Source organism: Triticum aestivum, chromosome 4A, assembly GCF_018294505.1.
Source record: "Triticum aestivum cultivar Chinese Spring chromosome 4A, IWGSC CS RefSeq v2.1, whole genome shotgun sequence".
Lineage (NCBI taxonomy): Eukaryota > Viridiplantae > Streptophyta > Magnoliopsida > Poales > Poaceae > Triticum > Triticum aestivum.
Window position 1 is genome coordinate 499937799 of NC_057803.1, and position 72089 is coordinate 500009887.

A 72089-nucleotide genomic window follows, 5' to 3' on the forward strand; every position below is an offset into this window, starting at 1 on the left:
ATCATGTTTATTGTAATACGGTTATTCATTTAAGTAAGAGAATAAATTGTTGTTCTGTTTACATGAATAAAACCTTATATGGTTACACACCCAATGAAAATAGTTCGTTGGATCTCGATCGTAGTGATACACATAATCATAATATTGAAACCAAAAGATGCAAAGTTAATAATGATAGTGCAACCTATTTGTAGCACTGTCGTTTAGGTCATATTGGTGTAAAGCGCATGAAGAAACTCCATGCTGATGGGATTTTGGAATCACTTGATTATGAATCACTTGATGCTTGCGAACCATGCCTCATGGGCAAGATGACTAAGACTCCGTTCTCCGAAGCGAGCAACTGACTTATTGGAAATAATACATACTGATGTATGCGGTCCGATGAGTGTTAAGGCTCACGACAAGTATCGTTATTTTCTGAACTTCACAGATGATTTGAGCAGATATGGGTATATCTACTTGATGAAACATAAGTCTGAAACATTTGAAAAGTTCAAAGAATTTCAGAGTGAAGTGGAAAATCATCGTGACAAGAAAATAAAGTTTCTACGATCTGATCGCGGAGACAAATATTTGAGTTACGAGTTTGGTCTTCAATTAAAACAATGTGGAATAGTTTCACAAACTCATGCCACATGGAACACCACAGCATAATGGTGTGTCCGAACGTCATAACCGTACTTTATTGGATATAGTGCAATCTATGATGTCTCTTACCGATCTACCACTATCATTTTGGGGTTATGCATTAGAGACAGTTGCATTCACGTTAAAAGGGCACCATCTAAATCTGTTGAGACGACACCGTATGAACTGTGGTTTGGCAAGAAACCAAAGTTGTCGTTTCTTGAAGTTTGGGGTTGCAATGCTTATGTGAAAAAGTTTTCATCCTGATAAGCTCAAACCCAAATCGAAAAAGTGTGTCTTCATAGGATACCCAAAAAGTTACTGTTGGGTACACCTTCTATCACAGATCCAAAGGCAAGACATTCATTGCTAAGAATGGATCCTTTCTAGAGAAGGAGGTTCTCTCAAAAGAAGTGAGTGGGAGGAAAGTAGAACTTGATAAGGTAATTGTACCTTCTCCCTTATTGGAAAGTAGTTCATCACAGAAATCTGTTCCTGTGACTACTACACCAATTAGTGAGGAAGCTAATGATGATGATCATGTAACTTTAGATCAAGTTACTACCGAATCTCGTAGGTAAACCAGAGTGAGATCCGCACCAGAGTGGTACGGTAATCCTGTTCTGGAGGTCATGCTACTTGACCATGACGAACCTACGAACTATGAAGAAGCGATGGTGAGCCCAGATTCTGCAAAATGGCTTGAAGCCATGAAATCTGAGATGGGATCCATGTATGAGAACAAAGTATGGACTTTGGTTGACTTGCCCAATGATCGACAAGCAATTGAGAATAAATGGATCTTCAAGAAGAAGACTGACGCCGACGGTAATATTACTGTCTACAAAGCTCGACTTGTCGCAAAAGGGTTTCGGCAAGTTCAAGGGATTGACTACGATGAGACCTTCTCACCTGTAGCGATGCTTAAGTCTGTCCGAATCATGCTAGCAATTGCCGCATTTTATGATTATGAAATTTGGCAGATGGATGTTAAAACTGCATTCCTGAATGGATTTCTGGAAGAAGAGTTGTATATGATGCAACCGGAAGGTTTTGTCGATCCAAAGGGAGCTAACAAAGTGTGCAAGCTCCAGCGATCCATTTATGGACTGGTGCAAGCCTCTCGGAGTTGGAATAAACGCTTTGATAGTGTGATCAAAGCATTTGGTTTTATACAGACTTTTGGAGAAGCCTGTATTTACAAGAAAGTGAGTGGGAGCTCTGTAGCATTTCTGATATTATATGTGGATGACATAGTACTGATTGGAAATGATATAGAATTTCTGGATAGCATAAAGGGATACTTGAATAAGAGTTTTTCAATGAAAGACTTCCGTGAAGCTGCTTACATATTAGGCATAAAGATCTATAGAGATAGATCAAGACGTTTAATTGGACTTTCACAAAGCACATACCTTGACAAGATTTTGAAGAAGTTCAAAATGGATCAAGCAAAGAAAGGGTTCTTGCCTGTGTTACAAGGTGTGAAGTTGAGTCGGACTCAATGTCCGACCACTGCAGAAGATAGAGAGAAGATGAAAGATGTTCCCTATGCTTCAGCCATAGGCTCTATCATGTATGCAATGCTGTGTACCAGACCTGATGTGTGCCTTGCTATAAGTCTAGCAGGGAGGTACCAAAGTAATCCAGGAGTGGATCACTGGGCAGCGGTCAAGAACATCCTGAAGTACCTGAAAAGGACTAAGGATATGTTTCTCGTATATGGAGGTGACAAAGAGCTCATCGTAAACGGTTACGTTGATGCAAGCTTTGACACTGATCCGGACGATTCTAAATCGCAAACCGGATACGTGTTTACATTAAACGGTGGAGCTGTCAGTTGGTGCAGTTCTAAACAGAGCGTCGTGGCGGGATCTACGTGTGAAGCGGAATACATAGCTGCTTCGGAAGCAGCGAATGAAGGAGTCTGGATGAAGGAGTTCATATCCGATCTAGGTGTCATACCTAGTGCATCGGGTCCAATGAAAATCTTTTGTGACAATACTGGTGCAATTGCCTTGGCAAAGGAATCCAGATTTCACAAGAGAACCAAGCACATCAAGAGACGCTTCAATTCCATCCGGGATCTAGTCCAGGTGGGAGACATAGAGATTTGCAAGATACATACGGATCTGAATGTTGCAGACCCGTTGACTAACCCTCTTCCACGAGCAAAACATGATCAGCACCAAGGCTCCATGGGTGTTAGAATCATTACTGTGTAATCTAGATTATTGACTCTAGTGCAAGTGGGAGACTGAAGGAAATATGCCCTAGAGGCAATAATAAAGTTATTATTTATTTCCTTATATCATGATAAAAGTTTATTATTCATGCTAGAATTGTATTAACCAGAAACATAATACATGTGTGAATACATAGACAAACAGAGTGTCACTAGTATGCCTCTACTTGACTAGCTCGTTAATCAAAGATGGTTATGTTTCCTAACCATGGACAAAGAGTTGTTATTTGATTAACGGGATCACATCATTAGTTGAATGATTTGATTGACATGACCCATTCCATTAGCTTAGCACCCGATCGTTTAGTATGTTGCTATTGCTTTCTTCATGACTTATACATGTTCCTATGACTATGAGATTATGCAACTCCCGTTTGCCAGAGGAACACTTTGTGTGCTACCAAACGTCACAACGTAACTGGGTGATTATAAAGGAGCTCTACAGGTGTCTCCAAAGGTACATGTTGGGTTGGCGTATTTCGAGATTAGGATTTGTCACTCCGATTGTCGGAGAGGTATCTCTGGGCCCTCTCGGTAATGCACATCACTTATGCTTTGCAAGCATTGCAACTAATGAGTTAGTTGCGGGATGATGTATTACAGAACGAGTAAAGAGACTTGCCGGTAACGAGATTGAACTAGGTATAGGATACCGACGATCGAATCTCGGGCAAGTAACATACCGATGACAAAGGGAACAACGTATGTTGTTATGCGGTCTGACCGATAAAAGATCTTCATAGAATATGTAGGAGCCAATATGAGCATCCAGGTTCCTCTATTGGTTATTGACCGGAGACGTGTCTCGGTCATGTCTACATTGTTCTCGAACCCGTAGGGTCCGCACGCTTAAGGTTACGATGACAGTTATATTATGAGTTTATGCATTTTGATGTACCGAAGGTTGTTCGGAGTCCCGGATGTGATCACAGACATGACGAGGAGTCTCGAAATGGTCAAGACATAAAGATTGATATATTGGAAGCCTATGTTTGGATATCGAAAGTGTTCCGGGTGAAATCAAGATTTTACCAGAGTACCGGGAGGTTACCGGAACCCCCCGGGAGGTATATGGGCCTTAGTGGGCCTTAGTGAAAGAGAGGAGAGGTGGCCAGAGATGGGCCGCGCGCCCCTCCCCCCCTTGGTCCGAATAGGACAAGGAGAGGGGGCCAGCCCCCCTTCCTTCTCTCTCTCCTCTTCCCCCCCCCCCCCCTCCACGAATCCTATTCCCAGAAGGAGTAGGACTCCTCCTGGCGCGCCACACCTTGGCCGGCCGGTCCCCCTCCCTTGAACCTTTATATACGGAGGCAGGGGCACCCCTAGAGACACAAGTTGATCCACGTGATCATATTCTTAGCCATGTGCGGTGCCCCCTTCCACCATAGTCCTCGATAATATTGTAGTGGTGCTTAGGCGAAGCCCTGCGACGGTAGTACATCAAGATCGTCACCACGTCGTCGTGCTGACGGAACTCTTCCCCGACACTTTGCTGGATCGGAGTCCGGGGATCGTCATCGAGCTGAACGTGTGCTAGAACTCGAAGGTGCCGTAGTTTCGGTGCTTGATCGGTCGGGCCGTGGAGACGTATGACTACATCAACCAAACGCTTCCGTTGTCGATCTACAAGGGTACGTAAATCATACTCTCCCCTCTCGTTGCTATGCATCACCATGATCTTGCGTGAGCGTAGGAAAATTTTGAAATTACTACGAAACCCAACAGCCGATGCATGAGAGTTTGGATACATATATTGTGCGTTGCTAAAATCATAAGAATTTGAAGCATCAAGATTGTTTTGCATCGGCCCTTGTGCATAATTAGATGTATGATTGATAAAACTAGGGCTAGCCGATACATTATGCTCATTAGGTGATCCAGCAACAACATATAGATGATTTGCATCTACAAAGAGGAATTGGGTATTCATATTACCTTTGTAGATTGCAGCAACTTGATGACGATCTCTTCGTGGCAAAAACGGGCTGGAGACCATTCAAAGCTTCGTCCCCAGCGGAGTCGCCAAAAAGTGTGTTCGCACACGAACACGTCACCGTGTACCCTCGATGCCGGGGGTGATGTATGCAAGACAATCTGGCAAGCGCTTTTGTAGACCCGAAACCCCACACACCCGGGAGGGACCCCGTCAGGGCGCGCGGCGGCTATGGGTTCGCCGCCCTGCAAAAGAAGAACAGACGAAGAACGAGGAAGAAGAAGAACAAGGGAGAAGGAAAAGTAAAGGTAAAAGATGTAGATAGATTTGTTCGATTGTGTGTTGTTGTTCAATCGGCCGTCACCTCTTGTCTATATAAGAGGCGGATGAACTTCTCGTAAAAAAAAGGACTTGCCTTGCCGTCCAAATCATCAAAATCTAACCAAATTCGGACCTCCGGCCCGGATGTCCGGCTTTAGGCCCGGATGATCCGGCCAAGCCTAGATTTCTGACAGCAGTGAACTAATCGGGTTGTAACTTTTTCATACGAACTTGGATTAAAATTATTGTTATATCAAAATCAACCGTTTCGACGAGACGCACAACTTTTCTGTTGAACACTTTTCGATTTGAGGTCATATTGAGGGTGTTTCGGTCCGTTTTCTAAAATCTGCAGTAGAAAAACATGTCCGGACGTCCGGACGATTGCCCGGATTGTCCGGCCTTTACCCGGATCATCCGGGACTGGACCCAGATCATCCGGCTTCACCACAAAACTTCTTTGGTTTTGGTGTTCCAATTTCCCGGATGGGCCGGGTCCCCCGGCCCGAATGATCCGGCCAAACATTACTGCAGTGCACGGTTTAGCCTGTAACTTTTGCATATGATCTCGGATAGGGACGATTTTTATATCAAAATCGTCGGTTTCGACGAGACAAAGAACTTTGCTGTTGAAGACTTTATCATCCGAGGTCATCTTAATTATGTTTCATGCTATTTTATAATCTGATGTCAACACGGGTATCTCCAAAATTGTCATATCTTTTGCACTTGAGCTCCATTTTGGTCCATCTTCATATTTATTTCGATCATCTTGAAGAGGGCCATCAAATGGTGACATGAACTCATAATTTTAATGTCATCCCATTATAGACTCAAGTCACTCTTTGCAATTATGCCATTTTTGAGCGTCAACAAGTAGTAGGATGACAAAGATGTGGTTCAGCAACTTGTGCTACAAAGGGTGTGTTCCCTGTCATAATGTGTTCATCAACCTTATGTCCTCACCTATTGGGTAGCCGATTCATGCATATCTTCAAAATCACTGAGGATAGTTCAACTAGTGCGGATTTTACCTGCAATTTCTTTATCTGGGTCAAGGTGAAACTTTGAGATGCATAAGTTGAAGCCAGAGATGACAACTTCAAAGAACCTAGCTCGATCTAAATTTCAAGTTCTGTCACGGACTTTTGCCCCTCGCTTGTCCTTGTTTGTTCGATCTGACATACTTATTTGTTCAATGCATCAACAAAGTCCGGTGGTTCGCTAAAAGCATAATGTAAGCCCCATGTCTACAAAATTATTTCTGAAGTGATCATTTTTGCTGCTAAAATTTCTCAAACAGATGCGGTCCCAAAATTCGTAGAGAAAAATGGATGGCAACATATGGCGTCCTGAATTTGGACTAGAAGTTAACTAATGTGAACAGTTAATATTATAGTACCATAGATCCCCTATCACTATAACATTTTCATCCAGTTTGTAGTACTATGAATGCCCTGTTCTTTTTCTTTTTCTTTCCAGTATTTCATTCGTGTTAATGATGATTGCTGCAGGGCTGGGAGATGGTGCTCCACATTATTATCCCACACGTGTGCCAACTAATTAGCTGCGCTGCTGCTCTCTCTACTGATATTCTTGTCGATCTTAGGGCTTACATATGAAGGTGCAGTGGAATTTTTGTCATATAAACATTAGACACTGACACAAGGAAATCTGATCTCTTAATTTTGCCCAACTTAATTATTAGTTTTCCGTGTGAACAAAATAAAATACATTTCCAGGTTAATTGCCAAGCTATTACAACATTCACCTTAAAGCCTAGAAAGTACTCCTAACTACACATTACGAACTCATCAAATTAACTAAAGTGGACATCATATTTGTGCGACGAAATTAAACCTTTTGATTGCACAATCAGCAGCCAGCTATCTCTAAACCTCCAAGAAATGATGGGTTTGTACAAGGACCTGCCATGCGCCAACGTTGCATGGGCCGCTAAGCTCCAATCGCATCTTCTGGTTACCAGCGCAAAGATCACAGTCGGACCCATGTTTAGAGATCTTTGCTACTAGTGCATTTTGTATCATACAATACATTCGCCCATCTCCCTCTTACTATTCGCTGAACAGCCGCTGTGTGTGTAGTGTACCAAAGGAAGGGTAAAGGAAAAAGGGAGAGGAGAGAAGAGAAAGATCACAAGCTAGTTCGCCAGCTGGTGCATGGGCCAGGTCTGCTCGTGCGCTGCCGCCCCCGTCCATGCATGCATGCATGCATGCGCCCATCACTAGCTACACCAGCGTTTTCTTTATGATTCATTCGATCTCGCCAGCTGCTTGCTTGCTCGCTCGATCCTTCCTATATAGTACTGCAGCCTCTGCCATAGCAGGGGAGAGAGAGGAGGAGGAGGAGCAGAGAGGGGAGAGTGAGGATGGCATCGGAGAAGGTGGAGACGATCGTGGCGGGGAACTACGTGGAGATGGAGAGAGAAGGGGGCGACGGCGAGCATCAGGCAGGGGCCGGGGTAGACGGCGGAGAGGGCGGCGGCGCGGCGCCGTCGGGGAGGAGCAAGCTGGTGTCGAGCCTCTTCTGGCACGGCGGCTCGGCCTACGACGCGTGGTTCAGCTGCTCCTCCAACCAGGTGGCGCAGGTGCTGCTGACGCTGCCCTACTCCTTCTCCCAGCTCGGGATGGCGAGCGGCATCGCGCTGCAGCTCTTCTACGGGCTCATGGGGAGCTGGACGGCGTACCTCATCAGCGTGCTGTACGTGGAGTACCGGACGCGCAAGGAGCGGGACAAGGCGGACTTCCGGGGCCACGTCATCCAGTGGTTCGAGGTCCTGGACGGCCTCCTCGGCGCGCACTGGCGCAACGCCGGCCTCTTCTTCAACTGCACCTTCCTCCTCTTCGGCTCCGTCATCCAGCTCATCGCCTGCGCCAGCAACATCTACTACATCAACGACTCCATGGACAAGCGGACGTGGACCTACATCTTCGGCGCCTGCTGCGCCACCACCGTCTTCATCCCCTCCTTCCACAACTACCGGATGTGGTCCTTCCTCGGCCTCCTCATGACCACCTACACCGCCTGGTACCTCACCGCCGCCGCCCTCGTCCACGGCAGGCTGGAGGGGGTCACCCACTCCGCGCCGACCAAGATGGTGCTCTACTTCACCGGCGCCACCAACATCCTCTACACCTTCGGAGGCCACGCTGTCACTGTGTAATCATCATCTTATTCTCTTACTTATTACGTGTAGTAATTTTGCATGTTTTTCGAGCTCCTGCTCATGGATCTTGCATTGCATGCATGACTGCACAGTGAGATCATGCACGCCATGTGGAAGCCGCAGAAGTTCAAGCTCATCTACCTCATGGCCACGCTCTACGTGCTGACGCTGACGCTGCCGTCCGCGTCCGCCATGTACTGGGCCTTCGGCGACGCCCTGCTCGACCACTCCAACGCCTTCTCCCTCCTCCCGCGCACGCCCTTCCGCGACGCCGCCGTCGTCCTCATGCTCATCCACCAGTTCATCACCTTCGGCTTCGCCTGCACGCCGCTCTACTTCGTCTGGGAGAAGGCCATCGGCGTGCACGGCGACCGCACCGGCGTCTTCCGCAGGGCGGCGGCGCGGCTCCCCGTCGTGGCGCCCATCTGGTTCCTGGCCGTCGTCTTCCCCTTCTTCGGCCCCATCAACTCCACCGTGGGGTCCCTCCTCGTCAGCTTCACCGTGTACATCATCCCCGCCGCGGCGCACATGGCCGTCTTCGCGGCGCCGGCGGCCAGGGAGGGCGCCGTGGAGCGGCCGCCGCGGGGACTCGGGGGGTGGGCCGGGATGTACGCCGCCAACTGCTTCGTGGTGGCGTGGGTGCTCGTCGTCGGCTTCGGGTTCGGCGGCTGGGCCAGCACCGTCAACTTTGTGCGCCAGGTCAACACCTTCGGACTCTTCACCAAGTGCTACCAGTGCCCTCCAAGGCACTAATTACCTAGCTTTTTAATCTTTAATCTTGATTAATCACCTACCCATATAAGTAGCAAACTGAATTTAAAAGATTATTCAACATGCCTAGTTAGTTTCTTCTTGAGAGAAGAAACTTTAGTTAATCTCTCACAAAGAAAAATCAAATCGGAGCTTGTTTTTGAATTTTGATCGTGTCCTGTTGTGTTTTGTGTGTTTGTGCGCGCCATGTTTGTAATTCTTGTAATTATCAGTTCATGAGAACTGTATGCATGTGCATATAATGTATGTATCTCAAGATCAGTGATATATCAATCTTTGTACGGGCTTCCGCTCTTTGCTTCTCCTATCTATAAAGTTCACACGCAGTTCTCCTCCATGATTCGAAAAAAAAAATCCATGTCTGATTTATACAAAGTTCACATGTAGTAGTAGTATTGATCTGCTCTTGTTTTTTGTTCTCCCTGGTTTTTAATTAGATGCAGAGCATTTTTAATATGTATCCCTGGTTTTTAATTAGATGCAGAGCATTTTTAATATGTATAGAGTTCAGAACCCGAGAGAGGATGATCAGAGATTGTTTGGCTCAATTGTTTTTTGTGTGAGGTGTTTATTTAGCTTAATTGTTGCGAGGTTGTGATGTGGCATGCATGCATGTGCTGCTACACTACAACGGTGGAGATGATTTATACAGATTTTGTGCCATGTCCTGTCCATATATGCATGCCAGTTTGCAGCGACCCTCCCTGATAATCAATTACTCCATTTCGGATCTTCACATACTCCTGGATACATTAGACTAATTAGAGGGTCCTACCATCTACTAGGACTAGGAGTGGTGATGATCCATCCCCTTCATAAAGCGGGCATCCTATGGTGATGATGATGACGATGCATCCATCCATCCAGTTAACTGATGATACCCACAGGACAACTAAATAATTTCACCAGTCGAAGAATCACGTGTGACAATGATCACGCATTGCTTTGGTCCACCTTTAATTTGTCCCAGAAAATCAAAGCGAGCATATATCTGTTTACACGTCGCCCTATATATGGTACTCTCACTTGCAGATTCTGATAATGAAGTGAGAGACGAGGAAGAAGGGGAGAAAGATCAGCTGGAACTGACAGCATGTGTGCATTGCACGTTGGGGAAAGGTGCGAGAGGGCTGTCCTCGGCGTTGCTGGTCCATGCATGCCTTTGTTGTGAAGAAACTGTAGGGCTAGCTACCTTTGAGATCATGTGTGAGGAAAAGCAGAACAACAAGTTTTCAAACGAAAAGAAGCTAATTAAGTACTCCCTCTGTAACCTCCTTTGCAAAAAAATGGGTACTCCCTCCGTTCCAAATTATAAGATGTTCTAACTTCTTTCTAAATCGAAATACCTGTGTATAGATGTGTTTGTAGTCCATATTAAAATATTCAAAACGCCTCATAATTTGGAACATGGGTGATATACCTGAAATCCAGTCAACACGAGCTGGGGGAGGTGCAGTTTCATGGAGACGGCTACTCAAACCAACCGGGTGATCTGAATGCAGAAATGCTGACAACTGCTAGATGACAACAGATCATGGGAGAAGGAAGGACGCAATCAACCAACCATGCGCCGCCTCCGTGTCGGTAGCGGCGGCATCGCCTTCGTGTATCACTCGGCATGCACAGGCGCCAAGAGGCGAGAAGAGGACTGGACGAGATCTTCTCCATCCCAGAAGACCATCATCCTTCACCTTCTAGTCTGAACTCTTCAGGTATCAACATACATCATCTGTCATTGCAAATTTTCAAGCCTGGCAAGCTAACTAGATGATGAGATAATTTCAAGTTCTTTGTGGTATCAGCAAATCAAAAACACATGCTGTTCGTAACACTTCCCTTGTCATTTCCAGAAGTTGGCCGACAGAAAGGTCCAGCCAAATCTACTGAATCAGGAAACTACAAGATGCATAGCCCCAGATCCAGACAGCAACAAACTGGACAGCAAGATCAGGCAAACATCCATCCATGGATCCAAGAGCATGCATTATTCGGAGCTGAGAGTCTCTGACATGTCCGCGGTTCCATGGACACAAAACATTGATTATCTCAGTCATTAGCATAGCACATGATTAATAAGATTAAGCAGATGCAGCCAGCCAGAGTACAGGCCAAGCAAAGCTACAACGGTAGCCTGCCTGTAAGGACAGGGACTGTAGGGTGCCCAAGCAACAGACCCTCACGTCAAACATCAGATCTGGAGAAGCTTGATCCATCTATGGCTCCTTCACTAAGTGTGCGCGTGTGGCAATAATTGAAGGATCCAATATAGTCTACACATGCATATTTGATAAAAGGAAATGATGTGACACCAAGATTCTCAGAGGCCAGAGTGTCCAACAACAAGAGAACCAAGATTTGGAGGACTGATGGAAATGAAGCCGTGGCGTGGTGCATTTGGAAGTTTCAGGTGGAGAAGAGAAAGAAAAGATGGTGAAAGTTTTGTCACGATGCCTTGGTAGAGATTATAGACGTAGGCAACTGAGTACATCTGCTACCTATTAATGGAGGCAAAAAAAGACACATAGAAAGGTACATTGGCGAAAAAAGGTGGAAGACAGCATTTTTTTCCATTGTAAGTTATTTGCCACGTTTGGCCATTGTCTGTTTAGTTTCTTGTGTACTTGCATTGCTGACAATATATGAAAATAGTCCAAAGGTGCAGCCTAAATACTGGGTCGAAGCCGGGGGGTGGATCTTATATTCTGATACAAGCTCCTGAGCAATGAGGGTGGAAATTATACGAGTTTACAACATTGTGACTTAACAATTCTCTAAGCCAGTAAATATTCAAAAATTCCATCTCAGAAGCAAAAACATGTACAGGTTAAATTTACATGATTGCTACTGTACCGACAAGCAAGAATTAAATCTATGTCTAATTAATGTCTAAGTAAAGCTGGAGCCCAACATTAACTCAAACATGTCATCTGGGGTGAGAAGGGTTGTACCACCAAGAATGAGCTCCACATCAGGTCTGCCGCTCTCTGAGATTGCCTTCATGACTTCCCGGACCTTGCATGAAAAACACCAAGCTTATCAAAGACAACACTGCTTTCTAACACTAACAAACAGGGATTTGGGTTATATGCTTTTTCTCAGGAAGAAGCGAGTATTCTTTAGTTTTGGTTGGTTGCGGTCTCTGGATTAGAGATCCGCAATCTGACGTATGCTTATCAAGCTGTATGAATTAAAATCTGATGTTGTGGAGATAGAGGTTCTACTGGATATTAATAAAGCAGTGTACTGATCTACACAGTTCCAATAAAACGAATTAAAATCTTGGTGTGCATCCTTAGTGTAGTTCCAGATCGATTCAATACTAATGAATATATCACAAACTATGACAGAAACAACAAACTTCATCATGACATGATAAAATAAATAAAGCCAAAAAATACGGGCCAGAACGTACCTCAAGAGTATTGATACCTCCCACAACAAAAACGATGAGACAACTTTGATCCCCAAAACTTGGTTTGGACTGCAGGCAAAACAACTGTGAGTTCGTAATTTAAACAAATGTCGCAGCAAGTAAGAAAACAATCGACCAACGTACCTGTCCAAGGCCAAACCTACCCAATCCGCTTTTAAATAAATGGCCAACAGCTGATGAATGGTACTCAAGGCCAGGTATGTAAAATCTCGTCAACACAGCTAATATCAACTTATAAAGCAAGCCTTTTCTTGAGTAACTATCAGTCTCAAACCGACTCAGTGCTGCCAACCCTTCTCCAAGAGCTTGATTCCGTAATCTCATACTGGACAAGCTATGAAAGAATTTAAAGAGTTGATCTACCCTATCCCGTACTTCCAACTTAAGTTGCATGTCCCCATAAGCTTCCTCTTTTTGATGATCAGCATCATCATCATCGTCCCAGTTATCCCACTGGTCATCAAAATCATCGGTAGTGGTAGAAATAGGCTCACTAGAGTCCTTATTTCTATCACCATCTTTAGATCTACCTTTAGCTTCAAGTTCCTTCTCCAAACCATCAAGGAACCGGAACTTCACAGATGATGGCCTCTCAAGGATAGAGTCCACCACAACATCTTTCAGTGACCGTTCATCTTCCCAAGAGAACGGACCACCAGCTATCGATGTAGGAAAGTTTTCGCCAGCCAAGATATACCCAATAATCGTTAGAAGTAATATGTCCTGGAAAGTCAGAAGGCCTTGCGTAGACCCCATGGTATTACCATGTTTGTGAGATTCCACTGAAGTGCTGGTGTTGATGAAATCACGAATCTCGCTGGCAAGACTTTGAGTTGTCTCGGCTGATGTTACACTTAATATTCTCTCAGCACTTGTAAAGGCCTCCCAGCGAGTACTTTGAGGTTCCTGGAGAGCCATTTCAGCAGCCAGTGCCAACTGAATAACCCCTCTGTTTCTTACCAAGGACAGCTCGTGTTGACAGAGCATCTGCACCATAGAACGAAGCTCTGAAATAGAAGCCGTCTGTCGACCTTTAGATGGAGAGGACAGCTTTTCAAGCTGTAAAGCCTCCATAAGCCATTTCTTAATCAACACCAACCCATCTTTTGCTCCTCTGTCTAGTAATGCTTCTAAGTAGCGCACTCCAGCATGGTTGGATAGGAAAGAGCCACTTAGAGTGCCTACTTTGCCATCATGTGCTTCGTCAGAATAATCAGGTAGCCAGGTAACTTCGGAGTCAACCTCAGCAGAGTTCCAGCCAGACACAAATGCCATCATACTTTCAGACAGCACACTGGTTCTGCTCTTAGTTTCTTCCTTGCTAAAGGCTGATTCAAGAGGGACCTTTATATCTAGTGGGGAACGTTTTACAGTAGCTTGGGAATGCTTGCTGGGAGTTTGAGGATTTTTTGCCGCATAACAGGATGAAGTCCTTTCCTTGCGTGGCAACGAGGACAGCATCCTATCAAGAAATGAGTCGCCATGAAGGCAAGGAGTTAGGAGATCAATTGTACGATCTACAATCAGTAGACCAGCAGAACTCTTATTACGACCAACGTCATATAGACTTGACATATCCATCATCAACTTCCCAATGGCCCTTGATGTATCACCAAGTGAAAATATATCAAGCTTTAGGTCCATCTACACAAATTTTGTAATGGAGATCAACAAAAGGTTTCATGCTTGAAAAATAGATAAGAGCAACTACAATGCAGCATGCTGTACATGATAAAAGTCATTACCTTATTGGCCAAGTGGTACAAGAATTGAGCAGTCAAGGTTAGTCCTGGGGGGACCTCATCGCCATCAAAAGGTTTACCAGTAGATATGGAGGGTAGACCAGGGCTAAGGGAATCCTCACGGTGATTTGACAAATATGATTCAGCAATTGTACCTTCCGAAGGTAAAACAAAAGTCCTTGAGGAAATAGGAGAGAAAATCATCGGAAAGTGACACACGGTTACAGACAACCTCTTTCCTCTTGGTTCAACCTGACCTAAGTCATCATCAGAAAAATCCTTTTTTCTCGGGCTAGATTCAGAAGGGCCATAGTGCACCCCAGAACCCCACTTAGTATCACCATCTGAGGTGAAATCTCTTTCTGTGTATGGGATGTTATCTTTGTCCTTGTTCAACTTCCCACACTTCTTTAGAAGCTCCTCATGGTCCTGAATGAGTAATATCTCATACTCCCGGAAAGCATCTGGTCCGAGTGGGGAATCAACGTATGCTGAGTGACCAATCTGCAACAAATTCACCAAAGGTTCAAAAGGTTACTCACATAATTTTGCGATAACTTAAAATAGATTTAAGAAGGCTCTAAGATAATGAAGTGAATAAGAAAGATGGGCATGCATTTTGGCAAAACTAACTGTGAATTGCAGAGGAAGCAATGCACGCAAAGAAGTTCTTACTGATACCCTCATATAAGGCTACTACATAAATCAGGCTAGTTTTGAAGTGGATACAGTGAGAAACACAAGGTCCGGGAAAGTATGTGACTCATGGTGACTTTATGACAAATCCAATAAGTTTTAGAACAGGGAACATGCAAGCCACTAACAAACAGAGATCAAACAGTGCAGATAGAGTAGATGCAATGCTACCAGCATGAGCAGTGACCAACATGTATTTCGATGATTTTTTTTCAAGAAAAAGATGAACTCCTGCACCAGTATAACTATACTGTTTTGTTCAACGAAGAGAGGAATCGTGGCATTATCATTCCCTGTTCCGCGTAGGAACTGCGAATGCGGAGGGAAAGAAAACCGTAGGGGGGGTTCTAGCAGCCCATGAAAGATTAAGATCATGGATTTCTGGATCTAAATCTTGACATCTTTTCTCAGAATGGTTTCAGAAAATCATTTGAGCTGACCATGGGTCCTAGTAGATAATAGTAAATTCAAACACCATTCATCCCCTATGTAAAAACTCCTTTGTTAGTGTAACGCCCCGGACACACCCGTCGGTTACTAGCCGTTACTCCTGGCGGGATCTAGACCGGACCCACAGATCAACACTAGTCTTTCCTGCGCACTTTGTCCTCACTCGTGCGCACCTGGGACCAACTTCCAAATTGGTCACCCATCCTGAAATTGCTCCAAGCTGAGCATGCTTAACTTTGGAGTTCTTTCCGTATGGGCTCCGGGAAAAGAAGGAATTCCTTATTTCTATGAGTAGTCTATCATCCATATTAGGCCAGGATATGACATACACCCCCACTCAAAGGAACCGACATCCTCGTCGGCCCACAGAAACGTTCCCTCTTGGCACACGTCTGTGAGTCCAGTCCGGCACATGTACCATGTCGTGTGCCACGACGGGCCACAAATGTCATGCACAACATGACTGCGCACCTGACCCGCAAACATCCGTGTAACCGCGAGGGTCGGCTCTGGTAGGGTCGGCTCTGGTACCAACATGTAAAGCCCCGGACACACCCGCTGGTTACTGGCCGTTACTCCTGGTGGGATCTAGTCTGGCCCCACAGATCAACACTAGTCTTTCCTGCACACTTTGTCCTCACTCATGCGCACCTAGGACCAACTTCCTAGTTGGACACCCATCCTTATTTCTATGAGTAGTCTATATCATCCCTATTAAGTCAGGCTATCACAGTGAGGTGACTGACGTATTAAGTCAGGCTATCACAGTGAGGTGACTGACGTATTAAGTCAGGCTATCACAGTGAGGTGACTGACTCTAAGGCCGTGAAGGATATTTCCCTGATCACCAAGATGGAGACAAGGGACGTCTTCGAGACACGAGGAAGATGCACTCAGGGAAAACCAATCCCCACGGAAGTCCGATGAAGATTGAAACATCTAGGCCATAGTTGCTGTAAATTCTTGTAAGAGTTACGTTGGAAGTTGATTTGTAAAATTAAAATTTAGTAAAATAATATAATCAGCAGTATGATCAGGCCCTTCAGAAGCAAACCAGTCATCACAATTAACATATTATTGCAGGGGTTAAGCACCTCGGAAATCGCTGTCAATACAGTACAATGTGAAACAGTTCCATGGTTGCCCAAGCAGCGTATAATATACCGATGTGCATCACTAAGAAGGCGTGATGTAATAAAGACAATCTTCCTTGCTGGATGAGCAAAACTTGAATTCCACTCAGCAGCCTGCAAACACAGATACATCAGGTGATGAGGTAAAGAACAGAACAACAAGACAGACCATTTCTTGAGTACAGAAAGTAATAAAATTTCCCTGTTTCTATAGTAAGACACAGAAAACCTTGTTAATTGCATATAAGAATACTGCATCTTTACTGTTATCGACATGGCAGATACCAGCCAGTCTGACGTGCACACCAGCAGCAAATGCCAAGCTAAGGCCCAAGGCCCAACAATCAGATAGCCGCAACAGTCTAGTTACAGCACAGCAAGCCAACAATGCAGCTAAAAACAATTGTGGCCATGAGGGACGTCCAGGATAGTGAGAGCTGCACTGATCGATTTGGTCGCATTTGTTAGTTTGAGAGGAGATGTAGATTGCATCATGTATGTTTGTTAGGTTCGAACTCTCTATTCTATTTAAAGATGAAGAAGTGCAGCCATTATTATCAAGAACATATACAACCTTCTTTCTTCAAAACCCTCTCGTTCATCTATGGTCAATGCCTCCTTATTCTAGCATCCTGTATCTCTTCACCCATGCTGCAAGGCCCACCTCACAGTACTCATGACACTGGCATACCAAGGTTAGCATGCAGGTTACTAGGATTGTCATTTTCTATCCATCATAAGAAATCGGAAAAAAGAAAAGATAAATATAAATTATACAGACTCGGTATGTTGCCAGATCAATAGGCAGTACTTCAACAATTAGTTAATTACCACCCTAACTATCGCAGAAGTCCCAAAATCACTATGAACTACGACTGTCACAACTTCGGCACCCACGAGGCCATGGCGGATGCTATTCAGGTGATGACAGAAGGCACCACATTTCTTTCAGTTATTTCCCCCTCTACCGACATCAGCCATGGCAATGCTGGACGACAGAGGCCTGTGTCAAGTACCCTATACGCACACGCTATCATTCCCATGATCGCAGGAGCCCGAGAGATCGAGGCACACACCAAACATGTATTGGCATCATTGATCGCAAGACCTGGCTCTACCAGCTGACTTGCATATGACTTTATGGTTAGCAAAGAAAGGGTGAGATGGATGTCAACAGAAGCAATAATAGTTGACATGGATGGCAACATGGCAAAACCATCCATAAACTCATGTTAGGGGGGTATGTGAGGGTGAGATGCATATAGAAATACATCATCGCTGAAACCTAGTGTGCATACATGTAAGTTCTGTCTTGCCTACTAACTTAATACGACAAAAATAAGTGAACTGCGATTCATAAAGTGCGTTATTCGTATGACATCTGCTGGCCATAGTCAATCTCCACAATGCAGGTACAGTGCATAAATCATCAGAAAAATAGCCCAGTAATGCTACAGGGCATTCATTAAACATTCGAGTTGCCACCAACACCACTCATAGAAACTAGAATCACTGCACCATGACCATCAAGTTATAGGGAAACAGGGCAAGTTGTAGATTTCAGTAGTTGCTTGATATTAGATAGAAAGCGAGAGCAACGGAACCTTACAGCATCAAGAGGAGACGTGCTTTCCAAGCTGCACACCGCACGAGCTCTGAGCTCGAGAAGCAGAGGGAATGCTCCTATAAACTGGAACGCCTCCAGAGTGCCTGCATCTAGGTACACTAGCGCATCTGCAATCTCATCTCCAATCTGCAAAGCACCAGTAACTGAATCAATTTCTATAGTGCAAGCTGGGAAGATTATACCTATACTGTAGAATCATCATCGGGCAGTTTTCCTCAATTCTTTTGCAGATTGAGTTAATAATAAAGCAGCCTCATGTTTTACCACTCGTTTTAAGATGGATTACTTCGGTTCGGAAGCTTCAAATGTTTGTTTCTTCTTCAACAGAAAAACTGCTGGAGGCGGAAAATCCTAGGAATCCTCGTGCGCTCCATCATGGAAAATTACGCACTGATACTTTTCGAAGGATCGATAGAAGAACGAGCAAGCCAAAAAAGAGTACGGAACCAGCGAAGGGGAACTCGCGAAGTGATTCGACCTGGCGGATGGAGTCTTGGCAGGACGCGATCAGATCCACCGCTGCCATGGCGTCTCGCTCCCTAGGTCCCCAGAAGATTGCGGAACCTTCACCGCGACGCCACCGCGCGATGAGGTCGGATCGTGGGTGAGGGGCGATGCCGGAGGGGAACTGCCGACGGTGGCCGCAGGTAGAGAGCCCGGATACCCTGCCGCTCACGCCGAAGGGGGGGGGGGGGGGGGGGGGGGGGGGGAGGAGAGATGGATACCACCTCCGGAGCTGCAGCTCGCCGGAGATGCGTCGCTGGCTGCTACACGGGAGATCAGCGGGGAGGAGACGGTGGGGGGACTCGCAGGAGGATTAGCTCCGTTTTAGTTCAGTCTTTGGTTTCACAAGCCCATGCGGATACGGCCCAGCTACAAAAGCAACATCAGTTCTCTTCTTTCTTTTTCTCCAGAGAAAATATAGTTCTTCCCAAAAGTAAATTCTAAATTTGAAATATTTAAATGATCCCTTGAATCAGTTGAGAAAATTTCAGATGATAACAACAATTATTAGTTTGTACCTTAAACTCGTCATGGTTTCATAAACTCTCAAATACGACCAAGCCTACCCCCATTAGCAAGGTATTGGTGATATCAAGTGACTTAGCTCTTCAAAGCAGGGGCGGAGGCACGTTATGGACACCGGTGTCACTGGCATCGGGTAAAATACGTATTTACCTTATATAAATTCCAGATTTTTGGGCTGGACACCGGTAACTTTTGGATCTGGACATCGGTCAGCCCAGCGACTGACAAACACAAGCGAGGCAGTCTAGCCCATCTACATAATGCTCACTCCTAAAACGATCAATTAATCCTTGGTCCCTGGATGTGCGTGTGTTGAAAAAAAAGCTATCGATCTGATTAATCGATCTCCCAATACGGTTGTACCTTATTTGTATGTGCGCCTATTCGGTTGCTCATCCGCCCGGCTTTTGCGCCTCAACCCTCATAGCATCGCCCGTCCTCGGACCTTCTCCGTCGCGCGGCCAGCCGCCGGTCCGCCCAGTCACCTTCAAACATCTAGCCGGCCACTTGAACCCTCGCCCAGTCATGGATTGTTGAAAGTTTGAGGTACGTCTCAACTCTCAACTCAGCACTTGGTAATTGCCGATCTCTCTCAAATCTGAAATCTCAGTTGTGTGTAGGAATTACAAAAAAATTAAGTTATGTTTTTCTAATTGTATGGCTAGGGTCTTAAAATTTAAAGCTATTATAATTGGAAACAATTCGTTGTGATTCATATTTAACCAGGGGAGGATTATTTCTGCAACAACGGCGAGACACAATGTCAAGTAAGTTTAAGTCCCTAATCGTATCATTCGATCGATGCATTTTGTTTATTGTTTATACTCTTGCATATGCAAACACAAATAATGTAACTCGTACATTTTTGCTAAAACAGTAATAATTAATCACAGGAGAATTTATAGAAAGGTTTCTTAAATAATATTGTAACTCGTTCATTGTTTAGCGTTCTTAGGCTTGTTCAAATTTGCATAATCAACTAGTATTTCAAATGGAAGTGAACAATTTATTTTGGTAAGAAATCTCGTTGCCATATAATTAGTGTTCTTGGTGTGTTATTTTATATTATTGCTTGGTGTCCATCTTTATACATATGATGTGCACGTGCACGTGGACACCGGGACATTTTTGTTCTGGATCCGCCCCTGCTTCAAAGTAACCGCCTAACTTAGCATAGCTCTTGACTATCAAATCTGTAATTTGTAATACCTAAATAGTTCATCCCCACTAACCTATTTCTCTTACATGCAGCCTATCCACATCAGCAATCAACATGCAACCATCCACCTTAGCTAATCTGCCACATCATCAAGTGTTTTTTTTCCTATTCTCTCAGCCATTCCACGTTTTTTTCTATAGACTATAGAGGATTCGACACCGGACGCAAACTATTAGCTTCCGCAACGCATCGCTTCGCTGGTGAATTTTTTGGCTGGTTCGTTTCTTTTGCATGTGGCTATGCCCTGGTCACCGAAGCGACGAGTCATTTACTATTGAGCCTTCTATATAACAGACGAGCAGTCGAGAAGCACAGACGCTTCGTATCGATTCATATTACCATCACCTCTCCATCATATTTTTAACTAATCCTCCTATCTTAATCGACATCTAACATGGTTGTTTGTATATGGAGATCCCTTCGAGCTCCGGTGCGCACAACCTCATCTACCAAAGATAGAGTTTGATGTCGTCCACCACAATACGCATGGATGGCGCCGCTGCCCGCCTGCTACGCGTCGCTGACACCCACAACGCCTCCCAGGTCCCCGGCGTCGGCTTTGCCTGACCACGGAGAAGCGCCTGGACAGCGCCAGCGCTCCTCGGTGCCACGCATCGGTTTCTTCCGGACATCCACTTCCAACGGCCAGCATCGGCTTCGGCCGGCAGCGGATGCCCTCCACACCCACCCCGCGCCCGTCACATCTCCTCCTAGGATCTTGCTGCTAATCCTCGTCTAGCCCCTCCTTCCTTTGCTTCGGCATGGAGCCCGACGAGCCGTTCAGCGTGTCTTGCAGTGGCAGAGTAAGAATAGGTGTTCTTTATTCTCGGGTTGTGCTTGACTCACAAAGTACTTGAATTAGTTTCACCCACATAGATAACTTGACCTTGCATATATACTATAGGTACAAAATCCGCCAGAATGATTCACGACTGGTCTAACTGCTCCCCACGGCAAGAGATTAAGTCCCAGAACTAAGGTGAGGTTATTCTGTTAAAAGTAAATAAAATTGTATACCTGATTTCCTGCCCACATTTTACAAGTAAGGAACCGTTGATTTGGGATCCATCTCGATGGCCCATAAGATAAATCATCTCACCCTACCATGATTAAGTACCGCGTGCTTTTGTAGTTTTATCTGTTCCACGCTTAACATGGCCATTATTAGCCTCTATTCCCAGAACGTTTGTAGTTTCTAGACCTATTTTTTATTCTGCAAATCATTTTTTATCAATGTTTCTAGAGCAGGAACATGCATTTTCAACTGATTAATTTGGTATCTCTAAACCTTTAGTACCAATCATGCTTACTGAATGACTTCAAATCCAGACAAGCTTTTAAGCCCTGGATCCAAACCAGCCACACAATTTGTCATTTCTGTATTAAGCATTTGAAAGTTCAGGTGGTGCTATCTTCTATTTTTAATTACTGATGTGTTCTGAACATATTTTGGAATAATCGAAATATATTGATGTTGCAGGTTACTTTTGTCTAGATTATGGGGTAAAAAAACTTTTGTATGGATTAGTTCTCTTCCAATGATTCTCATGTTTAATGTTGTGAGTCACTTCCACATATGTGCACACCCGAGAGTGTTGACAAGTATAGGTCTGAACAGTTGAAGGAAGATGATACAAAAATAGTTGAAGGAAGGTCAACATATTTTTGAATCCAATTCTCATTAGCCTTCCATGGACCTAAAAATATTACTATGAAACAAGATACATATTGTTTAAAAATTGCCAAAATTCCAGTGGATAAACAGTAGGGCTCATCACTCTTTATGTTTGCTAACCTCTATCTTAAATCTTTTTCCTTATGAGTTTTATTTTTTATCTATGATGTGAAGGAAATATGCCCTAGAGGCAATAATATAGTTATTACTTATTTCCTTATATCATGATAAACGTTTATTATTCATGCTAGAATTGTATTAACCGGAAACATAATACATGTGTGAATACATAGACAAACATAGTGTCACTAGTATGCCTCTACTTGACTAGCTCGTTGATCGAAGATGGTTAAGTTTCCTAACCATAGACATGAGTTGTCATTTGATTAACGGGATCACATCATTAGGAGAATGATGTGATTGACTTGACCCATTTCGTTAGCTTAGCACTTGATCGTTTAGTTTGTTGCTATTGCTTTCTTCATGACTTATACATGTTCCTACGACTATGAGATTATGCAACTCCCGTTTACCGGAGGAACACTTTGTGTGCTACCAAACGTCACAATGTAACTGGGTGATTATAAAGGTGCTCTACAGGTGTCTCCGAAGGTACTTGTTGGGTTGGCGTATTTTGAGATTAGGATTTGTCACTCCGATTATCGGAGAGGTATCTCTGGGCTCTCTCGGTAATGCACATTACATAAGCCTTGCAAGCATTACAACTAATAAGTTAGCTGCGGGATGATGTATTACGGAACGAGTAAAGAGACTTGCCGGTAACGAGATTGAACTAGGTATTGAGATACCGACGATCAAATCTCGGGCAAGTAACATACCGATGAAAAAGGGAACAACATATGTTGTTATGCGGTCTGGCCGATAAAAGATCTTCGTAGAATATGTAGGAGCCAATATGAGTATCCAAGTTCCGCTATTGGTTATTGACCGGAGACGTGTCTCGCTCATGTCTACATTGTTCTCGAACCCGTAGGGTCCGCACGCTTAACGTTACGATGACAGTTTCATTATGAGTTTATATATTTTGATGTATCGAAGGTTGTTCGGAGTCCCGGATATGATCACGGACATGACGAGGAGTCTCGAAATGGTCGAGACATAAAGATCGATATATTGGACGGCTATATTCGGACACCGGAAGTGTTTCGGGTGATTTCGGAGAAAACCGGAGTGCCGGAAGGGTTACCGAAACCCCCCGGGGAAGTATTGGGCCTTAGTGGGCCTGAGGGGAGAGAGAGGGCAGCAGCCCAGGAGGTAGCGCGCCCCCTCCCATGGGGAGTCCGAATTGGACTAGGGGAGGGGGCTCGGCCCCTCTTTCCCTCTCCCTCTCCCTCTCTTCCCTTACCCCTTCTCTCTTCCTAGTTGGACTAGGAAAGGGGAGTCCTACTCCTACTAGGAGGAGGACTCCCCCCTCCTTGGCGTGCCCTAAGGGCCGGCCTCCCTCTCCCCCTTGCTCCTTTATATACAGGGGCAGGGGGGCACCTCTAGACACACAAGTTGATCTTCGTGATCGTTCTCTTTGCCGTGTGCGGTGCCCCCCTCCACCATAATCCTCGATAATATTGTAGTGGTGCTTAGGCAAAGCCCTGCGACGGTAGAACATCAAGATTGTCACCACGCCGTCGTGCTGACGGAACTCTTCCCCGACACTTTGCTGGATCGGAGTCTGGGGATCGTCATCGAGCTGAACGTGTGCTAGAACTCGGAGGTGCCGTAGTTTCGGTGCTTGATCGGTCGGGCCGTGAAGACGTACGACTACATCAACCGCGTTGTGCTAACGCTTCCGCTTTCGGTCTACGAGGGTACGTAGACAACACTCTCCCCTCTCGTTGCTATGCATCACCATGATCTTGCGTGTGCGTAGGAATTTTTTTGAAATTACTGTGTTTCCCAACAGTGGCATCCGAGCCTAGGTTTTATGCGTTGATGTTATGCACGAGTAGAACACAAGTGAGTTGTGGGCGATATAAGTCATACTGCTTACCAGCATGTCATACTTTGGTTCGGCTTATTGTTGGATAAAGCGGCCCGGACCGACATTACGCGTACGCTTACGCGAGACTGGTTCTACCGACGTGCTTTGCACACAGGTGGCTGGCGGGTGTCAGTTTCTTCAAATTTAGTTGAACCGAGTGTGGCTACGCCCGGTCCTTGCGAAGGTTAAAACAGCACCAACTTGACAAACTATCGTTGTGGTTTTGATGCGTAGGTGAGAACGGTTCTTGCTAGGCCCGTAGCAGCCACGTAAAACTTGCAACAACAAAGTAGAGGACGTCTAACTTGTTTTTGCAGGGCATGTTGTGATGTGATATGGTCAAGACATGATGCTAAATTTTATTGTATGAGATGATCATGTTTTGTAACCGAGTTATCGGCAACTGGCAGGAGCCATATGGTTGTCGCTTTATTGTATGCAGCAATGCAATTGCACTGTAATGCTTTACTTTATCACTAAGCGGTAGCGATAGTCGTGGAAGCATAAGATTGGCGAGACGACAACGATGCTACGATGGTGATCAAGGTGTTGCGCCGGTGACGATGGTGATCATGACGGTGCTTCAAAGATGGAGATCACAAGCACAAGATGATGATGGCCATATCATATCACTTATATTGATTGCATATGATGTTTATCTTTTATGCATCTTATCTTGCTTTGATTGACGGTGGCATTATAAGATGATCCCTCACTAAATTATCAAAGTATAAGTGTTCTCCCTAAGTATGCACCGTTGCGAAAGTTCTTCGTGCTGAGACACCACGTGATGATCGGGTGTGATAGGCTCTATGTTCAAATACAACGGGTGCAAAACAGTTGCACACGCAAAATACTCAGGTTTAACTTGACGAGCCTAGCATATAACAGATATGGCCTCAGAACACGGAGACCGAAAGGTCGAGCGTGAATCATATAGTAGATATGATCAACATATTAATATTCACCATTGATACTACTCCATCTCACGTGATGATCGGACATGGTTTAGTTGATTTGGATCACGTGATCACTTAGAGGATTAGAGGGATATCTTTCTAAGTGGGAGTTCTTAAGTAATATGATTAATTGAACTTAAATTTATCATGAACTTAGTACATGATAGTATCTTGCTTGTCTATGTTTGATTGTAGATAGATGGCTCGTGCTGTTGTTCCGTTGAATTTTAATGCGTTCCTTGAGAAAGCAAAGTTGAAAGATGATGGTAGCAATTACATGGACTGGGTCCGTAACTTGAGGATTATCCTCATTGCTGCACAGAAGAATTACGTCCTGGAAGCACCGCTAAGTGCCAAGCCTGTTGCAGGAGCAACACCAGATGTTATGAACGTCTGGCAGAGCAAAGCTGATGACTACTCGATAGTTCAGTGTGCCATGCTTTACAGCTTAGAACCGGGTCTTCAACGACATTTTGAACGTCATGGAGCATATGAGATGTTCCAGGAGTTGAAGTTAATATTTCAAGCAAATGCCCGGATTGAGAGATACGAAGTCTCTAATAAGTTCTATAGCTGCAAGATGGAGGAGAGTAGTTCTGTCAGTGAACATATACTCAAAATGTCCGGGTATCATAATCACTTGACTCAACTGGGGTTAATCTTCCCGTTGATAGTGTCATTGACAGAGTTCTTCAATCACTGCCACCAAGCTACAAAAGCTTCGTGATGAACTATAATATGCAAGGGATGAATAAGACTATTCATGAGCTCTTCGCAATGCTAAAAGCCGCGGAGGTTGAAATTGTGACACCCCAAAATTTTAAACTTGTTTTACTAATTAAAATTTTGCTAGGGAATTTAAAAATTTTATTTTCTGGTTTTTCCCTTGATTTCAGAGCCATTCTTTCCTTTGTTATCATGGAGTTTTTACCCCAAGTGAAATCTTTCCAGTTATATTGTTGGACTTGTCTTTCCCCTCAAGAAGAACATTTCTATTAAAAGTGGATTTAATTGCATAATTATTTCTTTCTGAGTTTTATTCCTTAAAGTGAGTTTTTGTTGGTTTTAGGGCCCCATTTGCACTGCAACCCTTTTATAAATTCATCTAAAATTCCAACCAAAATTTGGAGGTGTCATGTGATGTTTTTAAATCACTTTTATGCAAAAACATATTTCATTAATTGGATATTTAGAGCTCTACACCAGGTTTTCAAATCTAGTCCAGTGGGCAATTTTGAACTGCAGCCTCTTTAAATATTTCTTTAAAGCTTCCACCAAAATTATGGGATGTTAATAGAAGTATATTATTCAACTTTATGCAAAAACCCAGTAATGTTCCTTGAAAAATTTGAGTGAAACAACCTCTTTTTCATTCTGGTCCAACCTGGTGATTTCTACAGCAACCCTAATTATTTTTGCTCTAGTGACCATGTGCTTTGTCCTGCTTATAGCCCATCTTACAAAACCCTTAAGTCCAGAAGAGTGGACCCATTGGAGGATTTTTAGTGCATGCAACCATGCCTTTTCCTTTCTGTCCAAAACTGAAGTTTGGCAAAACTTACTCTAACAAGTTGGAGCTTTTGGCAAACTAACCTCACCACTCTCTTATTCATCCAAAGAGACTCTGATCTGGAGATTTGGGCCACCCCAAGAATTGCCTAGGTGCCATAGGCATTCTGTCAAACACCTGGTGTGCATGTCCAGTTTTGGCATGATTTTTGTTTTGCACTGTAATCTTGCCCCTCTGTACATACTGGCATGTCCGCTAATCTCCTAAGGGACCCTAGCTTAGACCTGCTAACCCCCAGCTTCACCCTCGCCGCCTAGCATGCTCTGGCATTTCGCCGAACGCTTGGCGTGCATGCTCTGGGCGCGCCCAGAGCGCGCGTTTTGCACATGCGTGCACCGAGCCGCCGCGTCCCGCTGCCGACGCCCCGCGCTCGCTCTGGCCCTTCCCCTCTCCCAGTCGACGCCCCGACCCCTCCCCTCGCCGTAGAGCCGCCCCTGGAGCTCCACAGCACCGCCGTCAGGTCGGCAGGAACGGCTAGCGGGCGGCCACAGTGCGCCCTGCCATGGACGGCGCCGCCCAAGCCACCCCCGCATGCCAGCTGCCCTCTAGAGCAGCCCGAGCTCATCCACAAGCTTGTCCGCAAGCGCTCGTCGCCGCCACATCCCCCTGCTGCAATAGAATGACGGTCGTCGGTGTTCTTATCCACGGCCATCATCGGAACCGACCCCGACCGCCTATTTAAGGAGCCCCAAGCCTCTCCGAAACCTCAAGCGACCTCAAGCCACCCCACCTAGCACCCCCGTAGCAGTCAATCGACCAGGGAAGGTCTTCTTCCCCATCTCCGGCTAGTACAGCCGCCGCCGCCCTCCGACCCATTCAGTAGCAACCCGAGCCCCTCCCGTCCAACCAGTGCCACCATGCGATTCCCCTCGACCGTGCGGAGCTGCCCAACCTCTCAAACGCAACCCAGAGCCACCGTAGCCCAAACCCCCATTACCCTCGAAGCTTCCTCTACTGCGGAGCTCGTCGCCAGCGATTCCCTCCACCCTCACCGACCCAACGACCACCGGGAGGACCGCCCCGGTCTTGCGGATCCATCCCAACCCTCTGGAGCCCGCGGGGAGCCACCGTTCGCCGGCGTTGATCGCCGGAGCCCTCACCTCTGCTCGGCCAGAGGAGGACGAAGGCGGGGCGACCGGTCAAACCTGACCAGTGGGCCCCCTGGACCCATTGTCAGCGACCCCGATCGAGTCCACGCTGGCGTAAGTGGAAGCGCAAACCCCCGAGTACGTCTCCTCTGCTTTGAAGACGTATTCTGCCCGAAACGTTTTCCCTTTTTCTGTTTTATTTTAAAAAACAGAATTTGCTGAAACTTTGACTCGCTATAACTTTTTAAATATAAATCCAAATGACTTGATTCTTTTTCTGTTGTTTCTCAAATATTGTCTAGTTTATTTTCATATTTATTTCAAAAATTTCCAAACAACTTTTTGTACTGTTTTTGGACTATGTGTTAATTTGAATATTTTCAAAAATAGGATTTGTTGGAGAGAGAAGAAAACTTTCAAAGTTTTGGAATGCACCCTGCCTCACCACAACTTGAAGGCAAGCAATTCTGAACTCAGGCATAATATTATCGTGTGATGTTTGATACAGTTACAACACCACCGTGACACGGAGTATCCGTTATGTGTTTGTGACGATATGATCATACACTTTGAGTGCAAAGATGGAAATTTTTTCTGTTGGAAATGGACATACTTGTGATAGCAATCACCCTCATATGCCTCTCATGCCTACCGGGAAGGATTCGGGAAAGTCTCTGTCTTGGGTAGACACGACCTTGTCCCTCGTCAAGGCGGTTATGACTGGCGGGGCAGGGGGAGGTATGATGAGTGGTGGTTGTGTCTGATGGGTGTGAAATATTATCCTTGAGCTAATCATGCAGGAAATACTTAAGCCTCTTGAGTCGGCCGTAGATCGAGTCTTGTTCCAGTAACCCCCATACTTGTTTCGTGCTGCCACTTGTCCCTGCCGCAGGTAGGGTACGGTTCAGTAAGTTGTCAACCCTTGTCTAGCACACACCGTACAGAGAGATCGCGATGAGGGTTCCATGGTCCTGGATTAAAGCCAGTCATCCGGTCCGGGGGCATGGGTGTTTTCGGTTGTAGCATAAGGGGGTATCTCCCCCAGTTTGTGCGCGGTATAAATTTTGTGATCCCATGCTAGTCGAAGTTGTAGCCTCCCCACTTAGAGTTTTGCTTAACAGGTGTCAAGGGTGATTCCAGACACTGGTGAGTTAGGCTGGTGTGTGCGGTCAGGTGTGTTTTCAATCAAAAGACCGTGGACGGAATTAGTCCCGATGGACTAAAGGAATCCGTTGCTAGTGGGTAAAGAGTACACCCTCTGCAGAGATAATACCTATTCGAATAGCCGTGTCCATGGTTAAGGACTATAGTCTGGGATGGGTCAAGTGTTGGTCTTAGTGTCGGTCTTCGGAGGAGAAACTACTAAACCAGAACATGGATCATAACTTGTGACGTATGATGATTATGATTATTATTATTATGGAGTAATCATTTATGTTATTTGAATTAACGAGTATCCCTGTGACGGTTCTACCTCCTGGATATTCACCGTGATTATTCTTATATAAGCCCTTTATGTGGTGTCGCCCAAACGCCCGAATGTGGCATGCGTGTTATTTCCTTTACTTATAAGCCCTTTATGTGGTGTCGCACAGACGCCCAACCGAGGCACGCTTCATATTATTATCCTTTCGAGGCGTCGCTTCAGACACCCGATCGGTGCTTTTCATTTCTACTCCTTGATTGTTTACTCATGTTTTATTTGAATGATCTGCTTGCGTGCATCATGAACCTTATTTCGTAACTGACGGAGTGATCATGGAATATTTCAAAACATGATTATCAATGGCTATATTATACATGTGTTCTTAATGTTTGCGAGTACATTCAAAGTACTCACTGGCTTGTCCCTGGCTATTGTCTTGGCCAGATTTCTTGCGTGGAAAGGAGCGTTGCGATGAAAGCCCCGGAACCACGTAATGGTGATAGCAGCATCGCGAAGATAGGAGTTATCCTGGTCAGCTGTTCCTGTGGGAAATGGAGTCCCATAGACGCTGATGATCCGCAAACCGCTTCCGCCATCAACCACTAGAAACCAATTGTTGTACCCATAGGCCAGAATGGTCGTGTACTACATATTTTGTAGTTTGCTTGGAGTTTCTGTAACAAGTTGGTGTCTCATCAGCTAACAGTAATCATGGGGCTGGTGAGCACAAGGGCCGCTTTTGGGAAATTAATATCCTGAAAAACCGGTCCTGACAAACTTGGTATCAGAGCCAGGCTGACCATTGGCTAATCCTATCTTAGCCAGGTTGAAAAACCTAGGTAAACCAACCCACCAGATCTTAACCAAGCCCTGGCCAAGCTTCTCGTGTAAGATAGCCTCACAGTGACTCGACACCTTTTGGCAGTCGGTGCCCAACCTAGCAGTCTAGCCTGTCAATCATGCGCCAGTGACCGGCCCCTAAACAGTCCTTTTCGCAAGCGTGCGAAGGAAGACTCGGCCCCTTCTTCTATAAAAGGGCACGCTAGCCTCAACCCAGCACAGCACAGCCTCTACCCCAAACCGAGTTATAATGCCTGGCCCCATTGTTCACAATGAGACCACAGCAACCAACCTTGGAGGTTTCGTGACCGTGCTAGCAAACCTCACCCGCCGTGCCTTCGCGTTAGAAGAGCCTCGGGAGTATGTTGTGTACCAAGGGTCCATGAGCGGTGAGAGCCGTCAATTTTGGGCCACTGTGCACGTCTATGGTAGGGGTCTATCGCCAGAACGCCCCTACAGGTTCATCGGAAGGACAACCTCCTTTGAGCCACAAGCCATCCAACTAGCTGCCCGAGAAGCTATAGTTCAACTCCGGCACTTGTCGCCCAGAGTTAACTGTCGCTCCTTCTACTACTACCCCAGCCGTGACGGGTATGGTAGACCACCACAAGTTGCCAACGGAGATCACGAGACGGATCCCGCATTATTGCATCTGGTGTGCTATGTAAGTGCACTAGAGGGACTGTTCGATCAAATCACCCTAGATCTGATCGCAACTCATGGAGAACTGATCCGCCGACCCCCAGCAAGAAGAGAGGCTGAGCCCGACGCCGACAACCCAGTCGTGCTGTTCGGACAACCGATCGAGACCTTGAGGTCAACCCCAGCCATCAACCAAGGTGCTTTGATGACCCCAGAAGTGCTTCGTTGCCTTTTGGGAACACACTCCAACGGGATTGTGGCCAACAATCCCCGCGATGGTCATCATCACTACCCCGACCCTGCAGTTCCGCAACCCCCTGCAGCTAACTCCGACGGTGAAGCCCGTGGAGAAAACTCGACAGCCACAAGGCACACCCGCTTAGATATAAACGAGGTAGACTAAGTCACTCGAGTAGTACCGAGTCTCAGTATATCCACAACCTGTAGTTGTGTGATCTTGTATTACCGCAGTGTTGTCTGCATGTGCGCCTCTATTTTAAAAAGTAGCTGTGGATAAGTGTGTTGATGTACAGTTGCATTTTTAATTCTGGGCGTAGCTACCAAAACCAACCCTGACGGCACCCACAGTAATGCGTCGCTTTGGCGAGATGTGTGTATTTGTGGCTTTGACCCCGACCCCATAGGGCAGAACTGACAAACTAGTTGCCCTTCACCGCGGTAAATAACCTAGCCCAGTTGCTTTATAAAAGGCCACCTCGCGACCTTGCTGAGTACCCATCATCTTGTGCGCAACTCTCACAACCATTTCTTGCCATGCTGAGCCCTAGCATTTATCTAAGAACCCCGGATGCAACCCCGGATAGTTTTGTTAAAATATTGTGGGACTTTACCTGCAGTACCATGGGTTCTACCCAGCCACCCCAGTACGAGCTGCTCAAATCGAGGATCACCTCTTCCACCTCGAAATATTGGGCAGTAGTGCACATCCCTCCCGTAAACTCAAATCAGGACCCAACGGAAGTCTCCTTCCTAGGGAAATCTATGCCGACTCCGCAGATGGCCATAAAAGCGGCTGCACATGAAGCGATTGTTCGCCTTCAATTCGCGGTACCCTATGCCAGCGAACGAGGGTATTATTACTTTCCGAGCCGTGCAGCACCCGGGGAAGTGATATCTTTTCCCGGTGGACGAATTGAGAGAGACCCAGTACTGGCCAACCTTGTCCAGTATGTCATCGCTCAAGAGCGTTTGACCCAGTGAGGGATGGGTTATCTCCAGAGCCTCGCTGATTTAAATCCTTAGATCGCCATCGGCAGACCACTGAGGCCCGACCAGGAGAGAGGCGTTCATCGACTGATCAATCCGCTTCCCCCGATAGAAGAAGAGTGCGCCCCGGTACCAGAGATGTTTTCTCGGTCCCCGTCCAGTTGCCATTTTCATTCTAGACGTCACTGCTATGTTCTTTTATTCTTGCATTTAGTTGAGTGTTGTAACTCATGCGTGTTATTCTAAATCTTGTGCGATGAGATGAACATTTGGTTTCAATTGTAGTTAGTAATTTTTGTTGCTGTAAATTTTGATTAACTAAAAAAAATTCCTCGCGAGAAATCCTGGAGTGAGATTTCTTTTCCCTGAGTTGCTACAGCATATGTCTCCTCACGACATGGAATTTTATTCACACAGCACCACGGCAGCAGACTCACAACCGCAACCACTCGAACACATACACTACTTGCAACACCACGTAACCGTGTTGCATCTGGCTAATCATCTCCCTAACACACCCCAGTCTTTGAAGGAGAGATTAGTGGGTAATCATCCGAGTACAAGTTACCCAGCATACCGACAACAGTCAACACCCGACACCATACCTACTCTTCGTGATCACCGCCGCCGCGGAGAGCCAACACTCGAGCGGCAGCATCACGACGATCATCGAGGATCATCACACACAGGAGCACGGAGAGCCCCAGCAATGCCGCCAGCCCTCCGCACATCAGGATCACGTACCAATCCGGCATCGCCTCCGCCATTAAAACCTCGTCTCTAGCTTCTGTAAACAGAAATGGAGGAGGAAGAAGGGGAAAGAGAAGCGAAGCCAGGTGTGAGGAAGAAGAGAGAAGCACCTCGGTCGTTTTATAGCTCGATCTCGGTGTACGGTGGGTGAAGTCCACCAGCGCCGCTCGTCGCCCGATCGCCGGTGTTCGGAGGCAAATCCGCGAGCAGTGCTGACAGCACGCTGGCCTGCGAGGTGAGTGCATGCTGCACCGGCAGCTAGCACGCCGCGCACTACCGCGGGTACGGCCTAGATGCCCTACGCGCTAGATGTCCCCGATGGAGAAAGCGCGCGAAAGCGCGCGGGAGAGAGGAAGAAGAGAGAGCTAGAGGAAGAAGAAGAGGCTGACAGTGGCCCCGGGTCCACCTGTCAGCTAGAGAGAGCACTGTGCTCTCGGGTGCGACCAGCGTATTTTAAATTTAGAATTTATTCTAAATTTACTATATCCAGCATAGAAATCCCTTGTTTTCACCTAACCATGGATTTTTTTCACGCAGCACCAGTGTTCCACACTGTGGTTTTACAGCACTTATTGCCCTCTCACTGTAACCACATTTTATTGCTTATATTTTCTTAAAGCAGCTTTTAGCAAATCTCGAGGACGAGATTTTTCTGAAGGGGGGTAGTTTTGTGACACGCCAAAATTTTAACCTTGTTTTACTAATTAAAATTTTGCTAGGGAATTTAAAAATTTTATTTTCTGGTTTTTCCCTTGATTTCAGAGCCATTCTTTCCTTTGTTATCATGGACTTTTTACCCTAAGTGAAATCTTTCCAGTTATATTATTGGACTTATCTTTCCCCTCAAGAAGAACATTTCTATTAAAAGTGGATTTAATTGCATAATTATTTCTTTCTGAGTTTTATTCCTTAAAGTGAGTTTTCTTTGGTTTTAGGGCCCCATTTGCACTGCAACCCTTTTATAAATTCATCTAAAATTCCAACCAAAATTTGGAGGTGTCATGTGATGTTTTTAAATCACTTTTATGCAAAAACATATTTCATTCATTGGATATTTAGAGCTCTACACCAGGTTTTCAAATCTAGTCCAGTGGGCAATTTTGAACTGCAGCCTATTTAAATATTTCTTTAAAGCTTCCACCAAAATTATGGGATGTTAATAGAAGTATATTATTCAACTTTATGCAAAAACCCAGTAATGTTCCTTGAAAAATTTGAGTGAAACAACCTCTTTTTCATTCTGGTCCAACCTGGTGATTTCTACAGCAACCCTAATTATTTTTGCTCTAGTGACCATGTGCTTTCTCCTGCTTATATCCCATCTTACAAAACCCTTAAGTCCAGAAGAGTGGACCCGTTGGAGGATTTTTAGTGCATGCAACCATGCCTTTTCCTTTCTGTCCAAAACTGAAGTTTGGCAAAACTTACTCTAACAAGTTGGAGCTTTTGGCAAACTAACCTCACCACTCTCTTATTCATCCAAAGAGACTCTGGTCTGGAGATTTGGGCCACCCCAAGAATTGCCTAGGTGCCATAGGCATTCTGTCAAACAACATGTGTGCATGTCTAGTTTTGGCATGATTTTTGTTTTGCACTGTAATCTTGCCACTCTGTACATACTGGCATGTCCGCTAATCTCCTAAGGGACCCTAGCCTAGACCTGCTAACACCCAGCTTCACCCTCGCCGCCTAGCATGCTCTGGCATTTCGCCGAACGCTTGGCGTGCATGCTCTGGGCGCGCCCAGAGCGCGCGTTTTGCACGTGCGTGCACCGAGCCGCCGCGTCCCGCTGCCGATGCCCCGCGCTCGCTCTGGCCCTTCCCCTCTCCCAGTCGACGCCCCGACCCCTCACCTCGCCGCAGAGCCGCCCCTGGAGCTCCACAGCGCCGCCGTCAGGTCGGCAGCGGCGGCTAGCGGGCGGCCACAGTGCGCCCTGCCATGGACGGCGCCGCCCAAGCCACCCCCGCATGCCAGCTGCCCTCTAGAGCAACCCGAGCTCATCCACAAGCTTGTCCGCAAGCGCTCGTCGCCGCCACGTCCCCCTGCTGCAACAGAATGACGGTCGCTGGCGTTCTTATCCACGGCCATCGTCGGAACCGACCCCGACCGCCTATTTAAGGAGCCCCGAGCCTCTCCGAAACATCAGGTGACCTCAAGCCACCCCAACTAGCACCCCCGTAGCAGTCAATCGACCAGGCAAGGTCTTCTTCCCCATCTCCGGCCAGTACAGCCGTCGCCGCCCTCCGGCCCATTCAGTAGCAACCCGAGCCCCTCCCGTCCAACCAGTACCACCATGCGATTCCCCTCGACCGTGCGGAGCTGCCCAACCTCTCAAACGCAACCCAGAGCCACCGTAGCCCAAACCCCCATTGCCCCCGAAGCTTCCTTCACCGCGGAGCTCGTCACCGGCGATTCCCTCTACCCCCGCCGACCCAACGACCACCGGGAGGACCGCCCCGCTCTTGCGGATCCATCCAACCCTCTGGAGCCTGCGGGGAGCCGCCGTTCACCGGCATTGATCGCCGGAGCCCTCACCTCTGTTCGGCCAGAGGAGGACGAAGGCGGGGCGACCGGTCAAACCTGACCAGTGGGCCCCCTGGACCCACTGTCAGCGACCCCGATCGAGTCCACGCTGGCGTAAGTGGAAGCGCAAACCCCCGAGTACGTCTCCTCTACTTCGAAGATGTATTCTGCCCGAAACATTTTCCCTTTTTTGTTTTATTTTAACAAACAAAATTGGCTGAAACTTTGACTCGCTATAACTTTTTAAATATAAATCCAAATGACTTGATTCTTTTTCTGTTGTTTCTCAAATATTGCCTAGTTTATTTTCATATTTATTTCAAAATTTTCCAAACAACTTTTTGTACTGTTTTTGGACTATGTGTTAATTTGAATATTTTCAAAAATAGGATTTGTTGGAGAGAGAAGAAAACTTTCAAAGTTTTGGAATGCACCCTGCCTCACCACAACTTGAAGGCAAGCAATTCTGAACTCAGGCATAATATTACCATGTGATGTTTGATACAGTTACAACACCACCGTGACATGGAGTATCCGTTATGTGTTTGTGACGATATGATCATACACTTTGAGTGCAAAGATGGAAATTTTTTCTGTTGGAAATGGACATACTTGTGATAGCAATCACCCTCATATGCCTCTCATGCCTACCGGGAAGGATTCGGGAAAGTCTCTGTCTTGGGTAGACACGACCTTGTCCCTCGTCGAGGCGGTTATGACTGGCGGGGCAGGGGGAGGTATGATGAGTGGTGGTTGTGTCTGATGGGTGTGAAATATTATCCTTGAGCTAATCATGCAGGAAATACTTAAGCCTCCTGAGTCGGCCGTAGATTGAGTCTTGTTCCAGTAACCCTCATACTTGTTTCATGCTGCCACTTGTCCCTGCCGCAGGTAGGGTACGGTTCAGTAAGTTGTCAACCCCTGTCTAGCACACACCATACAGAGAGACCGCGATGAGGGTTCCATGGCCCTGGATTAAAGCCAGTCATCCGGTCCGGGGGCATGGGTGTTTTCGGTTGTAGCCGAAGGGAGTAGCTCCCCCAGTTTGCGCGCGGTATAAATTTTGTGATCCCATGCTAGTCAAGGTTGTAGCCTCCCCACTTAGAGTTTTGCTTAACAGGTGTCAAGGGTGATTCCAGACACTGGTGAGTTAGGCTGGTGTGTGTGGTCAGGTGTGTTTTCAATCAAAAGATCATGGACGGAATTAGTCCCGATGGACTAAAGGAATCCGTTGCTAGTGGGTAAAGAGTACACCCTCTGCAGAGATAATACCTATTCGAATAGCCGTGTCCATGGTTAAGGACTACAGTCTGGGATGGGTCAAGTGTCGGTCTTAGTGTCGGTCTTCGGAGGCGAAACTACTAAACCAGAACATGGATCATAACTTGTGACGTATGATGATTATGATTATTATTATTATGGACTAATCATTTATGTTATTTGAATTAATGAGTATCCCTGGGACGGTTCTACCTCCTGGATATTCACTGTGATTATTCTTACATAAGCCCTTTATGTGGTGTCGCCGAGATGCCCGACTGTGGCATGCGTGTTATTTCATTTACTTATAAGCCCTTTATGTGGTGTCGCACAGATGCCCAATTGAGGCATGCTTCATATTATTATCCTTTCGAGGCGTCGCTTCAGACACCCGATCGGTGCTTTTCATTTCTACTCCCTGATTGTTTACTCATGTTTTATTTGAATGATCTGCTTGCGTGCATCATGAACCTTATTTCATAACTGACGAAGTGATCATGGAATATTTCAAAACATGATTATCAATGGCTATATTATACCTGTGTTCTTAATGTTTGCGAGTACATTCAAAGTACTCACTGGCTTGTTCCTGGCTATTGTCTTGGCCAGATTTCTTGCGTGGAAATGAGCGTTGCGATGAAAGCCCCGGAACCTACGTAATGGTGATAGCAGCATCGCGAAGATAGGAGTTATCCTGGTCAGCTGTTCCTGTGGGAAATGGAGTCCCATAGACGCTGATGATCCGCAAACCGCTTCCGCCATCAACCACTAGAAACCAATTGTTGTACCCATAGGCCAGAATGGTCTTGTACTACATATTTTGTAGTTTGCTTGGAGTTTCTGTAACAAGTTGGTGTCTCATCAGCTAATAGTAATCCTGGGGCTGGTGAGCACAAGGTCCGCTTTTGGGAAATTAATATCCCGAAAAACCGGTCCTGACAGAAATCAAGAAGGAGCATCAAGTGTTGATGGTCAATAAGACCACCACTTTCAAGAAAAAGGGCAAAGGGAAGAAGAAAGGGAACTTCAAGAAGAACAACAAACAAGTTGCTGCTCAGGAGAAGAAACCTAAGTCTGGACCTAAGCCTGAGACTGAGTGCTTCTACTGCAAGCAGACTGGTCACTGGAAGCGGAACTGCCCCAAGTATTTGACGGATAAGAAGGATGGCAAAGTGAACAAAGGTATATGTGATATACATGTTATTGATGTATACCTTTCTAAAGCTCGCAGTAGCACCTGGGTATTTGATACTGGTTCTGTTGCTAACATTTGCAACTCGAAACAGGGGCTACGGATCAAGCGAAGATTGGCTAAGGACGAGGTGACGATGCGCGTGGGAAATGGTTCCAAAGTCGATGTGATCGCGGTCGGCACGCTACCTCTACATCTACCTTCGGGATTAGTATTAGACCTAAATAATTGTTATTTGGTGCCAGCGTTGAGCATGAACATTATATCTGGATCTTGTTTGATGCGAGACGGTTATTCATTTAAATCAGAGAATAATGATTGTTCTATTTATATGAGTAATATCTTTTATGGTCATGCACCCTTGAAGAGTGGTCTATTTTTGATGAATCTCGATAGTAGTGATACACATATTCATAGTGTTGAAATCAAAAGATGCAGAGTTGATAATGATAGTGCAACTTATTTGTGGCACTGCCGTTTAGGTCATATCAGTGTAAAGCGCATGAAGAAACTCCATACTGATGGACTTTTGGAACCACTTGATTATGAATCACTTGGTACTTGCGAACCGTGCCTCATGGGTAAGATGACTAAAACGCCGTTCTCCGGTACTATGGAGAGAGCAACGGATTTGTTGGAAATCATACATACAGATGTATGTGGTCCAATGAATGTTGAGGCTCGTGGCGGGTATCGTTATTTTCTCACCTTCACAAATGATTTAAGCAGATATGGGTATATCTACTTAATGAAACATAAGTCTGAAACATTTGAAAAGTTTAAAGAATTTCAGAGTGAAGTTGAAAATCATCGTAACAAGAAATAAAGTTTCTACGATCTGATCGTGGAGGAGAATATTTGAGTTACGAGTTTGGTCTACATTTGAAACAATGCGGAATAGTTCGCAACTCACGCCACCCGGAACACCACAGCGTAATGGTGTGTCCGAACGTCGTAATCGTACTTTATTAGATATGGTGCGATCTATGATGTCTCTTACTGATTTACCGTTATCGTTTTGGGGTTATGCTTTAGAGATGGCTGCATTCACGTTAAATAGGACACCATCGAAATCTGTTGAGACGACGCCTTATGAACTATGGTTTGGCAAGAAACCATAGTTGTCGTTTATGAAAGTTTGGGGCTCGATGCTTATGTGAAAAAGCTTCAACCTGATAAGCTCGAACCCAAATCGGAGAAATGTGTCTTCATAGGATACCCAAAGGAGACTGTTGGGTACACCTTCTATCACAGATCCGAAGGCAAGACTTTTGTTGCTAAATTCGGAGTTTTTCTAGAGAAGGAGTCTCTCTCGAAAGAAGTGAGTGGGAGAAAAGTAGAACTTGATGAGGTAACTATACCTGCTCCCTTATTGGAAAGTAGTACATCACAAAAACCGGTTTCTGTGACACCTACACCAATTAGTGAGGAAGCTAATGATAATGATCATGAAACTTCAGATCAAGTTACTACCGAACCTCGTAGATCAACCAGAGTAAGATCCGCACCAGAGTGGTACGGTAATCCTATTCTGGAAGTCATGCTACTAGATCATGATGAACCTACGAACTATGAAGAAGCGATGGTGAGCCCAGATTCCGCAAAATGGCTAGAAGCCATGAAATCTGAGATGGGATCCATGTATGAGAACAAAGTGTGGACTTTGGTTGACTTGCCCGTTGATCGGCAAGCAATTGAGAATAAATGGATCTTCAAGAAGAAGACTGACGCTGACGGTAATGTTACTGTCTATAAAGCTCGACTTATTGCAAAAGGTTTTCGACAAGTTCAAGGGATTGACTACGATGAGACCTTCTCACCCGTAGCGATGCTTAAGTCTGTCTGAATCATGTTAGCAATTGCCGCATTTTATGATTATGAAATTTGGCAAATGGATGTCAAAACTGCATTCCTGAATGGATTTTTGGAAGAAGAGTTGTATATGATGCAACCAGAAGGTTTTTTCGATCCAAAGGGAGCTAACAAAGTGTGCAAGCTCCAGCGATCCATTTATGGACTGGTGCAAGCCTCTCGGAGTTGGAATAAACGCTTTGATAGTGTGATCAAAGCATTTGGTTTTGTACATACTTTTGGAGAAGCCTGTATTTACAAGTAAGTGAGTGGGAGCTCTGTAGCATTTATGATATTATATGTGGATGACATATTATTGATTGGAAATAATATAGAATTTGTGGATAGCATAAAGGGATACTTGAATAAGAGTTTTTCAATGAAAGACCTCGGTGAAGCTTCTTACATATTGGGCATTAAGATCTATAGAGATAGATCAAGACGCTTAATTGGACTTTCACAAAGCACATACCTTGACAAAGTTTTTGAAGAAGTTCAAAATGGATCAAGCAAAGAAAGGGTTCTTGCCTGTGTTACAAGGTGTGAAGCTGAGTAAGACTCAATGTCCGACCACCGCAGAAGATAGAGAGAAAATGAAAGATGTTCCCTATGCTTCAGCCATAGGCTCTATCATGTATGCAATGCTGTGTACCAGACCTGATGTGTGCCTTGCTATAAGTTTAGCAGGGAGGTACCAAAGTAATCCAGGAGTGGATCACTGGACAACGGTCAAGAACATCCTGAAATACCTGAAAAGGACTAAGGATATGTTTCTCGTATATGGAGGTGACAAAGAGCTCATCGTAAATGGTTACGTTGATGCAAGCTTTGGCACTGATCCGGACGATTCTAAATCGCAAACCAGATACGTATTTTTACTAAATGGAGGAGCTGTCAGTTGGTGCAGTTCAAAACAAAGCGTCGTGGCGAGATCTACATGTGAATCAGAATACATAGCTGCTTCTGAAGTAGCAAATGAAGGAGTCCGGATGAAGGAGTTCATATCCGACCTAGGTGTCATACCTAGTGCATCAGGTCCAATGAAAATCTTTTGTGACAATACTGGTGCAATTGCCTTGGCAAAGGAATCCAGATTTCACAAGAGAACCAAGCACATCAACAGACGCTTCAATTCCATTCGGGATTTAGTCCAAATGGGAGACACAGAAATTTGCAAGATACATACGGATCTGAATGTTGCAGACCCGCTAACTAAGCCTCTTCCACGAGCAAAACATGATCAGCACCAAGGCTCCATGGGTGTTAGAATCATTACTGTGTAATCTAGATTATTGACTCTAGTGCAAGTGGGAGACTGAAGGAAATATGCCCTAGAGGCAATAATATAGTTATTACTTATTTCCTTATATCATGATAAATGTTTATTATTCATGCTAGAATTGTATTAACCGGAAACATAATACATGTGTGAATAGATAGACAAACATAGTGTCACTAGTATGCCTCTACTTGACTAGCTCGTTGATCGAAGATGGTTAAGTTTCCTAACCATAGACATGAGTTGTCATTTGATTAACGGGATCACATCATTAGGAGAATGATGTGATTGACTTGACCCATTTCGTTAGCTTAGCACTTGATCGTTTAGTTTGTTGCTATTGCTTTCTTCATGACTTATACATGTTCCTATGACTATGAGATTATGCAACTCCCGTTTACCGGAGGAACACTTTGTGTGCTACCAAACATCACAACGTAACTGGGTGATTATAAAGGTGTTCTACAGGTGTCCCCGAAGGTACTTGTTGGATTGGCGTATTTCGAGATTAGGATTTGTCACTCCGATTGTCGGAGAGGTATCTCGGGGCCCTCTCGGTAATGCACATCACCATAAGCCTTGCAAGCATTGCAACTAATAAGTTAGCTGCGAGATGATGTATTACGGAACGAGTAAAGAGACTTGCCGGTAACGAGATTGAACTAGGTATTGAGATACCGACGATCAAATCTCGGGCAAGTAACATACCGATGACAAAGGGAACAACGTATGTTGTTATGTGGTCTGACCAATAAAAGATCTTCGTAGAATATGTAGGAGCCAATATGAGCATCCAGGTTCCGCTATTGGTTATTGACCGGAGACGTGTCTCGGTCATGTCTACATTGTTCTCGAACCCGTAGGGTCCGCACGCTTAACGTTACGATGACAGTTTCATTATGAGTTTATATATTTTGATGTACCGAAGGTTGTTCGGAGTCCCGGATATGATCACGGACATGACGAGGAGTCTCGAAATGGTCGAGACATAAAGATCGATATATTGGATGGCTATATTCGGACACGGAAGTGTTTCAGGTGATTTCGGAGAAAACCGGAGTGCCGGAAGGGTTACCAGAACCCCCCGGGGAAGTATTGGGCCTTAGTGGGCCTGAGGGGAGAGAGAGGGCAGCAGCCCAGGAGGTAGCGCGCGCCCTCCCATGGGGAGTCCGAATTGGACTAGGGAAGGGGGCGCGGCCCCTCTTTCCCTCTCCCTCTCCCTCTCTTCCCTTACCCCTTCTCTCTTCCTAGTTGGACTAGGAAAGGGGAGTCCTACTCCTACTAGGAGGAGGACTCCCCCCTCCTTGGCGCGCCCCAAGGGCCGGCCGGCCTCTCCCCCTTGCTCCTTTATATACAGGGGCAGGGGGGCACCTCTAGACACACAAGTTGATCTTCGTGATCGTTCTCTTTGCCGTGTGCGGTGCCCCCCTCCACCATAATCCTCGATAATATTGTAGCGGTGCTTAGGCAAAGCCCTGCGATGGTAGAACATCAAGATCGTCACCACGCCGTCATGCTGACGGAACTCTTCCCTGACACTTTGCTGGATCGGAGTTCGGGGATCGTCATCGAGCTGAACGTGTGCTAGAACTCAGAGGTGCCGTAGTTTCGGTGCTTGATCGGTCGGGCCGTGAAGACGTACGACTACATCAACCGCGTTGTGCTAACGCTTCCGCTTCCGGTCTACGAGGGTACGTAGACAACACTCTCCCCTCTCGTTGCTATGCATCACTATGATCTTGCGTGTGCGTAGGATTTTTTTTGAAATTACTGCGTTCCCCAGCAGTGGCATCCGAGCCTAGGTTTTATGCGTTGATGTTATGCACGAGTAGAACACAAGTGAGTTGTGGGCGATATAAGTCATACTGCTTACCAGCATGTCATACTTTGGTTCGGCGTATTGTTGGATGAAGCGGCCCGGACCGACATTACGCGTACGCTTACGCGAGACTGGTTCTACCGACGTGCTTTGCACACAGGTGGCTGGCGGGTGTCAGTTTCTCCAACTTTAGTTGAACCGAGTGTGGCTACGCCCGGTCCTTGCGAAGGTTAAAACAACACCAACTTGACAAACTATCGTTGTGGTTTTGATGCGTAGGTAAGAACGGTTCTTGCTAAGCCCGTAGCAGCCACGTAAAACTTGCAACAACAAAGCAGAGGACGTCTAACTTGTTTTTGCAGGGCATGTTGTGATGTGATATGGTCAAGACATGATGCTAAATTTTATTGTATGAGATGATCATGTTTTGTAACCGAGTTATCGGCAACTGGCAGGAGCCATATGGTTGTCGCTTTATTGTATGCAATGCAATTGCACTGTAATGCTTTACTTTATCACTAAGCGGTAGCGATAGTCGTGAAAGCATAAGATTGGCGAGACGACAACGATGCTACCATGGTGATCAAGGTGTTGCGCCGGTGATGATGGTGATCATGACAGTGCTTCGAAGATGGAGATCACAAGCACAAGATGATGATGGCCATATCATATCACTTATATTGATTGCATGTGATGTTTATCTTTTATGCATCTTATCTTGCTTTGATTGACGGTAGCATTATAAGATGATCCCTCACTAAATTATCAAAGTATAAGTGTTCTCCCTGAGTATGCACCGTTGCGAAAGTTCTTCGTGCTGAGACACCACGTGATGATCGGGTGTGATAGGCTCTACGTTCAAATACAACGGGTGCAAAACAGTTGCACACGCGGAATACTCAGGTTTAACTTGACGAGCCTAGCATATAACAGATATGGCCTCGGAACACGGAGACCGAAAGGTCGAGCGTGAATCATATAGTAGATATGATCAACATATTGATATTCACCATTGATACTACTCCATCTCACGTGATGATCGGACATGGTTTAGTTGATTTGGATCACGTGATCACTTAGAGGATTAGAGGGATATCTTTCTAAGTGGGAGTTCTTAAGTAATATGATTAATTGAACTTAAATTTATCATGAACTTAGTACATGATAGTATCTTGCTTGTCTATGTTTGATTGTAGATAGATGGCTCGTGCTGTTGTTCCGTTGAATTTTAATGCGTTCCTTGAGAAAGCAAAGTTGAAAGATGATGGTAGCAATTACATGGACTGGGTCCGTAACTTGAGGATTATCCTCATTGCTGCACAGAAGAATTACGTCCTGGAAGCACCGCCAAGTGCCAAGCCTGTTGCAGGAGCAACATCAGATGTTATGAACGTCTGGCAGAGCAAAGCTGATGACTACTCGATAGTTCAGTGTGCCATGCTTTACGGCTTAGAACCGGGTCTTCAACGACGTTTTGAACGTCATGGAGCATATGAGATGTTCCAGGAGTTGAAGTTAATATTTCAGGCAAATGCCCGGATTGAGAGATATTAAGTCTCCAATAAGTTCTATAGCTGCAAGATGGAGGAGAATAGTTCTGTCAGTGAACATATACTCAAAACGTTTGGGTATCATAATCACTTGACTCAACTGGGGGTTAATCTTCCTATTGATAGTGTCATTGACAGAGTTCTTCAATCACTGCCACCAAGCTACAAAAGCTTCGTGATGAACTATAATATGCAAGGGATGAATAAGACTATCCATGAGCTCTTCGCAATGCTAAATGCCGCGGAGGTAGAAATCAAGAAGGATCATCAAGTGTTGATGGTCAATAAGACCACCAGTTTCAAGAAAAAGGGCAAATGGAAGAAGAAAGGGAACTTCAAGAAGAACAGCAAACAAGTTGCTGCTCAGGAGAAGAAACCTAAGTCTGGACCTAAGCCTGAGACTGAGTGCTTCTACTGCAAGCAGACTGGTCACTGGAAGCGAAACTGCCCCAAGTATTTGACGGATAAGAAGGATGGCAAAGTGAACAAAGGTATATGTGATATACATGTTATTGACGTGTACCTTACTAAAGCTCGTAATAGCACCTGGGTATTTGATACTGGTTTTGTTACTAACATTTGCAACTCGAAACAGGGGCTACGGATCAAGCGAAGATTGGCTAAGGACGAGGTGACGATGCGTGTGGGAAATGGTTCCAAAGTCGATGTGATCGCGGTCGGCACGCTACCTCTACATCTACCTTCGGGATTAGTATTAGACCTAAACAATTGTTATTTGGTGCCAATGTTGAGCATGAACATTATATCTGGATCTTGTTTGATGCGAGACGGTTATTCATTTAAATCAGAGAATAATGGTTGTTCCATTTATATGAGTAATATCTTTTATGGTCATGCACCCTTGAAGAGTGGTCTATTTTTGATGAATCTCGATAGTAGTGATACACATATTCATAGTGTTGAAATCAAAAGATGCAGAGTTGATAATGATAGTGCAACTTATTTGTGGCACTGCTATTTAGGTCATATCAGTGTAAAGCGCATGAATAAACTCCATACTGATGGACTTTTGTAAAGCCCCGCGACGGTTGAACATCAAGATCGTCACCACACCGTCGTGCTGACAGAAATCTTCCCCAACACTTTGCTGGATCGGAGTCCGGGGATCGTCATCGAGCTGAATGTGTGCTAGAACTCGGAGGTGCCATAGTTTCGGTGCTTGATCGGTCGGGCCGTGAAGACGTACGACTACATCAACCGCGTTGTGCTAGCACTTCTGCTTTCGGCCTACGAGGGTACATAGACAACACTCTCCCCTCTCGTTGCTATGCATCACCATGATCTTGCGTGTGCATAGGATTTTTTTTTGAAATTACTACGTTCCCCAACACGATGAACTTTGATGGTTGTACTCTCGACTGCGAATTTCCCTATCTATATAAGTAAGAACAGAACCTCTAATTATCCTTACAGATTGTTATTCTTTGATTCCTATGGATTGCTTCCATTTTACACCTTTAATCTAATTAATTATGTTCAGCTTTGCGGAATCAGTAAGATTTACTTCACCATTCTCTCTTCATTGTTACATTTCTTCGGTTTACGTACATGTCGTTGTTTTGTAACACGTTATCCTGACTTCCCAAACCATGACTATTACAGAATTGCAATATTAACTAGAGTAGAATATTGAATGAATATAATATGCTTATGGACTGCCATGTTCAACTATTGACCAGAAGTTCATCATCGTGGTAAGTTTAAAAGCTTTCTCCCTTGACTGGTCTTGCCTTATTAAGTCAAAATTGGTTCGCCTTTTTATTTCATCATGAAACTTTTTTTTATGCGAATTGCTGTACAAACATTGCCTTAACTAAATATATCAGGCTTTGGTTTTTATATGCAGAAATTATGGTACAAACTGAATTGGCATGTTCTGTTCTCACTCTCATCAACTCTTGCACACTATTTTTTTCACTTTTCAAGTCCCAGCGCTCTGTTTCTATTAATGGAGGTGATTGTTTGTTGTCTTCGCGCGATGAAGATAAACTAAACAGTGAGCTACGAGCCTACGATGTGGGCAACTAAGAATCACTACCACCTCTGAAACAAATCTCCAATGCCTATTTGATTTGCGGTATATTTATTTTTTCTTGGTGGGTGAGATGTTTTCGATGCATAATTGGTTGGCAGGGCCATGATATTTTGTTAGTGGGAACTTAAACCACTAGTGTTAATATTTTTCTGAAAGGAAACGTTATGTATCTTTCTAGCCAGTAGTGCATTGTTTAATCTCATGAAAAGGTTTTATTTTAGCCAAGAAAAGGTATGGTTGACAAGTATATCCAAACTATTTATATTTCATTTCGCTAACATATCGGATTTTTCTTGCTACAGTTCCCGCAACAACGTGCGGGGTATCATCTAGTTAAAGTTAATGATTGATGGTCATGACAGTGAACATTGTGTGCGCTATGGAACATGTCTACTATGCTCATGCTACAAGACACATGCGTAGTGCATAGTCTATGTTACCCTGAATAATCTTGGTTGTAAATATTTACTCTAACGATAAAGTCCTGTTGTGACTTAGTAGAGCTAAGTTACTTAATCTGTTTTCTTAATACCACCTAGCCAACCGAAGTTTGAGGTTTGTCTCCGTAGTAGTATCTAGTATTTAGGTGGACAAAAATCCCTTTGTTTAAAAAAAAATCTCAAATAGGCTTTTGAATATATCCATTGAGATCGACCGCAAAAAATCAACTCCCTACCCTACCTTCTTTAGCAACCAATATTGCTAAATTTCTCCTGCCATATTATGGTGTGGCCCTTTAGGCACAGTCTCCGATTGACTCCTATTTTCTTTTCTTTATCTCACCAAATTCTTTTCACTCACTCTATTACTCTCCCTTGCAAATACAGAAAAAAATGTCAGACCTAAAAACATCTAATGTGCAAAGTCTCCTCCTATAGTTAGTTGTAGGTTCTAGATCGTATGCTTAAAGATTTCTTGAAAATCATCCAACACATCATTTGTGCTAGGACACCATGTGCTTATGACCAAAGACTAGATAGCTCAAGGTTAATGCGTTCAACACACATTTGTGCATTGATGAGCATCCATCCATCTATCGTGTGCTAAGGAGTTGACGATGACGGTGGTTTTTGCTCTGATGTGCTTTAGCAACGACCATAGAAAGTTAGTCTAGGAACCCCTTTGGTGCCCTATTCACTAGTCTTTTGGACTCATCATTCTTCATGCAAATGGCTTATATAAATAGCCCATAACCAATATTGTGTTTGATGTATTTTTTGTTCTGTAATTCATGTAATCAATTCATATGTTCAAAAACGTCTATGATGCATATTCCATAGAACACTTCTCTATGTAAACAAGTCCTGAAAGAATTTACTTCATGTTGGACACACAAAACTACTTCATGATATTGTAACTTCGTAATGTCACCACATCATGTATATATGAAGGAAATATGCCCTAGAGGCAATAATAAAGTTGTTATTTATATTCCCTTATATCATGTTAAATGTTTATTATTCATGCTAGAATTGTATTAACCGGAAACTTGACGCATGTGTGGATACATAGACAAAACACAATGTCCCTAGTAAGCCCCAACTAGACTAGCTCGTTAATCAAAGATGGTTAAGTTCTGTAGCCATAGACATGTGTTGTCATTTGATAAACGGGGTCACATCATTAGAAGAATGATGTGATGGACAAGACTCATTCGTTAACTTAGCATAATGATCGTTAAGTTTTATTGCTATTGCTTTCTTCATGACATATACATATTCCTTTGAGACTACAGAGGATTCGACACCGGACGCACGCTATTAGCTTCCGCAACACATCGCTTCGCTGGTGAATATTTTGGCCGGTTCGTTTCTTTTGCATGTGGCTATGCCCTGGTCACCGAAGCAATGAGTCATTTACTATTGAGCCTTCTATATAACAGACGAGCAGTCGAAAAGCACAGACACTTCGTATCGATTCGTATTACCATCACCTCTCCACCATATTTTTAACCAATCCTCCTATCTTAATCGACATCTAACACGGTTGTTTGTATATGCAGATCCCTTCGAGCTCCGGTGCGCACAACCTCATCCATCAAAGATAGAGTTTGATGTCGTCCACCAGAGTATTTAATCAAAAACTATCACATTTCACGGAAACGTGACAGAAAACTACCACTTTACAATTTTGTGCAGAAAACTACCACTTTTGTCCTAATTCATGGCAAAAAACTACCAAGTCTCGAAACTGGTCGCTTCGTCCGCGCTAAGCACCAAACTGACCAGCCGGTCCCATGTTTCAGGTGTCACGGTGGCCAACTGAAGTCCGCCGCGTGTTAACGACGCGTCTGCGGTCGAAAACGGCGGTTGTCAGTTTGCGTTCAATGCACCAAAACGTAGGACCCGTCATTTGATGTTGATCCTCTGACGACGCCGTTTCCGACCGCGGACGCGCTGTTAACGTGCGGCGGGCATCGGTTGGCCACCGTGGCGCCTGAAACGTGGGACTGGCTGGTTAGTTTGGTGCTTAGCGCGGGTGAAGCGACCGGTTTCGAGACTTGATAGTTTTTTGCCACGGACTAGGACAAAAGTGGTAGTTTTCCGCACAAAATCGTAAAGTGGTAGTTTTCTGTCACGTTTTCGTGAAATGTGGTAGTTTTTGGTTAAATACTCCGTCCACCACAATACACATGGATGGCGCCCCTGCCCGCCTGCTACGCGTCGCCAGCACCCACAACGCCTCCCAGGTCCCCGGCATCGGCTTCGCCTGACCACGTAGAAGCGCATGGACAGCGCCAGTGCTCCTCGGTGCCACGCATCGGTTTCTTCCGGACATCCACTTCCAACGGCCAGCATCGGCTTTGGCCGGCAGCGGATGCCCTCCACAACCACCCCGCGCCCGTCACATCTCCTCCTAGGATCTTGCTGCTACTCCTCGTCTAGCCCCTCCTTCCTTTGCTTCGGCATGGAGCCTGACGAGCCGTTCAGCGTGTCTTGAAGTGGTAGAGTAAGAATAGGTGTTCTTTATTCTCTGGCTCTGCTTGACTCACAAAGTCCTTGAATTAGTTTCACCCACATAGTTAACTTGACCTTGCATATATACTGTAGGTACAAAATCCGCCTGAATGATTCGCGGCCGGTCTAACTGCTCCCCACGGCAAGAGATTAAGTCCCAGAACTAAGGTGAGGTTATTCTGTTAAAAGTGAATAAAATTGTATACTTGATTTCCTGCCCACATTTTACAAGTAAGGAACCGTTGATTTGGGATCCATCTCGATGGCCCATAAGATAAATCATCTCACCCTACCATGATTAAGTACCGCGTGCTTTTGTAGTTTTATCTGTTCCACGCTTAACATGGCCATTATTAGCCTCTATTCCCAGAACGTTTGTAGTTTCTAGACCTATTTTTTATTCCGCAAATCATATTTTTGTCAATGTTTCTAGAGCAGGAACATGCCTTTTCAATCGATTAATTTGGTATCTCTAAACCTTTAGTACCAATCCTGCTTACTGAATGGCTTCAAATTCAAACAAGCTTTGAAGCCCTGGATCCGAACGAGCCACACAATTTGTTGTTTCTGTATTAAGCATTTGAAAGTTCAGGTGGTGCTATCTTCTATTTTTAGTTACTCATGTGTTCTCAACATATTTTGGAATAATCAAAATATATTGATGTTGCAGTTTACTTTTGTCTAGATTATGGGGTAAAAAAGCTTTTGTATGGATTAGTTCTTTTCCAATGATTCTCATGTTTAATGTTGTGAGTTACTTCCATATATGTGCACACCCGAGAGTGTTGACAAGTATAGGTCTGAACAGTTGAAGGAAGATGATACAACAATAGTTGAAGGAAGGTCAACCTATTTTTCCATCCAATTCTCATAAGTCTTCCATGGACCTAAAAATATTACTATGAAACAAGATACATATTGTTTAAAAGTTGCCAAAATTCGAGTGGATAAACATTAGGGCTCATCACTCCTTATGTTTGCTAACCTCTATCTTAAATCTATTTCCTTGTGAGTTTTATTTTTTATCTACGGTGGTTGTACTCTCGACTGCGAATTTACCTATCTATATAAGTAAGAACATAACCTCTAATTATCCTTACAGATTGTTATTGTTTGATTCCTATGGATTGCTTCCATTTTACACCTTTAATCTAATTAATTATGTTCAGCTTTGCGGAATCAGTAAGATTTACTTCACCATTCTCTCTTCATTGTTACATTTGTTCGCTTTACGTACATGCCGTTGTTTTGTAACACGTTATCATGACTTCCCAAACCATGACTATTACATAATTGCAATATTAACTAGAGTAGAATATTGAATGGATATAGTATGCTTATGGACTGCCATGTTCAACTATTGACCAGAAGTTCATCACCTTGGTAAGTTTAAAAGCTTTCTCCCTTCACTGGTCTTACCTTATTAAGTCAAAATTGGTTCGCCTTTTATTTCATCATGAAACTTATTTTTATGCAAATTGTTGTACAAACATTGCCTTAACTAACTACACCAGGCTTTGGTTTTTATATGCAGAAATTATGGTACAAACTGAATTGGCATGTTCTGTTCTCACTCTCATCAACTCTTGCACACTATTTTTTTCACTTTTCAAGTGCCAGTGCTCTGTTTCTATTAAAGGAGGTGATTGTTTGTTGTCTTCGCGCGATGAAGATAAACAGTGAGCTACGAGCCTACGATGTGGGCAACTAAGAATCGCTACCACCTCTGAAACAAATCTCCAAGGCCTATTTGATTTGCGGTATATTTATTTGGTCTTGGTGGGTGAGATGTTTTCGATGCATAATTGGGTTGCAGGGCCATGATATTTTGTCAGTGGGAACTTAAACCACTAGTGTTAATATTTTTTTGAAAGGAAACATTATGTATCTTTCTAGCCTGTAGTGCATTGTTTAATCTCATGAAAAGGTTTTATTTTAGCCAAGAAAAGGTATGGTTGACAAGTATATCCAAATTATTTATATTTCATTTCTCTAACATATCGGATTTTTCTTGCTACACTTCCCGCAAATACGTGCGGGGTATCATCTAGTTAAAATTAATGATTGATGGTTGACGGAGTAATTGACCACGGGTACCCCGAAGACGACAAGACAATATTTCAAGACATCGGGGCTAGCAAAGCACCTCAGTCCGACTGCCCGGCTGCTCCTGCCGGCTGCCGACTGCGCCAACCAGCCGGCTGCCGACTGCAGCTCGACCCGACACCGACAAGACCCCGACGAGACGGCCATACCGCGGACAAGACAACCGTACCGTGACGCCATCATGTATAGTGTCACTTGTCTCCTGGCACTATTTATGAAGTGACCCAGGGGACAAGCTTGACATGCACCATGCCTTACCCATGCCCACTACCAAGCTTACATCCTAAGCTACCCTCTCCTATATAAAGGAGAAGACACACATAGGCTCACACATATACATGCCCATGGACACACCCCTCACGCATGCATACATGTTCACTCACGATGGAGCACTCTCATGCCCACTTGCTAGCTAGCTCATACACACATGAGACATATACAAGTCAGATGCCCATGGCACTGACCTCGGATACAGCTCTAGGAGCACTTTGTAGTGCCCGATGTACACCCCAGATATATACTCAGACATGCAGGAGTAGGGGTATTATCTCTCCGGAGAGCCCCGAACCTGGGTAAACTAGCGCGTGCTACTCGCAAACCCGCTCCCGGTCCTATCAGCAGCAGTCTTACCCTCACACTAAGCCCTTGTGGCAGATGTCGACTCGCAAGCCCCCCGTGAGAATACCACGACAGTTGGCGCCCACCGTGGGGCGGTACTATGTGTTGGAAACGAATATTTTGGCAATGCAACTCGATGTATTGATCGGTGCATAGCGCACGTATATATGGAGTACAAGGTGGGCCACAACCTCAACTATACAATGACTAGGAGGTGGACCGGACTATACAATATACATGCACAAACCATATATTCAACACCCCCCGCAGTCGAAGCGTCGTTGGAGACGCAAAGACTGGACCCGAACTCCTCGAAAACAGAAGTAGGCAGTCCTTTTGTCATAACATCGGCAAACTGTTGCGCCGTCGGGACGTGGAGGACCCGGATGCGCCCAAGGGCCACCTGCTCACGAACAAAGTGTATGTCGAGCTCAATGTGCTTCGTTCGTTGATGATGGACCGGATTGGTGGAGAGGTACACGGCGGAGATGTTGTCGCAGTAGACGAGTGTGGCCTTGTGAACATCACAAAGCAACTCCTGGAGCAGCTGACGAAGCCAAGAGCATTCGGCAACGGTGTTAGCCACTGCCCGATACTCTGCCTCGGCACTCGAGCGAGAGACTGTGGGCTGTCGCCTGGAAGACCAAGAGATCAGAGATGGCCCAAGGTAGACACAGTACCCCGAAGTGGAGCGCCGTGTGTCCGGGCAGCCAGCCCAGTCCGCATCAGAGTAGACGACGAGGTCGGTAGAGGCGGAGGTCGTCAGTGTAAGTCCCATGGACGTAGTGCCGCGTATGTAATGGAGGATACGCTTCACCAAGGTCCAGTGAGAGTCACGCGGAGCATGCATGTGAAGACAGACATGCTGAACGGCATACTGCAAGTCGGGGCGCGTCAGAGTGAGGTACAACAAGGCACCCACAATGGAGTGATAGAAGGCCGCGTCGGATGCGAGAGAGCCCTCCAGAGCTGAAACCTTGGCCTTGGTGTCAACAGGCGTGGGAGCAGGCTTGCAATTAAGCATGCCGGCACGATCGAGAAGCTCATGGGCGTAACGCTGCTGGTGCAGAAAGAACCCATCTGGCCGTCGAACCACCTCAATGCCGAGGAAGTAGTGTAGGGGCCCCAAGTCCTTCAGGGCAAACTCATCGCGAAGACGAGCAGTAAGCCGCTGGAGAAGCGCAATAGTGGAAGCCGTCAGGATGATGTCGTCGATGTAGAGCAACAAGTAGGCCGTGTCAACCCCGTGATGGTACACGAAGAGGGACGCGTCGGAGCGGGTCGATGTAAATCCGAGCGTCTGCAAGAAGGCAGCGATGCACTGGTACCAGGGCCGAGGTGCCTGCTTCAACCCGTAAAGAGAACGGGAGAGCAAGCACACATGGTCCGGATGTGTGGCGTCGACGAAGCCGGTGGGCTGCTCACAGAACACCTGCTCGGCGAGGTGGCCGTGCAAGAAGGCGTTGGAGACGTCCAACTGATGCACGGGCCAAGCTCGGGAGATGGCCAGCTGAAGCACGGTGCGGATCGTGCCCGGTTTAACAACCGGAGCAAAAGTGTCGGTGAAGTCCATGCCCGCACGTTGCCGAAAGCCTCGAACCACCCAGCGAGCTTTGTAGCGCTCGAGAGTCCCGTCGGGACGAGTCTTATGCCGAAAGACCCACTTGCCCGTGATGATGTTGGCATGAGGTGGCCGAGGGACAAGCTGCCAGGTGCGGTTCTGTGAGCGCATCAAACTCTTCCTGCATCGCAGCGAGCCAATGAGGGTCCCGAAGGGCGGCTCGAGCTGACGATGGGAGAGGGGACGGCTCGGAGATGGAAGCGGCGAGAAGATACTCATCGTTGGTGTACCGCATACTCGGGCGGAAGGTACCGGCCCGAGAGCGAGTCATCGGGCGGGGCAGCGAGTCCGGGGCGACGGGCGAGGACGAAGAAGAGCCCGCCGCTACTGATGCCGCGGGTGAGACCGCGGGTGAGGCCGCGGGCGAGGCCGCCGACGAGGGCGCGGGGAAGGCCACCACGGGCGAGGCCGCCGACGAGGGCGCGGGGGGCGCCGAGGAGGCCCGCGCCGATGGTGGCGCAGGGGGCGTCGCAGGCGCCGGGAGGGGTGCAACCCCAAAGGAGATCGGCCGGGGAGGAACTCGACCCGGGGCACGGGGGGCACCCTCAAAGCCAGGAGGTGGCCCGCGAGAAGCGCCCGAGCGGACGTCACCAGGAGCGGGCAAGGCCGCAACATCCGAAGATACTTGCTGAAATGGAAAAACCATCTCATCAAAGTAAACGTGTCGGGAAGTGATGACCCGATGTGAGATAGGATCATAGCAGCGGTAGCCTTTGGTGTTGGGGGGATAGCCAAGAAAAATACAGGCCACGGACCGTGGTGCGAGCTTATGAGAAGTAGTGGAAGCGATGCTACGGTAGCACAAGCAACCGAAAATGCGAAGCTCGATGTAGGAAGGTGGCGTGCCGAACAGAAGATGATGAGGAGCAAAATTCCCGCGAGTGTGACAGGATGGATGTTGAGGAGTAGTGATGCGGTGGCGAGCGCGTCAGGCTAGAAACGTGGTGGCACGTTGGCGTGAAAGAGGAGGGTGCGAACGCAGTAATTAAGAGTGCGAAGCACGCGCTCAGCGCGGCCATTTTGTTGCGAAGTGTACGGGCATGTGAGACAAAAAATCGTGCCGTGTGTGGCGAGAAGGTTGCGGATTGCAAGATTATCGAACTCTTTCCCGTTGTCTGTTTGAAACGCATGAATGGGGCGACCAAACTGCGTGAAGACATAGGAGTAGATTGCGGTGAGAGTGGCAAGAGAATCCGACTTTCGCCGCAACGGGAAGGTCCATACATAGTGCGAAAAATCATCAAGGATAACAAGATAATAGAGATAGCCCGTGTTACTTGCAATAGGAGAGGTCCAAACATCACTATGAATTAACTCAAATGGGTATGAAGCAACATGCGAGGAAGTGCTAAAGGGTAAACGAGTATGTTTGCCAAGACGACAAGCATGACAAGTGTGATCGTCGATCTTATTACACGTGAATGAAAAACTGTGAAGAATATGACGAAGGGTGGCAGGGTTGGGATGACCGAGACGAGCATGCCAAAGGTCCACTCCAGCGGAAAGTGCCATGGGTGCAGCGACGGAGGATGTGGAGGAGTGGACCGGGTAGAGATCGTCGGGGCTGTCACATCGGTGGAGCACCATCCGGGTACGGGCATCCTTAACAGAAAAGCCAAACATGTCAAATTCAACGGTGACATGATTTTCACGTGTAAGAGAACGAACAAAAACAAGATTTTTAATGATGTCAGGTGAAACGAGTACGTTAAAGATGTAATGGAACGGAGTTAGAAGGAAAAGCAGCATGGCCGACATGAGTGATGGGCATGGAAGAACCGTCGCCCATGGTAATGCGAGCAGCAGTGTGAACAGGGTGAGCAGTAAGAAGGTTACCGGGGTTGGCGGCCATGTGAGCCGTGGCTCCGGTGTCCATGTACCAGTCGCCACCGCCGGTGTACTGTTGTGGTGTGGGGGCGGTGTGGAGGGCCGCTAGCAGCGCGGGGTCCCATGGTGCCGGCGGGAGGGCCGGGGCTACGGCAGAGGCTGTGGCGGCGGCGCCACGAGCCCCCCGGCCGGAGGCAGCCCATAGGCCGCCGAGGGGCCGTAGAGCGGCGCCGACGAATACGCCTGAGGGGCCGCGTACAGAGCCTGATGAGGGGCCGGGCGGGCGCCAAAAACACCAGGATCGGGGGCGCGCGGTATGGGCATGGAGTATGTGTGAACAACCCCCGTCCAGGGGTTCTGGCCGGCCTGCCAGGGCGCCGGCGGGAGCGGGTGCTGCGGCTGGCGTGGCGCCCCGCCATGGGCAGCTGGCGGCTGCTGCTGCTTGCGGCCACCTCGGCCGCGACGCCCGCCCCGACGCTGCTGCTGCTCGGTGGGAGGCGGCGGAGGGGCCTGCGGCGGCGCGGGATATGGGAACCCGGGCGGTGGCTGCACGTGGAGGGGTCCCTGGGCGGGCCGCGACGGGGGAGCCGGAGCGGTGGACAGCGCACTGCCGCGGGTTCCGGCGGTGAGAGCCGTATGGGTGGCCCGGGCGCGCGACATCCGCATCCTCTTCTCCTCCAGCTTCAGGTAGGCGACGATCTTGGGGAAGGTCAGGTTGGTGATGAGAGGAATGTTGGAGACGGCCTTCCCGAAGTCTTCGTTCAGGCCGGCGATGAGAGTGCTGAGGAGGAGCTCGTCGGAGACCTTCTCGCCGAGGTCACGGAGCTCGTCGACAAGCTTCTTGAGGCGCATGCAATAATCGTCGACCGACGAGTCAAGCTGCTGGCACCCAAAAAACTCGCCGTGCAAGAAAACCTTGCGTTGGAGCGCGTTGTCGGTGAAGAGGCCGTTGAGCTTAGTCCAAATGGCGCGAGCGTCATCATCGGCGGAGACCACCGTGTGGAAGAGGTCCTTCGAGACGGTGGTGTAGAACCAGCGGATCAGAGTGGCGTCGATGGACGTCCACTCCTCATCGTCCTCCATGAAGCGGGAGTCCACGGAGCCATCGATGTGATCCCGGAGATTGTACTCACGGAACACAAGGGAGGAGTATGTCTTCCAGGCATAGTAGGTGGAGGTGAGTTGATCGAGGACGACGGGAACCCGAGCGAGGATATTGAGATCACGGTGCCGACGGGATCGGGGCCGTCGAAGGGGTTGGTGTGGCGGCTGCGGGTGGTACCGGTGGAACCGGGGGAGGCCATGGCCGAGAGTGGAGGGCGGCGGCGCGTGGTGAAGCGGCGTGGCGGGAGGGATGGCGGCGCTGCGGGTGCGGGCGGAAACGCGAGGCGGCAGCGGCACACAAGGGGCGGCGGCGCGGCGGCGAGGAGACGCGGCGGCGGCGGCGGGTGGCGGCGGCGGCGATGGGATCGCGACGGCGGCGGCAGGAGTTAGAGTTAAGATCGTAGGTATGATACCATGTTGGAAATGAATATTTTGGCAATGCAACTCGATGTATTGATCGGTGCATAGCGCACATATATATGAAGTACAAGGTGGGCCACAAGCTCAACTATACAATGACTAGGAGGTGGGCCGGACTATACAATATACATGCACAAACCATATATTCAACACTATGCTACTGCGCTGCTGCTGGTTTCGCAGTCCGGGCGGGACCATCTTCGTCATCTCCGCCGCGGCGTCGCGCCGTCTCTCCGGTAGCGCTCGGGGGTTCGACTTCGACCCGCCCCCGGAGCAGCCGTGCGGGACGGCGCGTCCTCGCCGTCGGCTTCACCATATTCGTCTTCACCAACGCAGCGCCGGCCGGCCGTCCGTGCGCGCGCCACGCGCGATGCTTCGTTTCGGTCGGCCGCGTCCATCCACATGTCGCTCGCGTTTGCTCCCCTTCGCGTTGTGCCTTGCTTCGGCTGAAGCGCACTTTCGCTCCATATTTTGTTTATCCAAGCTAACTAGATGCAAGTCAAACCACGGTCAAACCATTGACCATACACTACCCAGACAACCCCATATATTAGTCAGATATAATGGCCAGAAGCTAGCTCCTCCACTACTCAGACAACATCGCCACCGAGTCTACCCTGCCGCTGCGCTCCAAGTGCCATCTCGCCTTCCACTTCAGGCGTCCCGCGCGCCACCGCGCCGGCACCCGAGCCCCTCCTGGCTGCCTTGCCCGCTACCAGCGAGCACGCCTCCACCTCCACGCGCACCCGTGCAGGTCCATGCTGTAGCAGTTGCGCGCGGGTGCCCCGGCTCCTCCACGCCTGCCCGCTGCTCCAGCTGCGCGGCTTCTGTTTGCCCCTCTCCGCCTCCGCGCCTCCCCTCTGCGGCCGCATTGGCCTCCGCCCATGGCCGGGCCGCCTGCGCCGTGGCCCTCCCACGCGCTGCTCCGCCCCGTGGGCCTTGCGACGCCTCCTCGTCTGCTCGTGGCCGCCTCCCGCCTCGCAGCCGGCTCCGCTTGTCCCGCGCCGCCTCGCAGCGTCTGCGTCGTCCCGGCCCGCGGCTGCACGCTCCGGCCGCCCTTCCGCCAGCGCAGTCGGCTCCGCGCCCGCGGCGCCTCGCGCCGCAACCCCGCCATCGCCCCGCGCCGTGGCGGCTGCCGCCCCGGCCGCCTGGTCCGCCCGCCGCGCGCGCCGATTGCCGCCTGCTCGGCCCTCCTCTCGCGCCGGCTTCCGCGCCCAGCTGCGTCGAGTGCGGCATCCGCCTGCTCCAGTCGGCGTCCGCCTCCGCCAGTCGGCCCCGTATCAGCCCGGCCTCCCCTCTCGCCATGCTCCAAGCGTGCTGGCTCGCGGACTGCCCCTGCCATCGGTTCGCAGCCGCTGCAGGCCTCCGCACGCCCGCACCGGTTCGCTGCGGCAGCCGGCCCCGTGCGTCTGCGCCGGCTTTGTCCCGCGGCTAGCTCCGCGCCCGCCGGCTGTCTCGCAGTAGCCGGCTACGCCTCGGCCGCCTCACTGCCGACTGCTTGGGCGAGGACAAAAAAAAGGAAAGAAGGGTCCGGCTCCCCACGTAAGGTCGGACAGAAAGAGAAGAGAAGAAAAGGCCGACTGCTCGCTAGTCAGCTAAAGAAAAGTCTTCGAGCCGGCTGAGAATAAAAGAGAGAAAAGAAGTCAGCTCGGACAAAGAGAAAGCAAAAAAAAAATGACTGGGTGAGAGGGTCGGCTGTCCAAGAGGCCGGCTAGGACACAAAAATGTGTGTGTGCATCCGGCTGCCCAGATCCGGCTGAAGAAAATGCCGGATGCCCACGGCCGACTGGCAAGAAAAAAAAGTGTGTGTGCGTCCGACCGCTGGCTGCCTGTCTGGCTGCAAAGAGCCCGACTGCTATGTCGGGGTCCGCCCATTCGGCCGGCTGAAGAAGAAGACGAAGTAGTTGCCGGAAGATCCGGCCCGACTGCTCAGTAGTCGACCTGAATCTTGGGGGCTACACCCAGCGGGTGCGCTGACGCGCCCCCGCGAAGAAGAAGACGAAGTAGTCGCCGGGAGATCCGGCCCGACTGCTCAGCAGTCGGCCCGAATCTCGGTGGCTACACCCAGTGGGTGCGCTGACGCGCCCCCACGGAAGATTGCAAACAAAAAAAGAGTTTTGTCCGGTTGCCAGCAGCCGGCAGAAGAGAAAAAGAAGAAAAAAGGCGCTGCAAGATGCCTCGCCGCCTGGCCGGTCGAGCCTGACCGGCCGGGACCCCCCTTTGAGCACTCGGAGGCTCGAGGGCTACACCCAGCGGGTATGCCGGCGCGCTCCGCGAGCGCCGAGCCATGCCGGCTGTCCTCGACAACGACCGCGACTACACGAAAATCAGTGTGAGCTCCTCACCCGCATATATTTTGCACAACGCAAGCACGGATAACCCCGAGTAAAGCTCGGGGGTTGTCTCCACGTTTTATTACAGTAGCATCACTGTTTGCCCCGGCGCCAGCCAGAGTTGGCCCAGGGGCTGGCCGCTTGGCCTGAGACATTAGATCCCGCAGACGGCTTAGTATCGTGCACGGTACCAAAGGCCCACTCTTAGTCACAGACCGCAGAGCGGCTGTCCGACTAGCAAGAGTGAACGCTGGAGGCCACCCACGCGAAAAACGTCCGGGAAGGAAAACGGTTCGGGCGACCCGATCGTTTCCTTTACAAGTACCTGCTCGGTCAAATCTGCTCCCAGACTCTGAGTACTGTACACTCCACTTCACGGCCCACTCTCAGCCACAGACCACAGAGCGGTTGTCCGGCGAGCGAGAGCACAAGCCAAAAAACGGAGGGAACATGAAAAAGATTGAAGGGGGCTCGGACGAAACCGAGTCGGCGCCCTCCGCATAAAACTTGCAATGCTAAAGGCAAACATTTGATATATCTGCGTGGACTAACTTTGTCTTTTTCATGATCATTTCCATGAACACTTGCCAAAAAACCTCTGCCCAACTTTGCCAAGTTGCCCGGAGGCTTGGGGGCTACTGACGGAGTAATTGACCACGGGTACCCTGAAGACGACAAGACAATATATCAAGACATCGGGGCTAGCAAAACCCCTCAGTCCGACTGCCCGGCTGCTCCTGCCGGCTCCCCAGCCGGCTGCCGACTGCGCTAAATAGTCGGCTGTCGACTGCGCCAACCAGCCGGCTGCCGACTGCAGCTCGACCCGACACCGACAAGACCCCGACGAGACGGCCATACCGCGGACAAGACAACCGTACCATGATGCCATCATATACAGTGTCACTTGTCCCCCGACACTATTTATGAAGTGACCCAGGGGACAAGCTTGACATGCACCATGCCTTACCCATGCCCACTACCAAGCTTACATCCTAAGCTACCCTCTCCTATATAAAGGAGAAGACATACATAGGCTCACACATATACATGCCCATGGACACACCCCTCACGCATGCATACATGTTCACTCACGGTGGAGCACTCTCATGCCCACTTGCTAGCTAGCTCATACACACATGAGACATATACAAGTTAGATGCCCATGGCACTAACCTCGGATACAGCTCTAGGAGCACTTTGTACTGCCCGATGTACACCCAGATATATACTTAGACATGCAGGAGTAAGGGTATTATCTCTCCGGAGAGCCCTGAACCTGGGTAACTAGCGCGTGCTACTCGCAAACCCGCTCCCAGTCCTATCAGCAGCAGTCTTACCCTCACACTAAGCCCTTGTGGCATCTGTCGACTCGCAAGCCTCCCGTGAGAATACCATGACAATGGTCATGACAGTGAACATTGTATGCGCTATGGAACATGTCTACTATGCTCATGCTACAAGACACATGCATAGTGCATAGCCTATGTTACCCTGAATAATCTTGGTTGTAAATATTTACTCTAATGATAAAGTCATGTTGTGACTTAGTAGAGCTAAGTTACTTAATATGTTTTCTTAATACCACCTAGCCAACCCAAGTTTGAGGTTTGTCTCCGTAGTAGTATCTCGTATTTAGGTGGACAAAAATCCCTTTGTGACAAAAAAAAATCTCAAATAGACTTTTGAAGCTATCCATTGAGATCGACCGCAAAAAATCAACTCCCCACCCTACCTTTTTTAGCAACCAATATTGCTAGATTTCTCCTGCCATATTATGGTGTGGCCCTTTAGGCACAGGCTCAGATTGACTCCTATTTTCTTTTCTTTATCTCACCAAATTTTTTTCACTCACTCTATTACTCTCCCTTGCAAATATAGAAAAAATGTCAGACCTAAAAACATCTAACGTGCAAAGTCTCCTCCTATAGCTAGTTGTAGGTTCTAGATCATATGCTTAAAGATTTCTTGAAAATCATCCAACACATCATTTGTGCTAGGACACCATGTGCTTATGACCAAAGACTAGATAGCTCAAGGTTAATGCGTTCAACACACATTTGTGCATTGATGAGCATTCATCCATGTATCGTGTGCTAAGGAGCTAACGATGACGGTGGTTTTTGCTCTGATGTACTTTAGCAACGACCATAGAAAGTTAGTCTAGGAACCCCTCTGGTGCCCTATTCACCAGTCTTTTGGACTCATCATTCTTCATGCAAATGGCTTATACAATAGCCCATAACCAATATTGTGTTTAATGTATTTTTTGTTCTGTAATTCATGTAATCAATTCATATGTTCAAAAATGTCTATGATGCATATTTCATAGAACACTTCTCTATGTAAACAAGTCCTGAAAGAATTTACTTCATATTGGGCACACAAAAACTACTTCATAATATTGTAACTTCATAATGTTACCACATTATGTATATATGAAGGAAATATGCCCTAGAGGCAATAATAAAGTTGTTATTTATATTACCTTATATCATGATAAATGTTTATTATTCATGCTAGAATTGTATTAACCGGAAACTTGATGTATGTGTGGATACATAGACAAAACACAATGTCCCTAGTAAGCCCCAACTAGACTAGCTCGTTAATCAAAGATGGTTAAGTTCTGTAGCCATAGACATGTGTTGTCATTTGATAAACGGGATCACATCATTAGGAGAATGATGTGATGGACAAGACCCATCCGTTAGCTTAGCATAATGATCGTTAAATTTTATTGCTATTGCTTTCTTCATATACATATTCCTTTGAGACTATAGAGGATTCGACACCGGACGCACGCTATTAGCTTCCGCAACGCATCGCTTCGCTGGTGAATATTTTGGCCGGTTCGTTTCTTTTGCATGTGGCTATGCCCTGGTCACCGAAGCAATGAGTCATTTACTATTGAGCCTTCTATATAACACACTAGCAGTCGAGAAGCACAGACGCTTCGTATCGATTCGTATTACCATCACCTCTCCACCATATTTTTAACCAATCCTCCTATCTTAATCGACATCTAACACGGTTGTTTGTATATGCAGATCCCTTCGAGCTCCGGTGCGCACAACCTCATCCACCAAAGATAGAGTTTGATGTCGTCCACCACAATACACATGGATGGCGCCCCTGCCCGCCTGCTACGCGTCGCCAGCACCCACAACGCCTCCCAGGTCCCCGGCATCGGCTTCGCCTGACCACGTAGAAGCGCATGGACAGCGCCAGTGCTCCTCGGTGCCACGCATCGGTTTCTTCCGGACATCCACTTCCAACGGCCAGCATCGGCTTTGGCCGGCAGCGGATGCCCTCCACAACCACCCCGCGCCCGTCACATCTCCTCCTAGGATCTTGCTGCTACTCCTCGTCTAGCCCCTCCTTCCTTTGCTTCGGCATGGAGCCTGACGAGCCGTTCAGCATGTCTTGAAGTGGTAGAGTAAGAATAGGTGTTCTTTATTCTCTGGCTCTGCTTGACTCACAAAGTACTTGAATTAGTTTCGCCCACATAGGTAACTTGACCTTGCATATATACTGTAGGTACAAAATCCGCCTGAATGATTCACAGCTGGTCTAACTGCTCCCCATGGCAAGAGATTAAGTCCTAGAACTAAGGTGAGGTTATTCTGTTAAAAGTAAATAAAATGGCATACCTGACTTCCTGCCCACATTTTACAAGTAAGGAACCGTTGATTTGGGATCCATCTCGATGGCCCATAAGATAAATCATCTCACCCTACCATGATTAAGTACCGCGTGCATTTGTAGTTTTATCTGTTCCACGCTTAACATGGCCATTATTAGCCTCTATTCCGAGAAGGTTTGTAGTTTCTAGACCTATTTTTTATTCCGCAAATCATTTTTTTATCAATGTTTCTAGAGCAGGAACATGCCTTTTCAACCGATTAATTTGGTATCTCTAAATCTTTAGTACCAATCCTGCTTACTCAATGGCTTCAAATCCAAACAAGCTTTGAGGCCCTTGATCCAAAGTTCCAAACCAGCCGTACAATTTGTCGTTTCTGTATTAAGCATTTGAAAGTTCAGGTGGTCCTATCTTCTATTTTTAATTACTAATGTGTTCTGAACATATTTTGGAATAACCAAAATATATTGATGTTGCAGGTTACTTTTGTCTAGATTATGGGGTAAAAAAGCTTTTGTATGGATTAGTTCTCTTCCAATGATTCTCATGTTTAATGTTGTGAGTTACTTCCACATATGTGCACACCCGAGAGTGTTGACAAGTATAGGTCTGAACAATTGAAGGAAGATGATACAACAATAGTTGAAGGAAGGTCAACCTATTTTTCCATCCAATTCTCGTTAGTCTTCCATGGACCTAAAAATATTACTATGAAACAAGATACATATTGTTTAGAAGTTGCCAAAATTCCAGTGGATAAACATTAGGGCTCATCACTCCTTATGTTTACTAACCTCTATCTTAAATCTGCTTCCTTGTGAGTTTTATTTTTTATCTACGATGAACTTTGGTGGTTGTACTCTCGACTGCGAATTTCTTTATCTATATAAGTAAGAACATAGCCTCTAATTATCCTTACAGATTGTTATTCTTTGATTCCTATGGATTGCTTCCATTTTACACCTTTAATCTAATTAATTATGTTCAGCTTTGCGGAATCAGTAAGATTTACTTCACCATTCTCTCTTCATTGTTACATTTGTTCAGTTTACGTACAAGCCATTGTTTTGTAACACGTTATCCTGACTTCTCAAACCATGACTATTAAACAATTGCAATATTAACTAGAGTAGAATATTGAATGAATATAATATGCTTATGGACTGCCATGTTCAACTATTGAACAGAAGTTCATCACCGTGGTAAGTTTAAAAGCTTTCTCCCTTGACTGGTCTTCCCTTATTAAGTCAAAATTGGTTCGCCTTTTTATTTCATCATGAAACTTATTTTTATGCGAATTGCTATACAAACATTGCCTTAACTAACTATATCATGCTTTGGTTTTTATATGCAGAAATTATGGTACAAACTGAATTGGCATGTTCTGTTCTCACTCTCATCAACTCTTGCACACTATTTTCTTTCACTTTTCAAGTGCCAGTGCTCTGTTTCTATTAATGGAGGTGATTGTTTGTTGTCTTCGCGCGGTGAAGATAAACAGTGAGCTACGAGCCTACGATGTGGGCAACTAAGAATCGCTACCACCTATGAAACAAATCTCCAATGCCTATTTGATTTGCGGTATATTTATTTGTTCTTGGTGGGTGATATGTTTTTGATGCATAAATGGTTGGCAGGGCCATGATATTTTGTCAGTGGGAACTGAAACCACTAATGTTAATTTTTTTTGAAAGGAAACGTTATGTATTTTTGTAGCCAGTAGTGCATTGTTTAATCTCATGAAAAGGTTTTATTTTAGCCAAGAAAAGGTATGGTTGACAAGTATATCCAAATTATTTATATTTCATTTCTCTAATATATCAGATTCTTCTTGCTACACTTCCCGCAACAACGTGTGGGGTATCATCTAGTTAAAATTAATGATTGACGGTCATGACAGTGAACATTGTGTGTGCTATGGAACATGTCTACTATGCTCATGCTACAAGACACATGCGTAGTGCATAGTCTATGTTACCCTGAATAATCTTGGTTGTAAATATTTACTCTAACGATAAAGTCCTGTTGTGACTTAGTAGAGCTAAGTTACTTAATCTGTTTTCTTAATACCACCTAGCCAACCCAAGTTTGAGGTTTGTCTCTGTAGTAATATCTCGTATTTAGGTGGACAAAAATCCCTTTGTGACAAAAAATCTTAAATAGACTTTTGAAGCTATCCATTGAGATGACCGCAAAAAATCAACTCCCTACCCTACCTTTTTTAGCAACCAATATTGCTAAATTTCTCCTGCCATATTATGGTGTGGCCCTTTAGGCACAGGCTCCGATTGACTCCTATTTTCTTTTCTTTATCTCACCAAAAAAATTTCACTCACTCTATTACTCTCCCTTGCAAATATAGAAAAAATGTCAGACCTAAAAACATCTAATGTGCAAAGTCTCCTCCTATAGCTAGTTGTAGGTTCTAGATCATATGCTTAAAGATTTCTTGAAAATCATCCAACACATCATTTGTGCTAGGACACCATGTGCTTATGACCAAAGACTAGATAGCTCAAGGTTAATGCGTTCAACACACATTTGTGCATTGATGAGCATCCATCCATGTATCGTGTGCTAAGGAGCTAACAATGACGGTGCTTTTTGCTCTGATGTGCTTTAGCAACGACCATAGAAAGTTAGTCTAGGAACCCCTCTGGTGCCCTATTCACCAGTCTTTTGGACTCATCATTCTTCATGCAAATGGCTTATACAAATAGCCCATAACCAATATTGTGTTTAATGTATTTTTTGTTCTGTAATTCATGTAATCAATTCATATGTTCAAAAATGTCTATGATGCATATTTCATAGAACACTTTTCTATGTAAACAAGTCCTGAAAGAATTTACTTCATGTTGGGCACACAAAAACTACTTCATGATATTGTAACTTCATAATGTCACCACATCATGTATATATGAAGGAAATATGCCCTAGAGGTAATAATAAAGTTGTTATTTATATTACCTTAATCATGATAAATGTTTATTATTCATGCTAGAATTGTATTAACCGGAAACTTGATGCATGTGTGGATACATAGACAAAACATAATGTCCCTAGTAAGCCTCAACTAGACTAGCTCGTTAATCAAAGATGGTTAAGTTATGTAGCCATAGACATGTGTTGTCATTTGATAAACGGGATCACATCATTTGGAGAATGATGTGATGGACAAGACCCATCCGTTAGCTTAGCATAATGATCGTTAAGTTTTATTGCTATTGCTTTCTTCATGACATATACATATTCCTTTGACTATGAGATTATGCAGCTCCTGGATACTAGAGGAATACCTTGTGTGCTATCAAACATCACAACGTAACTAGGTGATTATAAAGATGCTCTAGAGGTATCTCCGAAGGTATTTGTTGGGTTGGCATAGATCAAGATTAGGATTTGTCACTCCGAGTATCGGAGAGGTATCTCTGGGCCCTCTCGGTAATGCACATCATTATAAGCCTTGCAAGCAATGTGACTAATGAGTTAGTTGCAGTATGATGCATTACAGAACGAGTAAAGAGACTTGCCGGTAACGAGATTGAACTAGGTATGATGATACCGATGATCTAATCTTGGGCAAGTAACATACCGATGACAAAGGAAATAACGTATGTTGTCATTACGGTACGATCGATAAATATCTTCATAGAATATTGATAAACCACAAGTACAGGGGATCGCAACAATTTTCGAGGGTAGAGTATTCAACCCAAATTTATTGACTCAACACAAGGGGAGCCAAAGAATATTCTCAAGTATTAACAGTTGAGTTGTCAATTCAAACGCACCTGAAAGACTTAATATATGCAGCAGAGTATTTAGTAGCAAAGTAATATGGAAGTAACGGTAACTGTGGCAAAAGTAACAGTATTGGTTTTGTAGTGATTGTAACAGTGGCAACGGAAAAGTAAATAAGCAAAGATCAATATGTGAAAAGCTTGTAGCCATTGGATCAGTGACGGATAATTATGTCAGATGCGATTCCTCATGCAACAGTTATAACATAGGGTGACACAGAACTAGCTCCAGTTCATCAATGTAATGTAGGCATGTATTCCGAATATAGTCATACGTCCTTATGGAAAAGAACTTGCACGACATCTTTTGTCCTACCCTCCCGTGGCAGCGGGGTCCTATTGGAAACTAAGGGATATTAAGGCCTCCTTTTAATAGAGTACCGGACCAAAGCATTAACACTTAGTGAATACATGAATTCCTCAAACTATAGTCATCGCCGGGAGTGGTCCCGATTATTGTCACTTTGGGGTTACCGGATTGTAACACATAGTAGGTGACTATTGACTTGCAAAATAGGATCAAGAACTCATATATATTCATGAAAACATAATAGGTTTAGATCTGAAATCATGGCACTCGGGCCCTAGTGACAAGCATTAAGCATAGCAAAGTCATAGCAACATCAATCTCAAAACATAATGGATACTAGGGATCAAACCCTAACAAAACTAACTCGATTACATGATAAATCTCATCCAACCCATCACCATCCAGCAAGCCTACGATGGAATTACTCACACACGGCGGTGAGCATCATGAAATTGGTGATGGAGGAAGGTTGATAATGATGATGGCGACGGATTCCCCTATCCGGAGCCCCGAACGGACTCCAGATCAGCCCTCCCAAGAGAGATTAGGGCTTGGCGGCGGCTCCATATCGTAAAACGCGATGAATCCTTCTCTTCGATTTTTTTTCTTCCCCAACGTGAATATATAGAGTTGGAGTTGAGGTCGGTGGAGCCTCAGGGGGCCCACAAGATAGAGGGGCACGCCCCCACCCTCATGGACAGGGTGTGGGCCCCGTGATGTTGATTCTTTCGCCAATATTTTTTATATATTCAAAAAATATTCTCCGTGAAGTTTCAGGTCATTCCGAGAACTTTTGTTTCTACACAAAAATAACACCATGTCAATTCTTCTGAAAACAGCGTGAGTCTGGGTTAGTTCCATTCAAATCAGGCAAGTTAGAGTCCAAAACAAGGTCAAAAGTGTTTGGAAAAGTAGATACGATGGAGACGTATCAACTCCCCTAAGCTCAAACATTTGCTTGTCCTCAAGCAATTCAGTTGACAAACTGAAACTGATAAAGAAAAACTTTTACAAACTCTGTTTGATCTTGTTGTTGTAAATATCTAAAGCCAGCATTCAAGTTTTCAGCAAAGATTATGAACTAACCATATTCACAATAACATTTAGGTCTCATGTTTACTCATATCAATGGCATAATCAACTAGCGAGCAATAATAGTAAATCTCGGATGATAACACTTTCTCAAAACAATCATAATATGATATAACAAGATGGTATCTCGCTGGCCCTTTCTGAGACCGCAAAACATAAATGCAGAGCACCTATGAAGATCAAGGACTGACTAAACATTGTAATTCATGGTAAAAGAGATCCAGTCACAGTCATACTCAATGTAAACTAACGGTAATGCATGCAAATGACAGCGGTGCTCTCCAACTGGTGCTTTTTAATAAGAGGATGGCTCAAAGATGCCCTCTCCGGTGTACGAAGGAGTGTCCTCCTGGTGCCACTGGTTGGCAATCTCCTCCGGGTCCCACTGATAAACAGACTGTCGATAAGGATCAAGGGGTGGCTCCGGCTCAGGCTCTAGAGCTAATGTCAGGCTCCAGTATGCATGAACGGCCTCCGACAAAACAAGGTACGTGCCTGAAAATATGTTAAACAAAGAGGGAGCAGGCAAGGTAATAATCTCATAGTAGTTTTTATCAAATATCAATCTATACTTAAGCATCTTCTACTTATCCTTAACAATAAAATCATGTGCTACCATACTCTTATAATCTGGAAAAATAGGGGGCATCAACTTTTCCTCTTTCTCATAATGCCTAATAGGTATGTTAAAGTGTGCAGCAAGGCGCGAAGCAAAGATGCCTCCAAAGATGGGACCATTTGTGCGGTTCAGATTTAACGGTTTAGCAACAATAGTGCCTAAACTAAAAGTGGTATCACGAAACAAAGCATGGTGCAAAATAACAATATCAGGAGCACTGAGATTTCCACTGTTCCCGCGACCAATTAAGCATCTACTAGCAAATATTGCAAAGTAACGTAGAACAAGAAAATGTATGCTAGTAATTCTTGCATCGGAAACTTTCCTCGTTTCCCCTACAACAATCATATCAATAAATCCCGCCACATCATTACGATGTGGTTCCTCTATGCTGCCCGCAAAGGGTATCTTACATACCCGACAAAACTCATATAGTGACATTTCCTTAACCTCATCATATAAGTGAAATTCCACCGAAGGTGGTGATTTCTTAGCATGAAAGTGAAAATTTTACATGAAAATGTTAGTGAGGAGGAGATACTATTCGCGCTGGTCGCGGAGGAAGTTGATGAGGCCTGCATTCTAATGACCCACAAGTGTAGGGGATCTATCGTAGCCTTTTTGATAAGTAAGAGTGTCGAACCCAACGAGGAGCAGAAGGAAATGATAAGCAGTTTTCAGTAAGGTATTCTCTGCAAGCACCGAAATTATCGGTAACCGATAGTTTTGTGATAAGGTAATTTGTAATGAGTAGCAAGTAATAAAAGTAAATAAGATGCAACAAGATGTCCCAATCCTTTTTGTAGCAAAGGACAAGCATGAACAAACTCTTATATGAAGGAAAGCGCTCCCGAGGACACATGGGAATTATTGTCAAGCTAGTTTTCATCACGTTCATATGATTTGCGTTCGGTACTTTGATAATTTGATATGTGGGTGGACCGGTGCTTGGGTACTGTCCTTACTTAGACAAGCATCCCACTTATGATTAACCACCATTACAAGAATCCGCAACTACAACAGAAGTATTAAGGTAAACCTAACCATAGCATGAAACATATGGATCCAAATCAGCCCCTTACGAAGCAACGCATAAACTAGGGTTTAAGCTTCTGTCACTCTAGCAACCCATCATCTATTTATTACTTCCCAATGCCTCCCTCTAGGTCCAAACAGTGGTGAAGTGTCATGTAGTCGACGTTCACATGACACCACTAGAGGGATGACAACATACATCTCATCAAAATATCGAAATAATACCAAATTCACATGACTACTTATAGCAAGACTTCTCCCATGTCCTCAGGAACAAACATAACTACTCACAAAGCATATTCATGTTCATAATCAGAGGGGTATTAATATGCATAATGGATCTGAACATAGGATATTCCACCAAGTAAACCAACTAGCATCAACTACAAGGAGTAATCAACACTACTGGCAACCCACAGGTACATATCTGAGGTTTGGATACAAAGATTGGATACAAGAGATGAACTAGGGTTTGAGATGAGATGGTGCTGGTGAAGATGTTGATGGAGATTGACCCCCTCCCGATGAGAGGATTGTTGGTGATGATGATGGTGATGATTTCCCCCTCCCGGAGGGAGGTTTCCCCGGCAGAATAGCTCTGGCGGAGCCCTAGATTGGTTCCGCCAAGGTTCCGCCTCGTGGCGGCGGAGTTTTGTCCTGAAAGCTTGCTTATGATTTTTTCCAGGGTAAAAGACTTCATACAGCAGAAGATGGCCATCGGAGGACCACCAGGGGGCCCACGAGGCAGGAGGGCGCGCCAGGGGGGTAGGGCATGCCCCCACCCTCGTGGACGGTGGGTGGCCCCCCTCTGGTACTTCTTGCACCCAATATTTTTTATATATTCTGAAACGTGCTCCCGTGAAGTTTCAGGACTTTTGGAGATGTGCATAATATGTCTCTAATATTTGCTCCTTTTCCAGCCCAGAATTCCAGCTGCCAGCATTCCCCCTCTTCATGTAAACCTTGTAAAATAAGAGAGAATAGGCATAAGTATTGTGACATAATGTGTAATAACAGCCCATAATGCAATAAATATCGATATAAAAGCATGATGCAAAATGGACATATCAACTCCGCCAAGCTTAGACCTCGCTTGTCCTCAAGCGAAAGCCGAAATCGAAAAATATGTCCACATGTTTAGAGATAGAGGTGTCGATAGAATAAAATACGGACATGAGGGCATCATGATCATTCTTAGAACAACAACATATATATATATATATATATATATATATATTCATATGATCTCTTATGCTAAAGTAACAATTCAATCACAATTTCAAGTATGAATCATAAACTTCATTGAGAACCAGCAAACTCTAATCTCAGTCATTGAGGCAATTGCAATTTATCATAACATAGGAAAGAGTCAATATAAGAGCTTTTCAGCAAGTTCACATACTCAACCATCTTTTAGTCTTTCATAATTGCTAACACTCACGCGATATTTATGGTTATGAAGTTTTAATCGGACACAGAGAAAGATAGGGGCTTATAGTTTTGCCTCCCAACATTCTACCTCAAGGGTAATGTCAACAATAATAGTTCATGAAAACTCACATCCAATTAGCTATATATATCAGGATCCTTCCAACACATTGTGCTTGCCAAAGGATAAAATGTAAAAAGGAAAGGTGAATATCACCATGACTCTTTGAATGAAGTATAAGACAAGAATAAAAGATAGGCCCTTCGCAGAGGGAAGCAGAGGTTGTCATGCACTTTTATGGTTGGATGCACGAAATCTTAATGCAAAAGAACGTCACGTTATATTGCCACTTGTGATGTGGACCTTTATTATGCAGTCCGTCGCTTTTATTTCTTCCACATCACAAGATCGTATAAAGCTTATTTTCTCCACACTGTGACAACTTACTTGATGGATCTTGCTCAATCCATAGGTAGATATGGTGGACTCTCATGGCGAAACTGGGTTTAGGGATATTTGGAAGCACAAGTAGTATCTCTACTTGGTGCAAAGAAATTGGCTAGCATGAGAGGGAAAGGCAAGCTCAACATGTTGGATGATCCATGACAATGTAATTTATCTCAGATGTAAGAAAACATAACCCATTACGTTGTCTTCCTTGTCCAACGTCAACTCTTTAGCATGTCATACTTTAATGAGTGCTCACAATCATAAAAGATGTCCAAGATAGTATATTTATATGTGAACCTCTCTTTCTTTATTACTTCCTATTAATTGCAACAATGACCAAAACTATGTTTGTCAACTCTCAACAACTTTTATTCATCATACTCTTTATATGTGAGCTCATTACTCTCCATAAGATCCATATGATCTCTTTATTTATTTTTATTTCTTCTCTTTTATTTTATTCCCTCAAGATCATGGCAAAATAATCAAGCCCTTGACTCAACACTAATCTTTATTATATATAGTTCACGGACTCGATTACGTAAGAAGGATCATAAAGCAAAACTCACAACTAGATCATACTAAAACTTTATTCTACTAGATCAA

General features: G+C 45.8%; 2 protein-coding genes and 1 long non-coding RNA gene across 3 annotated transcripts; 2 read left to right on the forward strand and 1 right to left on the reverse strand.

Annotated features, from left to right (window-relative positions):
- The first annotated feature begins 7302 nt into the window (after positions 1-7302).
- LOC123086584 (putative auxin transporter-like protein 4) lies at positions 7303-9421 on the forward strand. Its single transcript, XM_044508349.1, has 2 exons — positions 7303-8306; positions 8406-9421. Exons 1-2 carry the CDS (start codon positions 7516-7518, stop codon positions 9064-9066), a joined length of 1452 nt encoding a protein of 483 aa, XP_044364284.1. The 5' UTR covers positions 7303-7515; the 3' UTR covers positions 9067-9421.
- A 2358-nt stretch (positions 9422-11779) lies between these two features.
- Positions 11780-18984, reverse strand: LOC123086585 (sec1 family domain-containing protein MIP3). The gene is made up of 7 exons (XM_044508350.1): positions 18644-18984; positions 18148-18291; positions 16500-16652; positions 14263-14763; positions 12641-14161; positions 12497-12565; positions 11780-12096 (listed from the first exon to the last, which is right to left on the reverse strand). Exons 1-7 carry the CDS (start codon positions 18689-18691, stop codon positions 11971-11973), a joined length of 2562 nt encoding a protein of 853 aa, XP_044364285.1. The 5' UTR covers positions 18692-18984; the 3' UTR covers positions 11780-11970.
- Positions 18985-49200: 30216 nt separating this feature from the next.
- Positions 49201-51011, forward strand: LOC123086586 (uncharacterized). The gene is made up of 2 exons (XR_006440947.1): positions 49201-49241; positions 50608-51011. It is a non-coding gene; the product is annotated as an uncharacterized lncRNA (long non-coding RNA).
- Positions 51012-72089: the final 21078 nt, after the last annotated feature.

What these genes read in the sequence shown, in the direction of transcription:
- LOC123086585 (XM_044508350.1), bottom strand. Translation starts at nt 18,691, where the DNA reads ATGGCAGCGGTGGATCTGATCGCGTCCTGCCAAGACTCCATCCGCCAG. An exon ending in GCACGTCTCCTCTTGATGCT is followed by an intron (nt 16,653 to 18,147) that starts GTAAGGTTCCGT and finishes CTGTGTTTGCAG; the next exon opens with GCTGCTGAGTGGAATTCAAG. An exon ending in TGTACCACTTGGCCAATAAG is followed by an intron (nt 14,162 to 14,262) that starts GTAATGACTTTT and finishes AAATTTGTGTAG; the next exon opens with ATGGACCTAAAGCTTGATAT.
- LOC123086584 (XM_044508349.1), top strand. Translation starts at nt 7,516, where the DNA reads ATGGCATCGGAGAAGGTGGAGACGATCGTGGCGGGGAACTACGTGGAG. An exon ending in GGAGGCCACGCTGTCACTGT is followed by an intron (nt 8,307 to 8,405) that starts GTAATCATCATC and finishes ATGACTGCACAG; the next exon opens with TGAGATCATGCACGCCATGT.